The 72,089-nt window shown below is 32.1% G+C and overlaps 1 protein-coding gene and 1 pseudogene across 1 annotated transcript; one reads left to right on the top strand and one right to left on the bottom strand.

Moving 5' to 3' along the window:
• Positions 1 to 17,507: 17,507 nt before the first annotated feature.
• LOC149553222 (cytochrome P450 750A1-like) lies at positions 17,508 to 19,435 on the bottom strand. Its single transcript, XM_089788694.1, has 2 exons — positions 18,434 to 19,435; positions 17,508 to 18,347 (listed from the first exon to the last, which is right to left on the bottom strand). Exons 1-2 carry the CDS (start codon positions 19,355 to 19,357, stop codon positions 17,736 to 17,738), a joined length of 1,536 nt encoding a protein of 511 aa, XP_089644820.1. The 5' UTR covers positions 19,358 to 19,435; the 3' UTR covers positions 17,508 to 17,735.
• Positions 19,436 to 42,458: 23,023 nt separating this feature from the next.
• LOC149553221 (UDP-glucose 6-dehydrogenase 4-like) lies at positions 42,459 to 43,871 on the top strand (annotated as a pseudogene).
• The last annotated feature ends 28,218 nt before the right edge of the window (positions 43,872 to 72,089 follow it).

The raw sequence follows: 72,089 nt of genomic DNA, 5'->3' as shown, positions 1-72,089 counted from the left end.
GAAACAACATCCTCAATATCAATATCCATATCTTCATCCTCCTCAAACTAGTCCTCATAAAAATCCACCATTTTCTTAGTCTACTTCTTACTGAAAGAGGTGCTAATATTTTTCTTAGGAGACTTCAGAGTACCCTTCAAATGAGTTTTGGTGGCACAACCCTTTCTCTTACCTTTACCTTTACGCTTCATCTCCTCTTTTGAGTGAATAACATACTTAAGTTTCTCCAAAGTTTCAAGCAATTTTTGTTGTGGAAAATATAGGATTTTTAGTTGTCTATAATTTTGTCTAGTTGAAATTAGTTTATAGTTAGTTATAAATTGGAAGGTTCTGAAGCTTTGTTGTATCCTTCCATAAGAAAGGGTACAAGAGCCTTGTACAAGAAAATTATAAAATTTCTATAAGTGGGAGATTTTTTTTATGAGATATACTACCATAGGTAATAAATAACAGTTTTTGTTATCTAAAGATGCAAAACTATGAAAGAACAATATGTGATCAATTGATTACTTTTCTTTATGCAATATAAAAATTTGTGGCTCTTAAACTTTGGCTATATCTATCTTTCAATATCTTTGATTGGTTCCTTGTGAAAAAAATATTTGTAAGATTTGTTTCATTGTGCTATATGATGGTTCTATAGTTTAAGTAGGGTTTTTTGTCTGAAAACTTAGTGGAAGATTGTTTTACATCTTTTATTTTGTCTTACTAGATATTCTAAGAGAAGTTAAAATCACTAAGACTAACTTTAAATGCACATTTATTTACTTTTATATGTATTTGAAGTGATAGTTTGATATCATATTATCAAAAATATCTCAAGAGTTATACATTTAATAAATTTAATTTAATTGATCAGGAGACACAAGGGAATACAAAACTAGTCCAAGTATTCATTTTAGATGATATTAATCAAGAATTTTAAAAAACATTTACAATCCATATTACACTGTTACAATCATAACAATTCTTTTGGGAAAAAATTTGCAACATTTTAGCACTAACTATTTAAGTACTTATAATTTGATTAAAATCAATATTTAATTCATGAAATTGAAGAAATCATACAAGTCTTCATACATCACTCTATTTACTATAAAAAGTCTCCAACCAAGATTAGGGTTGAGGAATAAGTGCACCCATGTAGGTCCTGCAAGGCCTAAAGTGCACAAACATTAGATCTCATAAGATCATTCTTGATAGTTAGCCAAATTGAGTTGGAAGATCCCAAAATTGAGTAGGAAAGATTATAGAATTCCCAACTACTCAATTTGAGTACCAAACAATTGGTGACTCTATTGGGGAGAACATAGAAAATCACCATAGGGAAGAGTCAAAAATTGTGTAGCAAGTGACTAAGGTGGCTTTGCCAGAATGAAGATCCTAGAGAACTAAATAAAATTTTCCTCATCAAGATTTGGAAACTCTACTGAATTAAAAAATTTAGATAGCTAAAATTTTTGAAAGTATCAAATGTGTTTATATAAACATTCATTTAAGAAATATATTATTTTTTATGATCAATCTAATTTGCAAAATAGGAGAAATTTTAGAGTTGAAAGATATAAGGAATTAGATTTCCATTACATCATTAGTAATCCAAATGCTATCCCATCTAATGCCACGAATAAGATACAAATATTCCATGCTACAATGGATGAACCCATAAAGAAAGACTTCTAACAATTTGAATAACTAATAGAAGACTATAAAGTTGATCAAGAAGATATTATCATGAAACTCTTTGTACAATCATTAAAGAATGAGGCAATTTACTAGTTCTCATATTTAATTCCATAATACATTTCTTCTTGTGGGGAACTCAAAACAACTTTCATTTTCTAATTTGGTGAAAGAGCTAGTGAAACAATATTGCTCATAGAATTCACCAATGTTTGTATTGGGCGAGGCGAATTGGTGCTAACATTTAATTTGAGATTTCTGAAAATAACTAAAAGAATTCTTGAGTACATGAGGCGTAGTAATGGATATGCATTTTTTCTTTACTTGGGTTCCTTTCATGAAGAGATGAGTTACAAATTAAGGAGGGAAAAAAAAAAAACATTTGCAGGAGGCTTTCAAAATTGCTATGAATATATAGAACATGTGAAAATTCAGGATGTGGTCAAAACCCCCATAAAAGGAAGCCAATTATGAAGAGAAGCAATAAAGTAAGAAAGTAAAATTACTATCACAAATAGAACTTGCATGAACCTATATATAGTTTTTGAGAACAATAGTTTATTATATATAATCACTAAATGATTGAAAACATTAGCTAGATAAGCTAAGAGTTTCTTATCAAGAAAGTGGTAACATATTTTTCTGATGAATGATGATTTTCCATAAGATATTAGTTAAGATGTATATTATGAAAAGAAAAGGATGAGGGGTATGTATTTGAAGGTAGTTTGAACTACTCAAACTCACTATACAGTGAGGAAATCAAGGGAGATCAAATAATTATTTGTCAAGGAGTTTTTGAAAGTACTTTTTATAAGTTCTCTAATTTTCTATATGAGCAAGAATATGAGTTTGCAAACAACTAGAATGTTAAGTCATCCTATTATGAAAAACCATATGGAGATGAGGTAAAGACACACAATTAACATGCCATGAGAATTGAACATGTTGATAAAAAATAATTACAATAACTATTATTTTGTTTCTCATATGGAGAATCATGATGATATAACGAATAGTGTATCATATGATTAGGCCATGAATATAGATTTAGATTTTGATTGAAAATCAAAGTATTGTGATGAACAAGAACCAAATGATATCTTCATGTATCCTAGGGAGGAATTTTATTCAAATACAAAATAAATTGACTACATTGAATAAAAATTCATTGAAAAAAGAGAATTGGAATAACATTTTGGGAAGTATGCCTTAAAATCACTATTTGCAAGAAATTGAAATTGACGATTATTTAGAGGCGATGCATAATGCATCAATTTTTTTGTCAAAATATAATCATGAATGAATAAATGATGAGACTACTATAGAAGTGTGTTTTTTGACCAATAAAAAAGAAGCAAGGCATGACCAGATTAAGAAGTTACACATAGATCACTACTAGTCAGGGAAATATAAGTGAAGATAAGTTTGGAGATGTGTTATCAAATCTATATGAGGTTTTTTTTTAATGATCTTTAAGAAAATACTAATGCAAATTTATGTATTGAGTAAAATAATGATGATGCCAGCATAAGTTCTTCTAGGTGCAGTTTTGAGATATTCAATAATGTTGGGCCATAGAATAAATTAGGCCAGCCAAATGGTAGGGGCGGATGGGTCCCCCGAGGCAATCTGGTCTCCCCCTATCTATTAGTAGGTGGCCAAGAGAACTAGAATATAGAGAGAGAACTAGAACTATCAGTTGAGCACCCACTCCTATTAGAATAATAGGGCAAATACATGGCATCCGTCCTACTCTCTATATATTTTCTACCTTCTTACCATCTATAAACTGTGGCTATGGAAAAATAATGAAGGTAATCTTTTTGACAGAGGAAATGTGATCTTCTAGGGTGATAATTACCAAATAAGGTTGCAATGTACTAAAGCATGGAATAATTTGTTGACATAGGGTCTGCTTCTCTAGAAATAACTTGGATGTCTCTATACTCTCATGGAATGTACATCCCTATAAAGAGGATGGAAACCTAAATTTATGAAAATTTATAATTCCAAATCTATGCTCAAGAATTTTAATTTTTTTTATACTTTCAAGATCAAGATGAAGGAATCAGTTACAAGAAATCATAGTCATACCTTTGAGTAGCACAAGAATGTATCAGGTTACTTCTATCACATATGACACACTTTGCAGCATAAGGATAAGCACCTGGATCACACCCATCAAATGTTAATATCAAGATAACATTGGCTCATAACTAATGAAGACAATAATGGTGGTAAGTCTATGAGAATAACCTTTTCTAATGCAGCAATTTCAAATAAGGATAAATGTATCACCACTAATAATTCCATAGGCATAAAATTAGTAATCAGTACAAATGATTATAGCTATACTAACACCAGATAAATGCATTAGAGTAGGCTTTTTTGACATGGTCTATATGATAAACAATGACCATGGAAGACATCAACTTTATTTTTTCCTTTGTTTGTCAGTCAGTCGAATATATCACGCACAAAGAGGTTGTTGGGATTGTGACATGTAAAAGTATGTTAAGGAGGAATCCTAAGAGGAGCTACCAATAGGAAGCTAAGCACATGGAATAGGAGAACAAAGATGTTGAATTTTGGAAGAAGGACTTGGTGCGTCACACCAAAAGTTAAGAGAAGATAAACACTATTAAATATAATTGTATTATTTCTTGGGGGTAGATGTCTAATTCTTATTTATTTTTTATATAGGCTATTTTTTTTCAACACTATTAAAATGCTTTCATATAATTCTCCCATTATTTCCATGGAACGGGTTATGGAATTAAATTTATAGAGATCTATCTAGAGAAATAGTTTTCTTATGGTGATTATGTGATAGTTGATGTGATACTCTTAGTTCTTATTCTCTACTTAAGTTTTTGATAATTTTTTAGATGGAGAGTTGATATGGCTTCTGACTATAATGTGTTAATGTATTAATCATTAGGGTTATAGAATTAGGTTATAAAATTTGAGTTTTGGTAGTTATTAAATAATAGTTGAACTGCTATATGACTATTTATTTATGTAATGAATCTCACTCAATATAATATAGAAAACTTTCCATTATGTTTATATTATTTTCTATTGCAATAGATTTCTGGGCCTAACAGTGGTATTAGAGTGTAGAGATTTGGAAGCCAATCATATTTCCAATCTAGCATTAACTTCATGGGTTTTGATTGTGGAGACACCAGCGTTGCTTGCTACTCACCAAACTAATGGGTAATGTAGCAATCTAAGATGGAAGAGATGAAATATATTTATGTCTATTTGATATCTTCTCCCTTCTTTGCTGAGTTTAATCACGTGTTATTTCATTTCAAGTTTTGTATGGATTAAAGAGTTGATCTTGTTGTGCAATGTGTTGAAGATGGGCCTTCTATGCAATGGTTGAGATTCTTAACAATGGTAGGACTCAAGGCATTGGTAGTTTGTAATAAGATGGTTTGGTTGAGGCAGCCACTACATAAACCAATTTCGCAGAGACAAGCCTGTGTAGGATTCAATGAGGATTTTATTGACAAAATTTGATAAACCCACATCTAAAGAAAACCAAATTAATGCATCATGTGTTAGCTAACAGGGGTCCTTCCCTACTATTTAAGTTTCCAAACTTGTTGAGATTCAATTAGCAACAATGATCTGAGATGCCCAAAAGTGACTGATCTATGGAGACAAAATACAAGAGTATGTATATGGGGAGTTTTTTAATTGTCAAGATTTTATTGATTTGTGCATTTTCTTTAAAGCCATCTTCTTTACAAATTCATGTAGATTTGTATTTGTATATAGTAAAAGCCTTTTTATTCAATGGAAATTTTAGTAGATAATTATTCAGGTTTAAATTTTCATACATGGAGAATTAAAATGCAACTGCAAGTCATGAATAAAACCTTATGGGGAATAGCGAGAAAGACACTTAAAAATACAAATAAAATGTTGGAGTGGAACACTAGAGATGATAAAGCCAAAGCCAAAGCTATTATTGGTCTTGCTATTGCAGATTTTGAACAAGTTGTTTGGTGAATGTTGGCATATTGTTATTACATTGCTTAGAATGACCTTCCTCCAAACAGTCATTTGGTGTAATTGTCTTCAAGGCATAAACTACCTTGATCACTTATAATTATTAAAATTATATATATATAAACAAAATTTTCAAATAAGGAGAATGTTCATGACAACAATTAAGGTGATATAATTTTATGGATGAAAATAATTTCCTCTCATTTGCCAAGGGGAGGATATTCTGCCAAGGGAAAGATATTATGTATATGTCAAATTCAAGTTCAACTGAATGCAATTTCTTATCACATGAATTCATTTTATCTCATCTATCAAGGTGAGGATATTCTTATATGTCAAATTCAAGTTCAAGTGATTGAGAATCTTAGAAGTATGTCAAATTCAAGCTTAAGAGAGTGACAATCTCATATTCAAGTTCAAGTAAGTGGCAGATTCAGATTCAAGTCCAATTAATATCATATTCAAACTCAATGTAATCATTTTCAAACAAATGGACAAAACAAGTTTATCACATAGGTAATGTGTTCTATTATCAAATTTCATATGGACTAAATAATTCATAACATGCAATGTGTGTTATTTCATAGCATCCAATGTATGCTCTTATCAAATTGTAACACAGAAAAACAAGTCCATAACACCCAATGTGTGTTATTCTATTGCACCCAATGTTTTCTCTTTTCAAATTGTAACATGGACAATACAAGTTCATTGCACCCAATGTGTGCTATTTTCAGTAATTATGCACCCAAAGTGTGTTAATTCCAATATAAGTCTCAAAGTGAGACCTATCAAAGCAATGGGCTCATTATATAAATTTAAAGTCCAACAATGGACAACATGCTGAAGTTTAAAAGTTTGAACCCTATAAGTTCAAATGGATTTTAGATCATATCATAGGTACAAGCTTTCAAAAGATGATTTAGATCAACCAGCAAATGTTTCTAGTTGTGTTCAAAGTTTGAAGAGTTCCCAATACTCCTAATTTCATGTAACCCTTTCCGATTAAGGGGGCGGATGTTAACATATTAATCATTAGGGTTATAGAATTAGGTTATAAAATTTTAGTTTTGGTAGTTATTAAATAGTAGTTGAACTGCTATATGACTACTTTATTTATATAATGAATCTCGCTCAATAGGATATAGAAAAGTTTTCATTATGTTTACATTATTTTCTATTACATCAATTTTTTGGTCCTAACATAATGGTCTACTATTGCTATGTGAGAATGCTAAAATGTGACTCTTTGTTCTTTGTTTGGGCCCTCTACTTGCCATCTTTATCAAAAACTTATATACAAATCAAATGAAGCCATATAGAAAGGTCATTTTCTAGGTAAACAAATTTTAATGTTAGTGTTACATTTTATTTTAAAGTGAATATAGATTTATTTAGAAAAAACGATGCCATTCATGAGTTCATTAAGAAAAAAATAATTTTTTGAATTAAGACTAGTGTTTATACATATGCAGTTTTTTAAACAGAAAATTGCAATTACATTTTAACAAATAAAATTATTATTGTTTTAGACAAATTATTCTATTAAAAATATTAAATATAAACTAAATTCATGTTTAAATTCAAACTATCATTTGTTTACTTCTTTCAATAAATTATTGACCTTTTATTGATAGATCATTGACATAGATTTCTAAAAAATACATATATTGATATAAATTCTATATAATATATCAGCATCTTTGATCTTAAAAATCCATATTAGTTTAGCTATATTTTTTTCTTTATAAAGTGAAGCATACATCTATCCATGCTAGGTTAGATTAATATGAATTCCTCGAATCAAAAATTTAGCTTCTCCATTTCTAGAGTGAAGCATACAACGAGCCATTTTGATTATACTTCTTTTTTTCCTTTCATCAACTCCATTTTTCTGGGTTGAGGAAAAGACAATTGATTCTTTCTTTGTGCCATGTTCAAAAATGACTTGATACATTTGCGTAGTCCTGTCCCTCCATCAGTTCTTATTATCTTTAAACATTTTCCAATTTATTTTTCAGTCAAATCTTTACTCCTTAAAATTTTGAAACACTTCATCTTTCCTTTGTAAAAAATACATCAAAACTCTTGAACTGTAATCATTTCTATAAAGAAGAGACACCTTGATCCTCCAATTAAATGCGTTTTAAAAAGATCCATTACATCAGTGTGAACTAAATATAGAAGAGTTTTTGTCCTCCATATCTAACGTTGTGAGAATTTTAACATGGTGAAAAAGAGTATAATTAACAGCAGCCTAAGAGCTATTATTTTTAAACAGTATAAGATAAGACAGAATATAATAGCAGACTAAAGGAAAACCAGAACAGCAGATATGCACACTACAAGTTATAATGTTTACTTATCTTACATGCAACTCCAATAGAGACAGCTCTATTTATAAACTTTATGGAGCCCTCTATAAATCTATTCAAAAGCTTACGATGGAAGTGAAACGAAAACTTCTGGAGTCTTCCTAACGGCACTGATATGCTCATCTGCAATACTATTGATTTGATTCAATAAACGTTATGACAACATTATTAAAATATTACGTGTAGAATGTTAGCTAGTAGTACGTATACAGACACTTCGCTCCTTGCCGGCTTTCCTGCCAGATGGAAGCGACCGTGGAAGACACCTCTTCCTCTCTCACAAATCTGAAAGACTCGGTTCTCTTAACGGTGAGTAGTTCAACGGTGCACAGCTTCCTCATCTGCCTCCAGTACTCTCCATATGGGCACAGTTTGGTCTGTTTGCAAAGACCAAATCGTGGGTTTTGAGGAATTCTTTCGCCATGGCAGGCGAAGAAGCCACAACAATGGGGATCAAGCCCAAGCGAAGGAACATAATAGGACCATATTTCCTTGCCAGTGCTATAAGAGAGTGATGAGGTAGGCTTCCATGGATGTGGCCCTGGGGGCAATTGTATTCTGTTGCGATTGCTCTTCAACTTATAAAGAAAGCATAGAGGAAAAAGAGGATCGAGAATCCAATAGTGGCGGCCTCTTTCAGATTGCATGTCATGAATTCCATGCTCTGAGGAAAGGGAAGAAACCCGCAAACATCCCCACATAACCGACAAATTTCACACCACATTCTTTGAATATTTTTACCTTGCCATAGCATAATTCGAATTATTATTTTCATTAGGTTGTAAACCAATGAAAAAGGAAAACCATATTATGTTTTGGTATCGTATAGATATCTAGGCTACCTTCTACTTAAGAGATAACTCCATTTTTATAGCAATGGATGATAATTATTTTGTTAAATACCTATACATGGAGTACTATCCTTTTGGTAGATTGTGATAATGGCATTAATGAAGAATCCCCTTATTTTGATCCTTAGAGAGGTGATAATTTGTTTGGAGATATATTTATTTTTTTTGGGATTTTTTTGAAGATTGATGGTTGTTATTTTGTGGTATGTATTTGTGTATGTATGCAGACATAAAGGCATTAATTTACAATAGTATTATTCTTTAAAAAATGTTAAATATTTATTGTAAGTAATAGTAATATGAATATTTTGTTATGAATTGTTTTTTGGCATTGTTAAGATTTTATCAGGTAATTTTATATAGTATTGATAGTTTTGTTTCTTATTTTTACTTAATTCATAATCCTATTTAAGTTAACCATATCTATAAAAATGATAAAATGAAAATATCTCTTATCAAATTTTCCTCTATCTCATTCTATTGAATTACCTTTGTTTGGAGAATAATTTTTATTTTGATCTCTATATTTCCATTGGTCTTGCACTTATATGAAAAAGCTTCCTCACCATTTTCTCCAAAGGATTCACTCAATATTTCTTTGATAGACAAAAGAGATATGAGTAGATGGTTAGTGTAGATATATCATTAGCGTGTTTGAACATTTAAAGCAACATGGTTCTACATTGATGTTAGAGATCTCAAAATCTTATATTGTCATACTATTTTTTTGCAAATGTTATTCAATATTTCTCATGTTATTAACTACATACTTTACTTCCACTTACTAGACACTCACATTTTATATCTCTTGTATCTTAAAGACTTGAATTTATCTATTTAGTGGCAATTAGTCAAAAAATTTACATGATCACAGCTTTGGTATGCTTCTTTAAGACTTTTCTTGGCATCCTTAGCTTTCGTTGTATCTGCCCTTTTTTTAAACAAGCTCTTGACATAACTATGTTAATATAAAATGACTTTTTCACTTCTTATTTGATCATATTTATCATCCACTCTATTTACCTTTTAAGGTTGTTTCCATTAGCTAACTATTCTATGTAAATTAGTTTTAATAAAGGAGGCACAGGGATGACCCTGAACCAGAGGATACAAATACAAATTACTTCCAAATTCACAAGTAAATTGATAAATAAATCAAATCACAAAGTAAAATGATATATAACTTTTCAACATATTTACTAATTGATTCACCATGAATAGGATAGCTAAAATTTACACCTTCCACCACCATTATGGGCTCAACTATGCATTCACTAAATGGTCATGATTGTCGACAGATAGAGGGCTTAGGATATTTACATTCTCTTTTCCCTCTACTATGCTTTCTTATATTTAACTCCATCCATTTTATAAATATTTTAGGGAAATTACAAAACTTACCAACTACCCTACTGTGATCATTCACATTCTAGAAAGTATTATGGTGTTATATTGCAAAATTATGATTTTATAGGATAGCACTATCATAATTTCATTTGATAATTTCTTACAATCCTTTTGATAATGTTTTACATTTGGGCCATATCAAAGTTGAAAACAAATAAATGACCAAAATGATGTGATTTTAAGAATACCAAGATGATCCTTCATCACTAACCTTAATTTGTATTTTTTAATAGCTCCATTAGATATGAACCTTTTTCTTTAGGTCCACCTACAACGAACCACATTTTTTCTCCTTCTAACAATGTTGGTAATTTCCATGTTCTATATTTTATCAAAGAGTTGTGTTCTTCTATCATAGTTGCTTCTGATTCATCTTTTCCTTTTGCTTCTTCATATGTGCTTCAAATGTCAACTTGCATCTCCTTAGTGATAAGAGAATTAATGCTAGCAAATATGTTTCTAGGACCTTCTTGATATATTTCTTGGATGCCTCTAATTTTTCTTGGATTTTCATCATCACTTTCACTTGGTTATTTAACATGTGTTCCTTCTTCTCCTATAGAAGATTTCACACCTTGATTTTCACCATTGGTAGAGGTAGGCTTGTCTTCATCAATCAAAATTGGAAAGAAAGATTGTATTGGAGAATTACCATTCTTAACATCTTCATGAAACCATAAATTTCTTTTAGTATGAGCTTTATTTGTTTTGGAGATATATAACTTATATCTTTTTGATTCCTCACTATATCCAACACTTTTCACTTTTTATTTGAAGTCTATTCCTTTTCACATGAGGGATGTAAACATATGCATTATTAAAAATAAATAAATTATAAACTGAGATATTGTAGGCTTTCTTCCATTCCATGTTTCTTTTAGTGTTATCTTAAAAACTTCCTTTGTAGGTGTTATATTCAAGATATATACAACAACATAAACTCGTCCATTCCAAAATTCATCTCCTACATTTTTGGAGTGAAGCATACATCTAGCCATTTCTATAATAGTTCTATTTTTTCTTTCTACAACCCATTTTGTTGCGGCAAGGAAGTGACAATTGATTCTTTCTTTGAGCCACATCATTACAAAAATCTAAAATGACATTATATGTATATTGAGTCACTCTATCAGTTCTTATTATCTTTGAACATTTTCTACTTTATTTTTTAGTCAAATATCTAAACTCCTAAAACTTTTGAAACACTTCATCTTTCTTTTGTAAAATATACACCCAAACTCTTCTACATGTTAAATATTGTGGATCTCTAATAGATAAAACAATTTTAAAGTAAATTCTTGCAGAGAATTTATCTTACTTGAATAGTGCTAAATGTATTTACTTCTTCTTTTGCAACGATCACAGTTTTTCTTCCCTCTTTGAACTGTATACTGTTATGACTAAAGTGATATATAACTGATGTAACAATATCAACAAAATGCAATGTTCATATAATGATTATTTATTAACTGCAGGTACTGGAATTTCGTAGATTGATTCCTTTCCCTGTAGTTAGAATGCACACACATATATAATCAAAATACATGACTCCAAAGAGTGATGTCTCTATGTAGCCCAAGAGTCACGTAGAGGCATGCCTCTTCGGAGGCATGTTTCATAATAACAATAACAAATAACCTTTGATTAGTATGTGCCCAATAACAAGAATATAATGTGGCTCGATAAAGTGAGTATCTCCTAATATCATAAAGGAGCCCAATACTACAAGGACATAAGCGCGCGCGCACACACGCGCGCACACACACACACACACACACACACACACACACACACACACACACACACACACACACACACACACACATTCACAAAAATAATTATCAGTATATCAAATAATCCATGTTTTACTTCTTCTAATGCTTAAACATTAACACTCCCTCTTTAGCGAGGGAGAAGTAAAACATCAATAAGTCAGAATCATCATGATCTCTACTTGGACTTAGGCAATGTCTAGAGATGTCCATGATACATATATAATCTCTACTTGCACTTAAGAAATGTCTAGAGATGCACATATAATCTCTACTTGCACTTAAGCAATGTCTAGAGATGCTCATATAATACACACATAGGTTTATTATTTACAAGATTGTCACCTTGTAAATAATTTCCCTCAAATGAATATGTCCATGAAAGATTATCACCTTTCATTACATATAAAATTCTACTAAGTGACCAATAGAAGCATAAACTCAAATGAGATAAACATTTTATTTCAAAAATTTATCATTACAATTAATCATACCAAGTTTTTCTCTGAAGCATTTCAGCTTCACTTTAGCAAGAGGCTTGGTAAGGATATTAGTTGTTTGCTCATTTGTACATATGTATTCTAATAGAATAAATCCTTGATTTAGCATGTCTCTGATGTAATGAAATGAAATTGTAATATGTTTGGAGTGGTTGTGAAACATTGGATTAGACGAAAGTTTAATACAACTTTGATTATCATAATAAATCACAATGGGCTTCAAATGTCTTTGAAGAGATCTGATAGCAACTATTGTAGCCATACTAATTCCCTAACACCCAATAAAGATGCAATGTACTCAGCTTAGGTGGAACTCAATACTATTGAAGTTTGTTTTCATCTAGACCAAGAAATCATTCCACATCCAAGACTGAAACAATATCGTGAAGTACTCTTCCTCTCAATAGAGTTTCCAACCCAATCAGAATCTGAATATGTAAGAAGTTCAATCTTGACTTTGTCATATTTGATTCCCATTCCAATAGTGCCCTTTAGGTATCTCAATATGTATTTAGTTACATGTAGATGTATCTTCTTAGGTGCACACATAAACTGTCTCAAGGCATCAGTAGCATGGCATATGTCAAGACAAGTATTTACCAAATACATTAGGGATCCAATAATCTATCTGTAGTAAGTAGGATCTACCGGTTTAGATTTGTTCATATCACCTTTCAATTTGTGTAGATTTATTTCCATAGGATTAGTAGTTGGTTTGCATTCCATCATCCCAAATTTAGTTAAAATATCAATCGTATACTTTTCATGATTTAATATAATACAGTTGTCTTGTTGCTAGACTTCTAATCCTAGAAAGTAGTCACTAAGTCTTTCATTTCAAATTCTCCTGTGAGTTCTTGCTTACATTTCTTTATGAGATGTTCCTCACCTGTTATTAGCAAATCATCAACATATAATGCAAGGATAATCATATCGTCACCATCTATTTTGAAATACAAACTTGGGTCAACTTCATTTTTGGAATATCCTAACTTTAATAGATGGTTATCTATTCTTTCATACTAGGCTCTAGGAGCCTATTTGAGTCCATAAATTGTTTTCTTTAATTTACAAACATGAGTTTTGCTGTCATAAGAATTGAACCCTTCTGGTTGTTCAATATAGACTTCTTCAATCTTGTCATTGAGAAATGTTGTTTTAACATCCATCTAATGTACCTTCTATCCTTTGGATGATACAATTGCTAGGATTGTTCTAACTGATGTGTACTTGGCAACAAGGGGAAAATGTTTTGATTATGTAAAAATAGGTTATAAAGGACCTAAAACCTTACATCAGCAGTGTACTTGGCAACAAGGGGCAAATTTTTCTTCATAGTCAATGCCTTCCTTTTGAGAGAACCCTCAGGCTACAAATCTTGCTTTATATTTTTCAATACTACCATATGCAACATGCTTGATCTTGAATAACCATTTGGAAGAGACAACTGATTTGTTCTTAGGTCTTGGTACAACATCCCATATGTCATTCTTTAATATAGAGTTATATTCCTCAATCATTGCTTCCTTCCATGATTGATGTGAGAGAGCTTCTTCAACATTAGCAGGTTCAGATTTTATGAGTTCAGATAGCAATGTAACATAACATAATTGGAATCTGGTCATTTTGCTTTCCTAAATTACTTCATCTAGTTCAACTTAATTTTCTTCTAACATTTTCTTAGCCCAAAGAGGTCTCTTTTTATTATTGTTTTTTATGTTTTTAGGTTCTATATGATTAGGCATGGAAGAGAGATTAGAATCATCCTCCCTCTCAATTTCTATTATTTGATCTTCCTCAGAAATAGATTCATCACTATTACTAAAAATTTTAAAGGTTGTGTCTTCTTCAAATATTACATCTCTGCTAATTTCAATTGTCCTTTGCCTAGGAATGTAGATCTTGTACCCTTTTGTAGTTTCACTATATCCAATGAATATTCCTTTTTTTCCAGAAAGGCTCTAATTTTGTTCTTTTCTCTTTTGGTATCTGACTATAGATTGGACATTCAAATATTCTCAAGTGGCTTAAATCTATTTTAATGCCTATAAATACTTCTTCTAATGTGGTATTTTCTAATATAGAGTGAGGACATCGATTTTGAATGTAGATTGTTGTATTAGATGCTTCAGCCCAAACTGAATAATAAAGATTTTGATCATGTAACATGGCTCTAGCTGATTCAACAATAGATCTAATTTTCCTTTCAGCTATTCCATTCCATTGAGGATTATAAGATATAGAAAACTCCCTCTTAATCCCAAAAAACATATAGAAGTATTTAAAGGTATCAAATATGTATTCATCTCCATTGTCAGACCTTAGGGTTTTGATCTTTTGACCTGATTGATTTTTAACTAAGGCTTTAAATTTTTAAAATTTGGATAAGACCTCAGATGACTCCTTTTATTTTAGAAAATAGATCCAAGTTCTCCTAGAGTAATAATCAATGAAAATTATATAGAAAAGACATCCATCAAGAGAGGGGACTGACATAGGGCCACAAAGATCTATGTCAATCAATTCAAGAATGGATTTAGATTTATGATCACTTTTAGGGAAGGGATATTTAGTATTTTTACCTAATGTGCACCTTTTACAAATACTTAAATGGTCAGCTTTCAAATTAGATAGACCTTTTACAATTTTCCCTATAGATGATAAAGCTCATAAATTAAGATGTCCTAGTCTCCTATGGCAGATTTCAGAGGAATTTGACTGACCATTACTAATGGTTAAGTTTAAATTAGGGTTTTGATTATTACAAAGTTTGTAAAGGCTCCCATCTCTAACTCCAATGTAGATGGCTTTCTTAATAGTTGAGTTCTTGGGCCAAGATAGAACTCTATCTTCTTGAAATGCAATTTTGTATCCTTGATCAACAAGTTCGGAGATGGAGAAAAGGTTTCTCTTGATTTTTGGTACATATAAGACATTCTTGAGTTGAAGTGTAACTCTAGAATTTAGTTGTATAGAATAGGAACCTATTCCTTTAATAGGATAAGAGGAGTTATCTCCAATGGTTACTTCTTCTAATGCATGATTAGAGAAAGTGTGAAACTTATCCTTAAATCTAGTGATGTGATGAGAAGCTCCACTATCTATGATCCAAGTATTGAGGTTAGTATTTAATTCACTTGAGAGAGCTAAATAGAATGCATAATTTTCTTTTTCTATTTTCTCAATATTTTCATCCTTAACTTCCACTAATGCTGCTTGAATTTTTTGCTTCTCTAGATGTACATAATAGGAGTGACCAATCTTGTCACATTTAAAACATCTAACTTTGGACCAGTCACGTTCTTTGCAACATTTTTTATTTTTGTTGAATTCCTTCTTGTTATGTTTAAAATTTCTTTTCTTGTTTGATTTAGTATATAGTGCTTGGATGTCTCCCTCTTGATTTGTAATAAGTCCTCATGAAGCTAGTCTAGATTCTTCTTGAGTACATTCATTATTTAACTGATCAAATTTTGAAAGTTCGGATTGTGAACTTAAACCTCGAATGAAGGTTTCCCATGATAGAGGAAGACCTCTAAGAGAAATCATGCTGAGTTCCTTATCATCCACTTGATTTTTCATAATTGCAAGTTGATCTTTTAATTCAGCGATTCTTAAGAAATATGAGGTTATAGATTCTCCATTTTTCATCTTTATATAAAGTAGATCTTGTTTTAAAGTTAATAATCTACTTGTATTGTTGATTTCAAATGTATTTTGAATGGAGGAGAACATTTCAAATGTAGTTTGAAAATTAGCTATAGATGGAAGTATATGATCTTTTACTGAGTCTATAATGATCTTCATTGCTTTATTATTATGTCTTTTTCAAGTTGTTTTTTCTGATACACTTTCAGGCATGTGTAAATTTGATTCAATGTATTTTCTAATTCCATTTCTCTTAGCACTATTAATAATCTAACTTTCCAAGATGAGAAATTTGATGCTCCATCTAGCCTATCTTCTATTCTTATGTGATTCACCATTTTAATACTTTGATTTTAAAAACCTCTTTCTTTAACTTTTGAAATTTAGATTTGAGTGAATACTTTGTAATAGTATTCCTATCAATATAGCTCTAATACCATGTTAAATATTGTGGATCATTGATATATAAAACAATTACAAAACAAATGCTTGCAGAGAATATCTTACTTGAATAGTAACAATATCAACAAAGTGCAATGTTCATACAATGAATATTTATGAACTATAGGTACTGGAATGTCGTAGATTGATTCCTTTCCCTATGGCCAAAATGCGCACACACACACACATATGATCAGAATACATGAATATGAAGAGTCATGTCTCTATGTGGCCCAAGGGCCATGTAGAGGCATGCCTCTTTGGAGGCATGTTTCATAATAACAATAACAAACAACCTTTGATTAGCATGTGCCTGATAACAAGAATATAATGCGGCATAATAAAGTGATTATCTCCCGATATCATAAAGGAGCCCGATCGCAATAAAAGGCTGCCGATAATCCATATCATAATACTACAAGGACATAAGCATATATATATATATATATATATGCTTACATTCATGTAATTTATAGAATCAGCAGCAATTATCAGTATATCAAATAATCTATGTTTTGCTTCTTCTGATGCTAAAACGTTAACACTACAATCATCTATAAAGGAGAGACCATGCCTTGATCCTCTAATTGAATGCGTTTTAAAAAGATCTATTACATCATTGTGTGAACTAAATGTAGAAGAGTTTTTGCCCCATGACTAACATTCCGAGAAGTTTAACATGTTGAAACAGAGTATAACAGCAGTCTAAGAGCTATTATTTTTACAGTATAAGGTAAAGAAGAATATAACAGCAGACTAAAGGAAAAACAGGGCAGCACACAGTAAGATAGAATGAAGCAGATATGCACAATACAAGTTATAATTTTTATTTAGATTGACACACAATTCCAAAAGAGATAGCTCTATTTATAAACTTTATGGAGCACTCTTGAATTTTCTTCTGAAGCTGACGATGGAAGTGAATGGAAAACTTCTGGAGTCTTCCTTACAGCACTGATATGCTCACCTGCAATCCTGTTGATGTGATTCAATAAACATTACTACAACAGAACCGCCTTAGCGAATGCTTCTTCAAACTGGATATTCAGCAGTCAGCCTCCATTTAGGACATGCAAATAGCGGATCTCTCCTTGGAAGAGTTATTCCAGACCCTTCCGCCATATTTATCTCACCGTCTACAGTCCAATGAAAGCAATGAATCAGTTGAGCCAGTGCCAGCTCAGTAACAGAAAGACCCATCGAAATCCCAGGGCATCCTCTTCTTCCTGTTCCGAAGGGCAGCAGATCGAAGTCCTGACCTCTCACATCCTTATTACTCCCCACAAACCGCTCTGGTTTAAACAGATGGGCGTCTTTCCAAACGTTTTCATCCCTTCCGATCGCCCAAACATTCACATACAGCCTCGTCTTCGGCGGAATAAAATATCCTCCCACGGTGCACCCTTCCATCGACTCGTGCGGAATGAGCAGAGGAACTGGCGGGTGAAGTCGAAATGTTTCCTTCACCACACATCGCAAGTAGTCGAGTCCCATGACGTCACTCTCGTTTAGCCTTCTATTTCTGCCGACAACAGAGTCAATCTCTTTCTGCGCTCTTGCCAGCGTTACAGGATTCCTAAGCAGTTCACTCATTGCCCACTCTACCAGTGTCGACGATGTTTCCATTCCCGCTGTTAACATATCCTGCGCACACATCGAAAGAAGACTGGCTTAAAACAATTTGTAATAAGATTTTTGAAAGCCTAGTCGGCCTTGATTCTCAGACTTACCAGAATTATCGCTTTGATATGCGTTCGTGAAATTGTCTGGCCCTCCGTCTCGGCCATGTCGAGCATCACGTCTACCAAATCTTTAACACGATCTCGTTCCTTGTGCTTTGCTTTTGCTAATCTACGATGAACGTGCTCTTCGATTACATTTTCAGCAAATATGTCGTATATTTGATAAATGGCCTGCATGCGACGGCGAATTCCATGTACGTCAACCCAATCGAGGGACGGAATGAAATCACCAACGCAAACGGCACCGCTCGCAGCAGTTATCTCGTCAACCATTTCTTTGAAGGTATATCCCCCATTCAAATCGTTGTCGGAGTACGTCCTGCTGGCAAACATTCTGCACGTAATATTTTGTGTAAGGGAGGAGAGCATTTTCCTCACATCTACACACTTCGCTCCTTGCCCACTTTGGTGCCAGATGGAGGCGATCATGGCAGCAACTTCTTCCTCTCTCACGAATCTGAAAGACTCGGTTCTCTTAACGGTGAACAGCTCAACGGTGCACAGCTTCCTCATCTGCCTCCAGTACTCTCCATAGGGGCTAAACGCCAGGTCTTTATGATCATAGCATACGTACTTCCCATGTGCACAGTTTGGTCTATTTGCAAAGACCAAATCGTGGGTTTTGAGGAATTCTTTCGCCATGGCAGGCGAGGAAGCCACAACAGTGGGGATGGAGCCCAAGCGAAGGAACATAATGGGACCATATTCCCTTGCCAGCGCCGTAAGAGAGTGATGAGATAGGTTTCGCATGAGGAGATTGAGATTTCCTATGAGAGGCCATGGACGTGGCCCTGGAGGCAATTTCAATCTGTTGCGATTGCTCTTCAACTTATAAAGGAAGCAGTAGAGGAAAAAGAGAATCGCGAATCCAATGGTCGCAGCCTCTTTCAGATTGCATGTCAGGAATTCCATGCTCTGAGGAAAGGGAAGAAATTTACAAGCCTGAAATGAATGGGAACCAGCAAACAGACCCTTTAACACAGATACGTTGCAAGAACACAATGGCCATCGTCAATAAAAGGTGCCCACATAACCGACAAATTTTATTTCCATGGACACCATACCCTTTGAATATTATAGTTATTGCCATGGCATAATTCCGATTATTATTTTCGTGAGGTTGTAAAGCAAGGCGAAGGGAAAACCTTATCCTCTTTTGGTTATCGTAAGGCCAAGGGAAAACCTTATCCTCTTTTGGTATCGTATAGATATCTAACCCTTATCCTCTTTTGGTATCGTATAGATATCTAACTTCTATTTAAGAGGTAAATCCACTTTTATTGCGATAGATGATAATTATTAGCCCTTGTCTTTTAAAAGCAGGGAACTAATGTAATCTTTTGCACCTCCAATTAATTTCTTTCTGAAGAAGCCTGCACAATATTCTAAAGTTTGAGTGTCAAGATTTAAAAATTCTATTTATTAAATGCGAATTCCAATTTTCCAATTGGTCTAGACAAATTTCCTGGGTGTTTTTGCCTATTTTTGTGTATAGATTAATCTGAAAAATATTAAATGCTATTGTTGTGCTCTCTGACAGAAAATTAATTCATATTGATCATCGCCAACTGTCCATACTATTTGTGTGACGGTGCCATCATTTTTCTGGATGAAATAAACATCGACTTTTGAACATGGCAGATCCTTCCCAACAGTTTCAAAATCTGATAAATGAGTTTTTATAAAAAGTTATGGTCTAACACTGCTCTGATAAAAAGGACGAAGGGAAATTTTTTAATTGTTTAAAATAAGGATTTATAGGTTAGTGGTGGGGATTACTGAGTTGTCTATTAAAGATTTAAATTAGTTTTAATGTACTATGTGTTGATAGTGGTTATGATCACTTTACATTAATTTAGACTCTTTAAAGATTGTCTTTTATGCACGATCATGCAGTAATGAAGCTATTTTAAAATTGTCAATGAGTTTTAGTTTTATATTGAATCTTTGAGTTACTTGAAATTAGATTGAAAATACTATTTAATTTTAAAATTAAATTGTTATGTAAATTATTTTAAAAAATGAATTATGGTTATTTGAATAATATAATATGTGGAAAGTATATAAATATGAATAAAGTTTTAATGACAAGGTAAAAACTATATAGTACACGATTTTTTTTTTGAGATTTATTAACATATTTATAATTTTTTTAAATTAAGAAAGAGTAAATGAAATATTGTCTATAAAAGAGATAATCAAGATATATCAATACTTATAAATTTGTTATTAAAATAAAGAAAATGAAAGGTTTGAAAGGAATTTAATTACAAGAAAGTTTAAAATACAAATTTAGAGAAAGCAAAAAGCTTAAAAGGTATTTGATTGTGAAATAAAAAGTTTAAATCAAATTAATTATTTATAATTTACTAAAAATACATATTAATTCTAACAAATTCAATAATATTTTTTCAAAGAAAAGAACTTAAGACAATATAATATGATATACTACATAAAATATTCAATAACAAATATTTTTATCATTTAAATAAATCAAACAAAAAATACAAAACATACATCAGATGATATAAAATAAAGAAGTTTAAAAGGAAAATAATGGATTTAACTATGTATGATGAAAAAAGAAAAATCAAATGAATAGTAACTATTTGCATTCTAAAACAAGTTTTTATATTAATTTATATTTGATATCACATGCAAAAATTAATACTCTTAAATTACATTTGTGGCAATGTATAGTGAAATTTTATTTTAGATTATTTTGACATTTGAGGGAATCATTGATCAGAATTTATTGTACTTTGGAGCAAGCTAGCAGTGCATTCGTTTGTAATCTATAAACCAATAGTGATCAACTTTTTTTGATTAATCAAATATTTATAAAGTTTATATATTATTTTGTTAATATAATTTAATTTTGAAAGTATTTCTCTTAATGATAATTAGCTCATTTCATTAGTGACACAGTAATTTTAAGTTAAAATAATTTTTTTCAAACAATTATCAAATTAGCTAATTTATTTTCATTTAAAATTAATATTTTACTTAAAATTTATAATTACACATTTATGAGATCAATGTAACATTTTCACTAGCTATTTTACCGATTTGTACAATAGATTTAATGTTTTTCCTACATTCTTAGCAATTGGTGATAGCTACAATCCTCACTATGAGTCCTTATAGCTACAATCCCCACTATGACTCCAAAAGGTAGGGACTCCTACTCACAAAGAGCTCTTTTTTTGTTAAATATCTATATGGAGTATTATCTTTTTGGTCGATTGTGATAATCACACCAATGAAAAATCTTATATTTTCTTACCCTTAGTGAGGTGATAATTTGTTTGTAGATTGTTATTTTGTGGAACTTATTTTTGTATCTATGTACATATTAAGATATTAATTTATTGTAATATTATTTTTATTAAAAACTTTAAACATTTCTTGTAAGTAATGCTAATATAAATATTTTGTTGTGAATTATTTTTTGGTTGTTAAGATTTTATTATGTAAATTTATATATTATTCATATTTTTGTTTCCTATTCTCACTTAATTTATAATGTTATTAAACTTGACCACATCTATAACAACGATAACAATTAACATATCTCTTATCAAATTTGCATGTATCTTATTCTATTGAATTACCTTTATTTGAAGAATAATTTTTATTTCGGCATCTATATTTCCCTTGGTCTTGCACTTGGATGTAAAAGCTCTTCATCATTTTTTCTAAAGGAATCTTTCAATATTTCTTTGATAGACATAAGAGATGTGAGTATATGGTCAGTGTAGAGTTATCTTTGGCGCATTTGAATAATCAAAGCAATGTGGTTCTACATTGATGTTAGAGATCTCAAAATATTTTATTTTTATAAAATTATTTTTTCCGAAATTTATTCAATATATGTCATGTTATTGACTAAAAACTTTACTTTCACATACTAGACACTCACACTATATATCTCTTGTATATTGAAGATTTCAAATTTTCTTTTTCGTGCAAATTAAGTGCTAAATTTCACGTGATTACAACCTTGATATGCTTCTTTAAAAGTCTTCTTATCATCCTTAACTTTCTTTGTACCTACACATTTTTAAATGGGCACTTACCATAGCTATATGAATATGAAATAACTATTGTCACTTTTCATTTGACCATATTTGTTATCCATTCTTTTGTTGATATTTTGAGGTCATTTAAATTAGCTAACTATTTTACATAAAAAGTTTCTACAATCCCAATTGAATTATGTTTACTTATCTAGAAAATCATTATCTTAATATAAAATAATCATACCCACTTCCCCTTCATTCTGAAATCAAGTTTGAATTTGATACATTTTTAAAGATAATATGAAAAACTTAATCTTCACCTCAAAACAAAACATCTACTATCATAAACAATTAATATTTTAATACAAACAATAAAATTTATTGTAAATAAAAACATAGAAAATATTATATTCAATTTTGAAAGTTGGTAACATTTTGTACCCCAATATGAAAGTCTATGTTAAACCTCAAAGTATTCATTGTACACTCATATACTATATTATAGAATGCTAAACAAATAAAATATTGTAGTATTATAAAAAACACAACAATCATTAAATAGCTCATCTCATATAAGCATGCATCCATTGTGAATTTCATAAATTATTGATACAAATCTAGAAAATATTATAAATGATTATTCTACATTTATGAGAGAGAAGGAAATTAATGTCATAGTCCACTCCATTTAGCAATGAAATGGGCATGGAATATGGTGGCATATGCAAGAAAGAGGCTCTACTTCTTGTGCTTTTTTGCATAGTACTCATTAGGGAAATATATTTGAAAAAAGTGACACAATGAGATGACTTTTAAAAAAATTATTGCCAAGATGTCTATTGTAGTAAATTTATTGTGTAATGGTGGGTATGATAATTATTGTTCTAGTTATAAATGAATTATTTTCTATTTCATGCCTATTATGCATGAAATAATTGATTAATTTCTTAGGAGAGAAATTTTATAATGCACATATGTTATAGATTAGGAGAAAGAGAACTAAGCTATCAATTTAAGGTTTAAAATTGATAGATGTAACTCTAATAATGGATAAGAAAGAGGAAAAATAAATATTGTGGCTTAAGGGCTAAGGAAAAATATAAAGAGAGATCAAGTAATAATGACACCCAATACTTTAGGGTAGCTATGGATTATAGAATGTAAAATTACTTTGGATATTGATTGGATCACATTGTGATACTATTGCATATGAAAGAATAATGAACATAAAAAAGGGTGGGATGGGGTAGATGGGGCAGGGTTAGTGTAGAAGCTTAATACCTTATAATAAATTAAATACAAATCATAATGTGTCAAAGTAATCGAGATGAAATAAATAAATGACCATCATAATTTCAACAAATTATACAAATCAAGTGGTTATGATTAGAATCTTAGTAGACCCTTAGAGCCAAGATCCAATACCTTTTAAACACATAAAATAATTAAAGAAATGGGAGTAGTGGAGGTGTAGAGGATGTTCTCTAGACCCAATAAAAGGATTAAAATTTCAAAATATCTTAAAATAACTTAATATACATAAGCCTAGACAAATGGAGGGAGATCACATCTAGCTGGAGGGGGCCACTATGGGAGAAAATTACAAGTAGAAGGGAATCTTGGAGATTAAGTGGTTGCAAAAGTCTATCATGAACTTGGTTAGGAAGAATTTAGAGGTGAAGCATAAGCTCAACTAGGTTTCAAATTTATTAGTGCAGGTGACACATTTAGCATACACCACCCTTTTCCTCATGCAAAATAACAAGGAAGGAATTGATGATGCTAAGGACATGGAAATGGTTCACTCACCGTACAACTTCCTAGCTGATGACTACTTCTAGAGAGAAGCCAACGAAGTAGATCAAGGAGGGTTAGCACCTACTTATGTATTTTTAGTTTAGTTTTTAGTTTTATGTTTAGTAGGTTTCTTACTGGCCTAAGGGCTCTCTTTGTTAGTTTTTATTAGACTAGTTCAATGACCATCATGAATATTCTGACCAAGTTTATGTATAATATTGATATTCTAATGGTTAATACTAGTAGTAATATTAAAAAACCTTTATCATGGGGTTTTTGATGGTTTTGAAGGGGTTTTTGGGGGTTGGGTAATTGCATGGTAATGATTTCCAATTGATTCTTAGCCTATGTTTTTCTTTGTGTGGGTCAACCCCCATTTTGGCAGCTTCTTAATATAAAAAATATAACAGGCATACTATGAATGGTATTTACATGTTAAGTATTCAATGAGTATTTTTAGTGAGGAACGAAAGAATAATATAACATGTATCATATTTTTTCAATGTGTGTGTGTGTGTGTGTGTGTCTATATATATATATATATATATATAACTCTTGAAGATGTGTCATTAGGGAACAAAAATATTTGAAAACTTTTTTGATACTCTACATTGAAATGGGTTTTCATTATGGTTTCTCTACCATTAAGTAATAGCCGTAGGGAGAGAATATGTATAGTCCAATCTCTTCCTCATGGTTCCTATATATAAAATTTTATGGGTAAATATAGCATGGAAATTCTTCCATATTCATCCCATGGTTTGATACGTAATGGCAAGAAAGATAATTTCTTGGAGGAAGTCTAGAATGACTAACATTGGATGATTAGTATTCATAATTTGTGCCCTCTAAAAATTCATTTAAAATATGTTTGATATAATAATTTTCACAAGTATTTGTTATTTGATGAAACTAATCAATATTTGGTAGCTATATGTAAGCCCCTTAACTTTAATCCTTTAGATCAAGAGCACAAATTAGTTTACTTGGTGGAATTAGAAAAAGAGATCTTATGATTTATAAAGAAGGTAGGGAAGGCCCCCTAAAACTAGGAAGAGAAATAATAAACTAGAAGGATGCCCCAAGAAGGGGAACTATAATTGATCAATGAGAAACCACAAGACTAACCAATATAGCCTAGTGCCAAAAACATTTACCAAAATTGATCAAGAACCACCATTTTTAAGATAAGTAATATAATAACACTATCCAAGAAGTACGAATAAATAAACTAGTGTAACTTGTAACTGCTAACCAAAAAAAAAAAAAACATTATTGTTTTTGTTCCTAGAAACCATCCCAAAAAAGATAGAGGAAACTATCTCCATCCACTAGTACCAACCCAAAAAAATAATTGATATCAATACATTAATAACACCAAGAGTTAAGTTACGATTTTTTGATTTCCTCTCAATATTCTGCAAGTTTCCCAAGGTCATCTATCTAGTCCTAGGACTCAAATCCTTATTCTTCTTTCAACATGTTATTCATTTTCCTTGCATCTATCTTCAATGTTCTCCATCTAGTAATAGTTTTAAATGCCATATTTTTTATAATTTCCCTCTTAATGTTGTAGATGCGATACATAGTGACCTAATTTTTAATTATAGAGATAGAGTTATTTTTAGTACCCTCCAAACTAGAGAATCTACCAGAGAGGGCATGCACTTTACCTAGAAAGCTATCTTCCAACTCTTCCATCATTTAATTCATCTTGTTACATGAATCCCTTTTTATTTATTCTTTTCTAAGAGATTCTTCTTCTCCTTGACTTAGGATGTCACTTCCTAGGTCTACTTCAATATGTGGGTCTTAGCTATCCTCCTTCTTCCCTTTTGTATCATCATCCTCTTCTTCTTCATAGTATTATTCCCCCAAGTTAGTGTCCTATTGTTTCGTTAGGTTATTATCTAGTTATATCTCATATGCCACATTTTCTTATAGTATAAAATTTTCTTCAAAATTGTTCTCCACAAGGAACTTCCCCTACTTTTATTTAGCCTAGCAAAGCACATCTCCTTAAATTTGGAATCATATTTTATTTTAGTCTATCTAGATTTACCTGTGTCTTCTAAGTTGGCATCTCCCTTTAGTAATGATATTATACAACAATGATTTCTTCCTTCATCCTACTATGCGTAGGGGTTTTTATTAGGTTGTTCTTTATAAACACATTCTTTCTCTTAGCAAAGCTTAGGATAAGAAAATAATATTCTAGGGAAAGGTTTTTAACAATATTAGCTAGGTGAAACATAGGATTCTTACTTATGTTGGGAGTTTTTGGATTAGATATACTTAGGAAAAGGGGTACTCCTTTATTCTTCTATGACAATCAAAGTGTTATGGTTCTCTAAAGAATTATTGTGATTGGTAATAAATCTAACCCATGGCAAGGGTTTGGAAAGAACATGTTGGTAGAGAATATCAATAAGGGCCTAGTGGAGGGGAGTGTTATCTCCCTTAGCAATGTTTTTTTTGAAGAAAAGTAAACCAAAATAATGGACATTAATTCATTCACCATCCTTAATGAGGTTAAATAGGGGAAAGTTCTAACAATGGTAAGAGGTGAAATGACCTTTTAGATAAAATTTTTATGACTCGTAGGAAAATATCAACAAAAGGAGAAGCTAAACCAATGTTTGCATACATGTTATTTTTCAAAAGTAGCTTACATATTCACCCTAACCTCATCAACAAAAATATTTCCTTTCCTTTTCTAGAACCAAATAATAACATGAATTCTTCCTTTACTAGGATCACAATGAGGATTAATGATTTCAAGTGTAATAATTAAATTTTCCATGCCATGTTGTAATTATGCATTATAAGTAGACATCTCTTTTTACTAGCATTAATTCCTCCTATTTTTGTAGTCAATTCACCCAGTTGGACATTAAAATTTTGCACTAGTAGTGACTTAGGTTGTAAGTATATTAGTAATGAATGAAAGACTCCTACTAGAACATTATCAGTAGAAGATATTGCTAAAAAGAAAAATCATAACATCATGATGATTGGCATTGTGTTTGCTATTAATTATGCTAAATTTGATAAAGTCAAAAGTTGTGCTACAACTTATGATATGTGGATCAAACTAAAAGTCATCTATGGAGGAGATGATAATGCAAGAGGAACTAAAGCTAAATGTCTTAGATGAAATTTTAATCAGATGAAGAAGAGAGAAGATAAACGAATTGCAAAATATGTTGATAGAATTAAAGCAAGTATGAGCGCAATAAAACCATCAGCAAGAAACGTTAATGACAAAACAATTGTAAGCAAGGTATTGAGAACCCTTCTTCCTATCTATGCAATCAAAGTGTCTCCTATTCAAGAGATGAGATGTGATCCAAATAGAAAAATAACTTTGGATTCTCTAATAGGAGGATTGATAGCTTTTGAGTTGGATAACTATGATAACTATGTCCCTAGTTCCAAAGGTACTAAGTTTGCATTTTAAGCCAAGCTTTTACTCAAGAAAATGGGTGATAAATCAAAGGCCAATCAATCAAAAAGTGAAGAAGAAGAAGAAAGTTTAGATAGTGATCTTGAAGTTGTTAAAGCCCTACTTTCAAGGAAATATTCCAAAGGTAGAGGAAAGTACGAAGGAGAGATTCCTCTAATCTATTTTTCTTGTGAACAAGTTGGTCACATTGCTACAAGGTACCCAAATAGAGAAGACGAGGATGAAAAGAAAAGTAATAAGTACAAAGAAAAGAAGGAATTGAAAAATTACAATGAGTACAAGGACAAAGGTAAGAAATCTTTTTTTAAGGCTAAAGATTTTGATAGCAGTGAAGATAAAATGGTATATATTGCTATAAAAGATGAATCTGATGATGAAGGAGATAAAATGACACTTATCTCTCATGTTATCAAAAGTGATACATGGATTATTGACAGTGGTTGCTCACATTATTGACTAGAGACAAAACAAAGTTTGAGCACATGGAACATTATAATGGTGTGTGAGGTTTGGAAAAAATAAATCCTATTACATAAAGGGAAAAGAATGTATCTTGTTAACCGATGAACTTAGATATGACAATGCTTATTGAGTTGAAGGATAAAAGAATAATCTATTGAGTGGCATTGTTGAATAACATTGGATTCAATGTAGAATTTATGAATAGAAAGGCCAAACTACTGGATGGAAAAGAAAATTTGGTTGGATCTAGCATACAAACAAAAGGTAATCTATTCTATCTAGATCTCAATGAAAGTTCATGTTTTATTGCTCAAGTAGAAGGAAGCAAGTTATGGCACAAAATATTATGTCATGTGGAATTTGACAACTTGGTCAAGATTAAGAAAATACAAAAGAGTAAGATGTGTTCCTAGCTTGAGGAAACTTGATATGGGTCTATGCAAAAATTGTTGAATTGCTAAGATGGGAAAAACTAACTTCAAAAGCAAGAACTATCATTTCGAAGAAGTCTTAGAGCTTTTACATATAGACTTATGTAGATCTATTGGAATAGAGAGTTATAATGGAGATAAGTTTTTCATTCTTTTTATTAATGACTATTCTAGAATGATGAGTATAATGTATCTAAAAGAAAAATATGAAGCTTTCTAAAAACTCAAGTAGTATCTGGCAAGAGTAGAAAAAGAAACTAGAAAGACGCTGAAATGTTTGAGATCAAACAAAGATGGTGAATTCATTTCTAGTAATTTCAACGAATTCTTCACTAAAAAGGGAATTAAGAGATAGGTATCAGTCACTGGTACACCTTAGCAAAATGGTATAGCTAAAAGAAAGAATAAATCAATTATAGATTGTGCAAGAACTTTGATCATAGAAAAGAATGTTGCAACCAAATACTAGAAGGAAGCAATTAGTACTATAGTACATAAATTGAATAGAGTCTAGTTAAAGAAAGACTCAAGTAAAACTCATTATGAACTATGGTATGGCTACAAACCCAATGTAAGTTACTTGAAAGCATTTGGCAGCAAATGTTATATTTTGAAAGAATCTAGGAAAGGTAAATTTGATGTCAAAGACAATGAAGGAATATTCCTAGGATACTCAAGATACATAAGTAAAGCATAAAAATGTTTGAATTATTGTAATTATAAAATCATAGAAGGTGCACATGTGAGAATTGATGATTTTGTAGAAAGAGTGAAGAAGAAAGCAACAAAGAGCCTGAGGATTAAAAAATATTTATTTAATACAAACTTGATACTCTTCAAAATTTATCTTGAACATAGGAGGCCTCACCTCCTGAGTCTCCAAAATCTCCAAAAGTTATCGAGTATCAATAAGTTCTACTTGAGTTAGAGTCTAAAGGACTCAAGTTGCAAGTAGAAGGTACTAAGCTATTACTAGAGCAAACTAAATTTGATGGCCCTGAGTCATAGAGAGTGGGACCCAAGATTAATATAGAAAATCATGAAGAAAGTAGTGAAAAATATCCAAATTCAAAGTACTTGTGTTAGCAAGATTTGTTAAAAGGTATCATGCACCTGATCAGATCATTGGAGACAAGTCAGATGGAATAATGACAAGAAACAAATTGAAAGGTACATGTTTAATTTAACATTTCAATTTGAAAAAATTAAAATGTTAAAGTGCACATGCGAGAATTGATGAGTTTATAGAAAAGAGTAAAGAAGAAAGAAACAAAGAGCCTAACGATTATAGAAGATTTTTTTACTACAAACTTGATACTCTGTCAAATCTATCTAGAATACAAGAGGCCTCACCACTTGAGTCCCCAAAATCTCCAAAATCTATCAAGTTGCAATCAGTTCTACCCATGTCATAGTCTGAGGGACTCAAGTCATAGGAAGAAGCTACTAAGCTATTACGAGAGAAAGTAGAATTTGATGGACTTGAGTCACAAAAAATGGGACCGAAGCTTAATATAGAAAATTGTGAAAAAATTAGTGAAACAAACTCCAAATCCAAAGTACCTATGTTAGCAAGATATGTTAGAAGACATCATGCACCTAATCAGATCATTAAAGACAAGTTAGGTGGAACAGTGACAAGAAACAAATTGAAAGGTACATGTTTACTTCCTGAATTTGAACCTAGAAATGTTAAACATGCTTTGAATAATGAAATCTGGTTTGAAGAAATGAATGAGGAAATAGAATAGATAGAGAAGAAAAAAACTTGGACTCTTATTCCTATACCCAAGGATAAAAATGTAATTTGCACAAAGTGGGTATTTAGAAATAAGTTAAATGAAGATGGGAAAGTTTCTAGAAACAAAGAAAGGTTAGTATGTAAAGGTTATACTCAAGAAGAAGGTATTGACTATGATGGAACTTGTGCTCCTATTGAAAGATTAGGAGGTGTTAGAACTTTACTAACATATGCATCTCATAGAAAATTTAAATTTTATCAAATGGATATAAAATTTGCATTTTTGAATGGAATTCTTGATGAGGAAATCTACATAGAACAACTTGAAGGTTTTGTAGATATCAGCAAAAGAGATATAGTCTGAAAATTACACAAATCATTATATGGTCTCAAGTAAGCTCCTAGAGCTTGGTATGGAAGACATCATAACTACGTATTAAAAATTTGTTCTCAAAGAAAAAATGATAACAATAATCTGTATGTCAAAGAAGGACTAGAGAAGAAGATTGTGTTGGCCAAAATATTCATGGATGACACTTTATCCATAGGAAATGATAACTTGTGCAAAGAATTTTCAAAAGAAATAAGTAAAGAATTTGAGATCTCTATGTGTAGAGAAAAAAATTCTTCAATAGAAGAAAGATGGTATCTAGATTACTCGATCTAAATATATCAAGGAGATACTTAAAAAGTTCGGAATGGAAGACTCAAGATCAGTTAGAACTCCTATGTCTACTAGACATAAGATTTCCAAAAATGATGATCCCAAGGAGATAGATTAAACCACATATAGATCAGTGATTGGAAAATCACAGTATGTAGTGCATACATGGCCTAATATTGCATTAGTAGTCAGTATGGTGGCAAGATTCTTAGCAAATCCCAAAGAAAATCAAATGATGACAATCAAAAGAATTCATGTGATATCTGAAAGGTCTTGAACACTATGGTTTAAGTCTAAAATATGAGACAATTTGGATTTAACAATATTCATAGATGCTAATTAGGCATGAATTATTGATGAAAGAAAGATCACTAGTGGTGGAGAATTCTTTCTTGATAAAAGACTAGAGTCTTTGAAAAGTAAGAAATAAAATTGTATTTCTCAGTCCACAACAAAGGCAAAATATGTGGCAGCAATAGTTAATTGTTCTAATATTGTTTGGTTCAAACAACTATTGGTAGGTATGAAGGTAGAGATGAAGGATCTAGTGGTTATATACTATGATAACACTAGTGCAATTAATATATCAAATAATCCAATGATGCATACCATTTAACAAAACACATTGCTATAAAATATCATTTTTTGAGAGAATTGGTACAAGATAAAGAAGTAAGATTGGAATATGTGAATACTAAAGAATAAATTGTAGATATATTCACCAAGCTATTACCTAAGGATGCATTTTTGTATCTAAGAGGTAAGCTAGGGGTCATTCCCCTATCTAAAGCTCACTAAATTAAGTTTAATGATGCATCAACCAAAGTATGCTGAAGATCAACAACTAGTGTAGTATTGACAAAGGGCATATTGCAAAATGAGTCAATACATGAGGTACATTGATATATACTAGATATTCTATTTGTCGTGATATGTCAAAGAGGGAGAATTTTTCCATCAATCTCATAGAAGTTTTATAAAGATGTCAAAAAGGGACAATGAACTTGGTTTGATATCAAAGATAGAGTTTGCTATCGAAAGAAGGTTTTGAATGGAGAAGTTTTTTGAATAGAGGGAGAAACTAAAGGCATAAGAAGTTCACACTAATAGAGGGAGTTCTCATGGATGTGAATCAGAATGAAACTAAGGATATGTTCCTTTATTTTTTCTCTAAAAATTTCATTACATTATTTTCATATTGTGTTGCTACCAATGTCAAAGAGGGAGATTGTTTAAATAATTGATTAATTGTGTATTGTATTTGATGTTACACAAAATGTCATATCATTTGCAATCAGTGTATTTCAAACTCACTCAGGCATTGAATATAGTTTGATGTGTCTACTAAGCATTCTAGAGTTTGCCTAGTTCAAAAGATAGTGTCTACTGAGTTCACTCAAGTGACAAAGGAAAGTTTACAAAAGTTGAGTGTTAACTAAGCTCACTCATTTACCAAAGAAAAATCATGAATATGCAACCTTAACCCAGTTCGCTTGGTTAACATGTGAAAATTGCTTTGAGTTAGTATTGACCGAGTAGGGTTAGCTAAGGAATGATTTTCTTGTTTTGGCATATTGAGTTCAATTAAATTGTATATTGGTTCTAGCTTACTAGGAAGATGAATATTAATTATTCTGAGTTGTAGGATATAATTATAAGGTCAAGTTAAGGATTGAATGTGTGGAACATATTTGAAGATTTGATGATGCTAAGAGGAAGGAAATTGGAAGGATAAGAAAAATATACTTGTTGTGATGTTAAGATACATTCAATCAAGAAGGATCAAGTATACAAGCCAGAATTAAGATCTATAATCATCAATTCAATTGCATTAGAAATTAGGTCATCTCATTGTTACTCTCTAACCATTGTAGCAATGATGTAAATCTCTTAACTAAGTTAGCTTAACAACTATTTGTAAATCCTATAACAAGGTGGCATTTCTATTGAATTATCTAAAGACCTCTAATGGGACCACTCCTTATAGTGTGATTAAATCCTCTAATAGGATCATGCCTAATGGTGTGTTTTTTACACTTTAATAGGATTGGATCCTAACAGGGCTCACTTTAGAAGAGTGAAAATCAGTAAGTAGTTGCAATTGGTGGTTTTTCTAAAATTGGCTTTCCATGTTAAATCTTGGTGTTAAGTGTGTTCATGCTATTTCTCTTATGTGTTTGCTAGTAAGGTAAAGTAATATTAATCATAGATAATTTATCTTAATATTTTCATCTTAAGCATTTGTTGAGCTTTTCTAGTGTTTACCGAGTTACAACATTTTGCCTATGTGTTTGTTGAGTTTTAGTAGAGTTGAGATTAATAGAGTTTGATTTATATTGACATCAAAGGGATCTAGGATTTATTTTTATGGTAACTAATTTACCCCTCCCCTCTCAGTTACTCTTATATTTCCAACAATTGGTATCAACTTTTTTTGAGCTTATGGAGAATGTTTTAAGGACCAAAGCTAAATATCAAGACATCTTATAGAAGAGATATTCCCAAATTGAACTGAGAAAAATTTGTAGCATGGAAAGGAATTATGATGTTACATTTGACAACTATCAATAATTCAAGTTCTAAGTATCTTCATAATGAATAGAAGACTCCTACTAGAAAATTATCAGTTGAAGATATTTCTAAAATGAAAAATGATGACATCATGATGATTGAAATTGTGTTTGCTCTTAATTATGTTGAGTTTGATGAAGTCAAAAGTTGTACTAAAACTTATGATATGTAAAAGTCAACTATGGAGGAGATGATAATGTAAGAAGTGCTAAAAAAAAAAGTCTTAGAGGACAATTTGATCAAATTAAGATGAGAGAAGATGAAAACATTTCAAAATATGTTGAGAGAAGTAAAACAAGTGTGAGTGCAATTAAAACATCTACATGAGACATTGATGACAAAATATTGTTAAGCAAGGTACTAAGAACCCTTCTTCCTATATATGCAATTAGAGTGTTTGTTATTCAAGAGATGAGATGTGATCCAAATAGAAAAATAACTTTGGATGCTCTAGTAGGAAGATTGACAGCTTTGAGTTGGAAAACTATGATAACTATGTCCCTAGTTCCAAAGGTGTTGAGTCTTCATTTGAAGCCAATCTTTCACTGAAGAAGAGGGGGTCAAAAATTGAAGGCCAATGAATCAAGAAGTGAAGAAGAAGAAAGTTCAAATAGTGATCTTGAAGTTGTTGAAGCCCTACTTATAAGGAAATATTCCAAAGGTAGAGGAAAGTATAAAGATAAGATTCCTCTAATCTATTTTTCTTGTGAATAAGTTGGTCACATTGCTACAAGGTGCCCAAATAGAGAAGACAAGGACAAAAAGAAAAGCAATAAGTACAAAGAAACAAAGAATTCAAAAACTACAAGGACTATAAGGAAAAAGGTAAGAAATCTTATTTTATGGCTAAATATTATAATAACAATGGAGTTAAAATGGTATATATTGATGTAAAAGATGAATTTGATGATGAAGGAGATAAAATGGAACTTATCTCTTATGTTAGCAAAAGTGATACATAGATTATTGATAGTGTCTATTGACATCATATGACTCCAGAAAAAAGAAAGTTTGAGCACATGGAACATTATGGTGGTGGTACTATGACATTTGGAAATAATGAACCTTATTGCATAAAGGGAAAAGATGAATCTCATTAACCAATGAACTTAGATGTGACAATGCTTATTGGGTTGAAGGACTAAAGAATAATCTACTAATTGTGGCATAGTTAAATAGCATTATATTCAAGTTAGAATTTATGAATGGGAAAGCCAAACTACTAGATGGAAAAGGAAATTTGGTTGGATTTGGCTAATAAACAAAAGTTAATTTATTCTATCTAGATCTCAACGAAAGTTCATGTTTTATTGCTCAAGTAGAAGAAAATTGATTATGGCACAAAAGATTATGTCAAGTGAATTTTGATAACCTATTCACAATAAGAAAATACAGAAGAGTAAGAGGTATTCCTAGCTTGAGGAAACCTAATATGGATCGATGCAAAAATTGTCAAATCGGTAAGATGGGAAAAACTAGTTTCAAAAGCAAGAACTTTCATTCAAAAGAAGTCTTAGAGCTTGTACATCCAAAATTATGTGGGCCTATTGGAATAGAGAGTTATAGTGGAGATAAGTTTTTCATTCTTTCTGTTGATAATTATTCTAGAACAATGACTATAATGTACACTAGCACATTTTGGCAAATATGTGACTATGCGACTAAAAATTTTGGTCGCGTGACTAAAATTGATCACATTCTAGCATTTATTTGCAATTCACAAGCATAAGTGACTAAATACATGACTAAGTTGGCCACTAGGTAAAATCACAAGATCAACCATATGGAAATGACTAAATAAGTGAGTAGATAATTAGTCACCCAAATACAAGTGACTAAATTAACTTACCTAATAAATGAGTTAATAAGTGACTCACAAATAATTAGTCATTTATAATTTCTCTTTTCAAATTTTCTAAGGTTTATTTACTAATGGATTAAGCTAATTTTATTTTCTATAGTCCATTCATGTCCCTTGGAGCTTTTCTTTCTCATACTAATTGTGGTTTCACTTTCCATCTTTTGGATAAGGAGTACACTTTGTTAAATGGCTTGGCTTGATAGATTTTATTTGACGGTCATCTAGAAGATAACTTTTTCTTTTAGATTATGATGTAGTTATTTTACAATATTAAAATTTTATGATAATATGGGTTATCTAATTATGTATTAATTATTTTCAAACAATTAAAATCATTAGTTAGGCAATGCCTAGTTCCACTTAATTATTATGTCCTTCAAATAAATTCATCAAGGAAAATAATATATAATAAAGTCATGTCATCTCCAATCACACTCCTCCTTTAAAGAGATATTTTGAGATAAAACTAATACTTTAATTCAAATATTTAAGTTATTACTTTGATTATTATAAAGAATTTAGATTATTCTTCAAAATTAAAACTCTGTACCATATATACAAAATTGTAAAAACTATCACAATTAATTAATATTTATTATTATAAATAAAAATTAGTTTTGATATTTATTTTCTATAATCATTAAAATTTGAAATATTCAAAACATCTTATTATAGATATACTAAGAGGAAAAAAATACATTATTACTATTTAACCATTGTTATCAATTATCATTTGTCTATAAATACTCATTATATAATAATGACAATTAATTTTATTACAATAAAAATTATTATAATTGATATTTATTATTTTAAATAAAACTCAATGATTTTTCTTTGATAAGAGAGGGAAGACACGACACTTTAATTTTTGCACTAGAGATGGGAGAGAATGATCATTTTCATATGGGTAGGAACACAAGAACTTAATCTTCTTACTCCATCAATAGAGGGAATTCAGCTAGAATTCAACTGATTTTCCCTCCTCTAATCCATGCAAGGCTAAAGCTAAAAAAATGGTAAGATGCTAGGGTTTAGTTTTCTAATTACATCAATATTTGTTGTTTGTTTAATTATGATATGGTCGTGCTGATGTGGTGACTAATAGGAATAGGTTCTTATGCATGCCAATGCATCAAGTTTTCTTAGCTAAGATTGGGCTGAGATGAATTTGAACATGAATGTGTGTAGGTATATTTTTAATTTCTCTTATCTTCTATCAAACACCTTTTTATTTGAACTTTTTCACACCTATGTACTTGTGCATATATTTATTGGAAAGAACATAAGTTTCAAATATGATGTTTCAAAAATAAAAATATTATAAGAAATGCTTAAGCTATACTCATATATTACCTATAGGAAACAATAAAATATTTTCTTAAAACTACCACATGTATAATTGCAACAAGAATAATAGAATCTCTATAGATTGATTTGAAAGATTGAGTCTATAGACTTAATCCTACCCTAACATGGTAGTTAAACTTTTTGAAACTACTACCGACTTAATCCTCTTATTGGGTTCTCTAGTATTCTTTGAAACCTTGAGCATGTCAAAAACAACCATCTTATAGCCCTCTCAAAGCCTACAAGGCTATCCCTCACTTTTTGTTTAGTAGACAAGGCCAATACTCTTAATTATGATTGGCAAGACCTTCTTCCTGTAACTGATCATAGTCACCTTCTCACATTGAATCCACGTGCCAGTGTTGCATAATTTTTTGAAATCTTATGACAATAGAGTAAATTATTTTTACTTCGTAATGGCTAGGATTAAGGCCTTATTGTGCATGAAATGCATTAGAAACTTACATCTTGCATCGATGTGTTTCCAATTTGAGGGTTTTAAGAAATTTTGAGTTAAAAGAAGACATCTCTCACTATATTCAATGAAATAAAGTCATTCAAAAGATTAAATATTCGTATCTCATCCATATGTCCTCCTTAAATAATGATCTATCAAAATAGTAATGTTTGGATTGGTGAGAACACTAAGAAACTGACTATCATAGTGAATGAAAATTAGAATACTTGAAAATCATGTATCTTATTGGTTTCAATTATTAGTAGTACATTATTCAATACTCTACCCTATTTCTTACCTCAAGATTTCATGTCCCTATAAAGCCTCTCTTATATTTACCTTACCGAACAACTATTTGTAACCTTAGTTATTGATTTAGGATATGAATCTAACTTGGGCATGTGAATTGGATCCATGGATTTGTGATTTTTTCCCCAATTAGGATTCATGAATATATATGTGCATTATATATACAAAAAAGTAAAATTCAAAGAAATATACATAATTCTAAAACTAAATCATTTTAAAATAGAGAGAACCTGTGAGATTAAATGTAAGTACATGTTGAATAAAAGGATCCATTTTGGGGTTTGGAAGGAAAAAAGTATATTAAAAAATATAATATTTTCAAGTTGGGCCCATGATTTACCCACCATTGCACATAGATTCCTATGGATTTGTGCTGGATACTTGTGTAGCTACCTAGATTTGAGATTGTTTTAGGAAAGTTTCATGATCCTACATGTGGATCGATCGAGGTCTATGACTTGTGAATCCCAATAAATGCATAGGCAGGATCACAAATGCAGCCCGGATCCTCATGAACTAATGCCTAAATTAGGATATTACTAATTAGGAACAACTTCACATCAAAAGTCCTTTTCTAAGATACTAACTAGATATTACTAATTAGTAACAACTCAAGGTTCCATAAACCAATCCACTTTATCCTCACAATCACTAACTCCCACACCCACCTTGCTTCATATGCTAGTTACATCCAACCTCTAATCATAAAAAAAGTGTTGATCACTTTATTTTTTCAGCTGTCATGACCCCACATTCTATTGGATAGTTTATGTATATAAGGATCCCAAAACTTGATCAAAATCTTGACTCTAGTATTCTCCATATAACAAATTCACACTTTGCATTGAATAAACCCACCACCAAATCCCCACACCCTATCAATTTATCCATGCACATTCCTACTCTGGGTTCATAGAATATAAAGACTTCTACTATCCTAATTATGTCAACATGATAGTCAACAATAACTTAGTGTTCCTTCATTCTATTATAGAAGACACAATGAAAACACTCTAAGGCTCTGTCCATCCTTGCAACCATAAGAGGCCTACAAACCTCAATATTTCCCATAGAAATCTTAAGCAAACATGAATTGAATAGTAGTAGGCAACATTTCCTGTAACAAATAGTCCTTGTAACATTCCACCATCTAGAAACTAGACGAGGGTGGTATTGTTTAGAAAACCCAGTAAAAATTTAAAACCTTGGAAACATGATCTATAGTTTTACATAACCAAGACCTTCTTCCACACGTCTTTGGAGGAAAAATCTTCCCACCAGAAATTCACATGTTACATATGTTTAACCAGATATCCCTTATCAGTAACATTCACTACATACTTAGTAAATTTAAGACAAGACAGGTCAACGAGCCTATATACGTCCCGTACAAAAACTTTCTCTTTGACAACCTCTCTTCATATACATCTAATATGATCTCTAACCTTAATGTCCTACTCTCAATTAATAGCTTTTCTTGAGGCACATTAATCCTTGGACCAAGCCAATCGATGAATGTAATCTACTTAGTAAGTGTGTTAAGAATGATAACATATTGAATGGTTGAATATATTTCCCACTAAAAGCATAAGATAAATTCAATAAATATTGTTCAAATTTGTATCTAATGAATAAATTTTCTAATGAACTAGGTTTTCCTACTAACTATTTAGGTCATTACTTAAATTATATCTATCTTTTGTTTCAGCAGATTGTATAAAATAGAACCATTAAGAAATGGAGTGAAATAGATAGATCTGTAAAGCATGCCTATGCTAAAAAATATTCCTTCCTCTCATGCAATCACCCAATGCTTATCCAGGCTTCAAGAAAAATTGTGTAGAAATAGTGTGTATACCCTTTGAAACCACAAAAATTTGTTCAAAAATAGCATCAATTACACCTTAAGAACACTATAACCCTTGTTGCATTTGAGAAGCACAATTTGTGGCACCGATCTTTTCAGGATGACTTTCTATCAGCACTAAGTTTCTACATAGAGAAGCTAAAAAAATGAAAGCAAAACAACTCAACCCCAATTATAAGATAATTGAAATTGTTCTATGGGTTGATAAATTATCCCCATAGCATAGGTACAAGTTTTTATTCATAGTCAACATTCTAATGTTATTCTCTATATATCAACCACTAAGCTAGCCAAAAAGAAACAACCATATTACCTTAGACAAAAAATTGATCATAGGCTTTAGAAGCACTATTTACCATCATTTTTTAAGGCAATGTGTTCATTACCATATTTTTTAATGCCACTCACACTATCTCGTGCAATGAGAAGCAATTATATAGGGAACTGAAAAGACGTGTAAACTCAAGGAACCAGAGCATGAAGTTTGAGGTCCTAAAAGATAGACATATAAGTTATGAGTCCCAACTAGGATCTGTAATGAGACTAGATGGTAGTTGATTGTTAACTAAGAAGAGAAATGAGTCTAAGAAAGATGTACTCCAGAAAACTTGCACAAAGATAATTTGTCAAAATTTCAAATCCACAACATACACTTTTATGTCAACTAATTTACATTTAAAAGAACTTTCAAAAGTAAAAAACATTTTAGAAAAAGAAATCAAACCTACCTATAGAAATTTATTTTACAATTGACCTATCAAAATGATGGAAATATCTCAAACATGTTCATCTCTACAATAAATGTTTTGTATAAGGAAGCATGCATGTGTTGCAAGTACAAATTTTCTCTTGTCTTCCTTGTCTCCAATTGTTGTTACTCTCTCATCTTATAGATAAAAAGAAATTTACTCATTCTTCCATGATTCTTCTTGACATTTGAACTCTCCTTCCATAGATAATGCACATGGGATCTATAATAAACATTTTGAACGACATCTTATATTCATTCAAAACTACCTTGTATCTGACCTTGAGGAGCTTCAACACCATTATTTTGGATGAAAAATTGCATTCCCATTGTTCATTTCCCTTTCAAATTAAGAGGTTTACACCAAGGATGAAGATGTGTATTGGATTCTTTTATAGTCTTCAAATATCCTTCAATGCTACCTGGTTTCATTTTATTTTGCAAATTACTGACGACTTCTCCTTCTAGTTATAGAAAGTTTGGTATGGTTTGTTTTGATTGTGAAAATATTAGAATTTTCAAACTCTTATTACTTACACCCAATTAAAATAGGGATGATAGGTGCATATTATTTATTCTTCCTTGCCTTTATTTTTTTGAGAGATTCCTCACTATCTATGATTTTGATCTTTATTTCTCTCTATTGCTTCAATTAATCCTATTGCATCCATGAAGATATTAGCAATGATTGGTTCATATGTGAATAGCTATAAACAGTCTTTTTCATTTTACATAAGTTATTAATGGCTTCGAATCAAATGATGTGTAGATTACTAACTCCATCATGACCCATAATTTATGACTCATTGACCTCCTCCACTTGTTTCTTTCATTCATAAGTCTCAGGTAGCAAATGTGCATACTATTCTATGCATGTAGAGTGGAATAGTTATAATTGTTAGAAAAAATAGTTTCTCAAAGCATATCTCTGGACACCTTAGTGTTTCCCAACTAGCAATTCCCCAAGAGTTTGAGGTTGCTAGTTTTCTAAGGAAATATGTTTTCTTATACTTTCATTATATGAAGCTAAATCAGTGATATTATGTGTTTTTTCTATTTTCTAAATTGTTAGATGTTGCAATAAAACTTCTTTAGGTAAATTGCAGCTTAAGAAAAAAAAATTCATATGCTTCAAATTGCAGTATTGGATGCCAAATAGAAATTTGGGTGGTTGTAAGTTGAACAATTTAGAACAATGGGTAGTATCACTCTCTTTTTATCAATTATTTCTTGTTAGTAACTCTTTTAGTGCTTTGATTGGTATTATTCATGCAATCATTCATCTTTCAATTTAAAGCTAACTAGGCCTAACTCCTTGATGGATGAAAAAAAAAACGTTCTTTTGGTTTCTCTTAGCTGGAACTATATTTTAGTGAGTGATGTGTTAACAATTATTCTTGGGGCAGATGTTACACATAGTTATTTTGAATCCAAAATTATAGAATACAATTTATGTATTTTCTTGTTTGAATTATAACTACTTGAATTTTAAACCTTCAATTTTCATGTTTAATTTGTAAGTTGTGGTGAACTAACACCACACTATTTATTTGTTGTTGAATTTAATTTAACACTAGTTCTAACTACATTTAATTTAGATCATGAATTAAAAAAGTAAATTCTTTTATGGTACAATAAGAGTCACCCATATTACATACCTCTTTTTGGTAGGAAGTTTTGTATGAGGAAGCATTGGTGAATGAGGATTCCAATATAGGAGGAGCCAAATGGATAAGGAGCATTTGATTACTAAGGTATGTTGTTAAAACCTAGTATGTTCTTGGATTACTAATGAGCCTTTGATTATTAAGGTATGTTGTTAAAATCCAGTATGTTCTTGGGTTGTTGATGGTTTTTCTTTTCATTCATGTGGTTGTAGACATCCTCCCTCCCTACTCTCTTCTTCTCATTTTTCCCCTACTTCCAACTATTATTATAGTTGATTCTTTCTTTTATTTTTTGTTACAATTTTACATGCTCTTCCCTTGTACACCCTACTCTTTCATATTTTTCTTTATTTTCTTTATGGTCTTACTGTAATTCCCAGACATATTCAATTTGGATCTATGAATTGAACCATCAATGTGTGTTGTTTGATGATTTTACTGCTCATTCAAACTGTAAGCTACATAAAATACCAATATTTGTATGGTTTCATATCACTTATTTTTTTGTTTTATGCTACATAAATTAATTGTTATTCTAAACTCTATATTATGAAGTAGAAGAGAAATTTATTTTCTTCTGCAATGTCAAAGGAGTTAAAGATGGTGAAAATCTACTACCTTGGAGTTGGATATCTAGTGGGGCCAATAATGGTTTTCATTGCACTAAAATGCCCTCATATTGATGTAGTAGTCTTAGATATTTTAGTAGCTAGAATTGCTGCTTGGAATAGTGACCAATTGCCCATTTATGAGGCTAGGCTTCATGAGGTTGTAAGAAATTGCAAAGGAAAAAACCTCATTTTTGGTATAGATTTACAAAATCATATCATTGAAGCAAACAATGTATTCATTTTAGTTAATACCACAATAAAAGTTGGATGTTTTGGGGCTAGAAAAGCCACAGATCTAAGCTATTGGGAAAGTGCTACAAGAATGATTACAAATGTTTCAATCTCAAACAAAATTATGGTGGAAAAGGGCACTGTACCTATGAAAATAGCATTGATAATTGAAAATATTCTCATGAATGAGAAAAAGGGATTAAAATTTTAGGTTCTTTCAAGTCTAGATTTTGTTGCAGAAGGGAGTGTAGTTCAAGATCTTTTCAATCCAAAACTTGTGGCCATTGGAGGTAGAAAGAGTCCTCAAGGGTAGAAAGCAGTTGAAGCTTCAAGAGTAGTGTATGCAAATTGGGTTCCTTAGAAAAGATCATCAATACAAATTTGTGGTCTACAGAAATCTCCAAAATTGCTTAAAATACACTTTTGGCTTAGAGGATTTCATTAGTGAATGTGATTTCTTCTTTGTGTGAAGCAGTTGGGGGAGATGTTACAGAGGTTGCTAATTCCATCAAGAGGGATTCAAGAATTGGGCTAGATTTTTTGAATGCTAGTGTTGGCTTTGGTGGTTCAAATTAGAAGGATATTTTGAACTCAATTTACATGTGTGAATGCAATGGGCTAATTAAGGTAGCAAACTACTGGGAATAGGTTATGGAGATAAATGATTATCAAAAAGATAATTTGTGAATAGGGTAATTTCCTCAATGTTTAATACACTTGTGGGGAAGAACGTTGCCATTTTTTGGTTTACATTCAATAGGGGCATAGTTGATAATCCAACAATTGATGTATGTAGGAATCTTGTTGAAGACCAATAAAATATTAGCATTTATGACCTACAAGTAATAGAGGAGCAAATTTAGAGAGCCCTTTCCATGAACAATTTTTTTGGGGATCATTTAATGAGCCCTTCAACTATGAAATAAGTTCAAGTTGTTTGGCATGCCTATGAAGCTACAAGGGATGCTCATGGAGTGTGCATTCTAATGAGGAGGGATGAATTTAACTTCTAAACTACCAGAAGATCTATGACAGTATGCAAAAACTTGCCTTTATTTTTGATAGGCCCAACTATGTGGATGTATAGAGGCTCAAGGAGATTGATTTCATTGTTTATTCCATTGGTAAGTCTCTAGATCCATGGTTGAAAGATCTTACCCCAATGGCATAGAAGATTCATTTTATTTCTCTATTCATATTTGTATTATGATTGCTGCTTTTGATTATGGAGTTGAATGATCAATGAATTGGTATTTTTAACTTTAAAAAAAAACAAAAAAAATAGTGATTATAACAAATTATTCATTATCAAATAGGAATTAAATGATTGTTTATTTGTTCTAATATAAATCTATACTTTTCATGTATGTAGGTTGATTCAACCATAAGTTACATTCTAATGTGATAGACATCCTTTTAGAGTTAGAAGAGGAGTATTATCAATTAGTAAGGTATTTTATTACTATTAGAAATCATTTAATACTTTTTATATCACTCTATTATCATGAAGGAAAATTGTTGATTCCATTTACATCTTTGGTTTTCTGATTGCTTTACATCCGATCTAATAATGGACAAATAATGCTTTCTAAAATTAGATTAAAATCAATGTGGGGATGAGAGTAACAGAGATGGGTATAAGTCTGGTTATCTTTCAAAGGCTAAATCCTTATTTATAGTTTTCTTAGAAAATTAAAAGAGGCTCAATTAAGTTCATGTGCTATTTTGATTTTATCTCTTAAGAAGTTTGAGAATGGGCCCCTTAAAGAGCGATACCTTTGGAAAAGAGCATTGCTAGAATGAATATAGACTGGCTATTTCTTAACCAAAGTTTTATATCCTTCCTGACAATCCTTCCTAGCTATAAGGAAGAAATACCTTGCAGCAATTGTCTTCCTAATTTTAGTAAAGTTCCTTCCAGGACTCATAAAATCTAGCTCATATCTATCCATAATGGTGAGTAACTGATTTCTCGCATCTTGAGCCCTCCTTAAAGATAGAGCCTAAACAAAGTTTTCAAAACACCAGGGCCTGAGAAGTTCTTAGCCTTCCAGGCCTCGTACACTACCAACAAAGTTAAATGGTCTCCTTCTAGCTGGAAAAACTTTTCACTTTTTTGATGTGTTTGAAGCATAGCTATGATAGTTAGGATCTCATTAATGCAGCCTAGATCCATACTAGCAAGTAGCATTTTTGAGGTAGGAGGGTCTAATGGAAATTCTAACATCTTCCTTGCAAGCTTTGTTAGAACACCTTCCTCATCCAAAGCCCCTAAGTTTTTCAGTTGTTCCATTGCCGATATGAGAGCCTGTGGAGGGGGACCCATAAAATAAAAAGATAGGAGGTCATTGATCCCCATGGCTTTTATAGTAAGACCAAGGTTAATCCTATGAATTTTTTGCACAATTGTAGGTAATGTCTCATTATGATATGAACTTTCAGTATATAGCCTATAGCACTTTCCACGACTTGTACGACTAGCATGACCAACTCGTTGCTTAGCTAATGCTTGAGAAATTGGGGTGATGACTAGATAGTCTAGTCTGAGCTTAGGGTTGTATACATTTTTCTTATCAAAACCAAGATCCACAACATAATAGATTCCATCTATTGTAAGATAAGCCTTAGCAATATTGGTAGCAACAACCACTTTCCTTTTACCTAGGGGAGCAAGATCAAAAAATATTGACTGCATCTCATGAGATAGGGAATTGTATACTGGCAATATGATTAGTTTAGGAACCTTCTTCCTAGGCCCTTTCATTCACTCATAAAGAATCTGACACCCAGTATTAATTTCCTCTTGGCTAGTTAAGAAGACAAGGTGGCTACCTTCAGGTTCTATCAAATGAATCTACATAACTGTGATCAATACAACATCTAGATAGTCACTCTCTGGTTTTTTGGTATATAATATCTCAATAGGAAAAATCCTCCCAGGAATAGTGAATATATTACAGTTAAAGAAATACCCTAAGAATTTTTCAGCATCCAAAGTTCTAGAGGTAACAATTAACCAAAGATCAGAGTTCATATACAATGGAAGAATGCAGATATTGAGATTAGTATGTCAAATGATGAACAACACACCATGTCTAAATGGATTTACATACTTCACAAAAAATCTACCTCTGATAAAAGAATAACATGACATTCAAAAGCTTACTCAACTCCCTTCCAATACACTTTTTCTTTTCCAAGAATAGTCAACGCTCTTAAGGAAAAAATGACTCCCATAAAGTGCAATGGCTAAACATATACTCCTATAAAATGTAGAATTTTCTCTTAATAGATCAAATAAGTTCCAAAGATAATATTGGAAGCTGCCTCAAAACTGCCAGCACACTAAAAGAAGATATATGAATAAATAAGTTAGTTTCAAATGCAACTACCTAGGTTTAAATTTTTGAAGTCATCTAGAATTAAGAATATATGATAAGTTTAAACTTAACTAACATTTACTAAGACTAATGCAACATCTAACAAAAGAAATTGACACTTTGAATATTTCAATGCTAACATGGCATAAAACTTGACTTGGAATGTGAAAAGATAGGCAAGAAACACAAGCAGACATCCAACTAGCTTTGATACCATTAAATCAGAACCTACAACTTTGATACATTATGTCAAAATATAAAATATAATCACAAAAAAGATGCCACAAATTAATAAGCTGGTATAATCATGAAAAACATGTAAACTCAATTTAAACTATTATTGTTGATGTGGGAGGTTAGGAAGTTTGCAGGTCCAGTCCAACTAAGAAACTCATCACTCCTGCGAAGTATCATAGATTGTTTCCAAATGATAGCAATAGAAACATATAATTTAAACAACCTTTGTTACTCAACAATGATCAAAGAAATAGTGAGTTACATTTCTGCACTAGCTTATCAATCATAACCATCAAGCTCTGAAAAGCCAAAAGCCTTTCTAGAGTCTTCTATTTTTGTATTGTTTACTATCCATATTTCTTTCTTAGCCAGGAAAAGAAGATTTCATCTAATACTAAAAATGTATTTCCTTTCAATATGGCTTTCAAATACTAAATGATGATTTATTAATTTTGGAGGATATGGACTTTGAACTTTACAATTTAATTCAAGGACCTCCTTGTAAAGGTAATTCTTGAAAACATCATTTCATTTCTTTTATTTCATGCTTTTATGTCATAAATTTTGATTCCATAATTGCATGCTTTATGTATTAGAAATATAGATGCCCTACTCTAGTTTATTATATAAGGCTTAAGCAATTATTGTGTTACTAAATTTGAAGATCCCAAAAAAAGAGACTTTGGATGTTGTTGCAAAGCATCTAAGGGTTGTAAAAGGTAATTTTTCTATTTTTAACTCCAATGCTTGGTTATTGTGCAGGTAATTCAACCACGTCTTCAAAAAGATATTACAAGGCAATTGATCTTTATATAGTGGAAATATCTTTATCTAGAGATAATGATGTATATTATTGTAACAAGTATGCATATTCCTTTGGAAAAGGGCTTTATATTTCTTTGTATTTTGATCTGGCATCATGATGTTTCCTATATTTGCATTTTACAGGTAAAGTTTTATTTTTTAAGAGGTTGACTTTTTTTTGTATATGATGATATTATTTGATTGAAATGATTCTAATTTTCATTAGAATTAAATTTTTTACATGCCAGTAGTCTAGATGATACTACACTACCAACTTTTTGTGAATGTGGATTTGTCTATAATATAGTTCATAACTTCAAGTCTTCATTTATCATGTTTAACCTTTGGTGACTACTATAAAGAAAAAGCAAAATAACTCTTCATTTTCTCTTATTAAATTATATTGGCACCAATGCATCCTAGATTTGATTCTGTTTAAATCTCATGTACTTTGAAATGCCTATTTCATCAACACTATGTATGTTGTGTAACATAAATGTGCTATTATTTAAAATAGAATTTAGACATCTAGTACATGTTCAAGAGTGCCATCTTTAAACCTTGCCCACACCAAGATTATATGTTGGCATTGATGTCAAAGGTTGATGAGCAATGCCTTCTAGAGGATTATTCTAAATATTAAATAATTAGTTTGAGATGCTTATGATGGTTGTGTGTCTACTTTAGTAGCGTGTCCTCTTCCTTGCCAAGTTAGAAGTTATGCCTTGTCAATATTTTCCAAAAGGTGAGAATACATATGGACCTTTGATGATCAAGGTCATATAAATTCTGGAGGATAATTCTAAATAATAAAAGAATTTTCTTGAGGATAATTCTGAATAATTTTGAATGTTTCAAAATTAGTGTAGCAACACATTTTAATTTTTAATTTTTTCATGGAACTACTTCACTTTGAAAATCTTCTATGCTCTTTAAGCAACACCTGTACCCTATCTTAGGCCACTAAATTAGACCTACAAATATTAGTATTTAAATCATATATAAATTAACCCTAGCAATTATTATTCGATTAAATTTTCTTCACTTGCAATTGGGTTATTGAGGGTAAGGAAAGCCTCTTGTATTGTATTGAGCTTGGAGTCATCAAAGCAATGGAACTAATGAGATTAATAACATATCCCTTTGATGCTTACAATCCAGATACTTCCAAGTAGATTTTTCTCATTCTAGATGTGGCATTCCTACAACATACAAAATGTTAGTGCTAAATTGTTTTGGTTATCTAAAGTCAAACATTGGATGTAGTTCTAGTTTGTAGAGAAGATTAAATGAAATTGAAACTCCAGGGTCATTATTCTTGTTCGAAACCACATAGAAGGGGGATAAAATTAGTTGTAAAGAGACTTGTTGTAGTCTTATAGATAGAATTTATCTCATTAACTGAGCTAGGATTTACTGGTGACTTCAATAGTGCTTCATGCTACCAAGACTGCACAAAAGTTGCAATAAACCCAGTCATGTTTCAATATTATTTCTACAATCAGTGTGGAAGGAGAGTCCATTAGTTTCATTGTTTCTTCCATTAATGCAACAATTATAGCCTAATGCTAATATTGAACATATCATAGAAGGAGACACATATTGGAAATGCAATCCTACAAATGATACTAACCAGGTGTATTACAAGTATAGTGGATATTTGATATTCTTGATGATCTATCTTATTTATTTAGTTATGAATTCTTTAGATATTTTAGAATGGCAAAAATTATTTTCAAAATCATTACCCTATAGAAACTTAGTGATAGTCCTAGAAAAACTAATTAGAGGAAATATGATTCCTAAAGTGGTAGCATATATGTTACTATAGCTTGTTCTCTTCAAAGAAATAAAATAAATTGAATTTTTTTTTATAAATCATAAATTATTTTGATATCCATTGGAGTTACAAAGCTTAATGTTTTTGATAAAGCAAAAGTAAAAATTGAAATTGTGATAAGATAGGTGTTTTATTTATTTCCATCTCCTTTTACTTTTCCTTTTCCTCAATTCTCCATTTAATATGTTTCTAAATATACACTTGAAAATGAAAAGGGCTATATAACACATTCTATCTTGGCTTAGCCACTTATATGTTTTGGTGTTGTCTAATAAAGCTCAATTTTATTAGAATCTATAGCTGTGCAATTCCCACATGCAAGACCTTGGCTTTTGTGATGGTAGTGATAATGGTGATGGTTTTAATATGCCATATTTTGATCTCACATTTGAAAACTATGAAGATGTGTTTGGTACTTCACATGATCAGACTATTTCACTATTCGAGGACACAACTGCAACTTGCTCCAACATGGAGAGGAATATTTTTCTTGTTTAGTTGAGTGGTCACATTGACAATACTCCCAAGGTTTGTTTGCTAAGAATGTACCTTTGGCTAACATTTTTCTCTAGCAATTACATCTCGTGTGTTCTTCCTTTTAACTTACACACATAGGATAAGTTTTTATTCTATGATCACAAATATGGAGACCACATTGTTTCGCCAAATATGAAGAGGAGACTTTCTTGTAACCTATTAATGTTCTTTTGATAAATTTGTTACCACTACTAGTGTCTAACACTCACAAGAAATCACAGTGACTACTTTTCTCCCCTCCTATTTATTGATTCTTCATCTTCAAGTGACCACATGCTTAAGATTTTTAGAACACTTAACAATGGGTCTTACTGGGATACTAATTGTGTTGGCCTTTCTCTCTTCAACATCCAATACCTTCTCATGCACCTATCTCTTGAGAGAATCATAAGCATTCGCATTATCTTCAATAGAAATGTCAGTTGTGTCATTCTTGGACTCCTTGATAGTATCCTTTATCAATAATTCACCACATTTTACACCCCTTTGAGTTACTGCTTGCTTCAAGCTCTCAGAAGAATTCAGTCATTTCAACATTAGCTTTCAACAACTATCCCTTTTTGTGCTCACCCTTACAACCCTTCTAAGTAACCACTTGTTTGGTAGATTTGGAAGCATTGATAGTGACTTCAACAAGAACATCAATTCCAATGTTTTTGATTCTTGAGAACCTTTAGTAACAATTGACTCTCTCTTCTACTCACTATGTCATCGTCTTTGACTGCCTTCTCCTCGTTGTGACTGCTATTATGCCCCCTTCAAGTGACAACTTGTTTTAGGCATTGCAAAGAAGTTGACATGGGTTCATTTGAGACACAAAAGACATTAAATTTATCCTCTTCATTGCTAGATTTTAAATCCTCCTTATCATCACCCTTACAGCCCTTGTGAGTGACCACTCCTTTGGGAGATTTAGAAACATTCATAGTGGCTTCAACAGGAACATCATTTATAGTACTCTTGGCCTCCTCAATACTATTAGTTAAAAATAGCTCTCCCTTCTTGCCACCCTTTCATCCTCTTTGATTAATAGTAGGTTCATCTAGAACATTAATCACATCAATCCTGTATTCTTCAGTGCTAGCATTCATCAGCTTGTCCTCCTTGAGGTTTCATTTTTGTCCCCTTCGAGACATGACTTGTTTCAAGCACTCCATAGAAGTTGAATTTGGTTCAATTGAGACACAAATTACATTAAATTTATCCTCTTCACTACCAGTTTTCAACACCTTCTTGTTGGAAATATTCAAGACTAGCTAGGTTACTGAGAGGGGAGGGGTGAATTAGTACCCTTAATACTTAATAGCATAAACCAATTACCATTAATTGATCTAATCTACTGCATGCATGAGAAACTAAAAGCATAAAACACTTTGAAAACAATATTTGGTGACCCAAAAACCTTCCAAATAGAAAGTAAAAATAGGTGGGGATCATAACCATGAAACTTTAATACTACAACATAAAGTTAGGCTGGGAAGGCTTACAATGATCACTTTTGATGATCTACCCTGTTAGGAGCAATTAGGACTGCTAGATCCACCTTGTTAGAGGTTTTACAAACATACAATGAAGTATGCACTTGGTAAAGAGATTTAAAGAAAAGACTGTTAAGTCTACCCTGTTAAAGAATTTGAAGCTGATTCACCTATTAGGATGAAACAGTAGATCTGACTTACAACTAAATTGTTGATTAAGATCCTTGAAGTATTGATCACCTTTGTGCGATAGATATAACTTTACTACTCCTAACATGACCTTGCAATACACTTTTCTCTACTAGTGCTCACATTTGCATGCTTATCATCACATTCACATTCATTCTTCTCAAAATCACTTATCTTGGGTATGATACAATACATTACATATATACAAACCCAATTCACATAATTACAAGGTTGGCCAATACACAAGTTGACACTAATATTACTGAGTCGGCCCAAATGTAGAAACTTGGGTTCTCAAAACTAACTTGGTGAATTTTTGATACACAAATTCCACTGTCATTACTCAGCATCATCATGAACTTAGTAGAAGTAGAGGCTTGGTCTATACTAATCACTTCAATGTAGTTTCAAACTCGGTGTACTTTGGTGACTCAGTAGATATAGTGTAACTTGGTGAAAATTGCATTCCACATTTACAATGCCTACACTTGGTAAACACTACTCATCCTTCACTCAATTAACACTGGCTTTGCTTCACAAGAATTGATGACTTAGTAGACTCTACGAAGCTTGGTAACCACTGAACTACTTAGTAAGAAATGTTGATCTTAATACTACCTAAATTCACTTGGTAACCATTGGAATGCTCAGTCTGAACTGTAGAAGCTTGGTTGTTGGAAATATTCAAGATATAATAGGTTACTGAGAGGGGAGGGGTGAATCAGTAACAATAAAACTTTTTAAGTCAACCATACACAACATTTACTTATCTGTCCTGTTGCATAAAAACTATTAAAAATTTAAACCATATATGCACAAAGATTTGGTGACCCAGAAACCTTCCAAAAATAGAAAGTAAAACTGGGGTGGGGATGATACCCACAAAGCTTCATTACTGCAGTATGAAGTTGGTCGATTAAGGCTTACAGTGATCACTTCTGGTGATCTGCCCTATTAGGAGCATAGAGGATTGCTAGATCCACCTTGTTAGAGGATTTAAAAACATACTTTATAAGTATGCACTCTGTTAGGAGATTTGAATAAAGATGGTTAAGTCTACCCTGTTAAAGGATTTACAAAAATGATTTGCTTGTTAGGATGAACCAACAGATCAACTTACAACTTGACTGAATTCTTTATTGTAGATCACCTTCTGTGATTGATGAAATCATTTATGCTCCTGGTAGACCTTGCTGAGTATTCTTTTCTGCTGATGAATTCGCACTATCATTATTCTAGATATCTTGTATGTCTTCTTGAATATCTATTTCACTTGAATGTCTATAATACATTACATATATATACCATTCCAATAATTATTCATGCAAGGTCGGCCAAACACAAGTAAACAAAATATAATTGAGTCGGCCAAATGGTAAAATAAACTTGGGTTCTTCAGACAGACTTGATGACCTTCTGATACGCGGCATCCACTACATTACTCGGCATCGTCATGCACTCGGTAGAGGTAGGGGCTCGGTTCATACTAGTCATACAAAATTGTCTGGAACTCAGTAACCATTGGTGACTCGGTAGATATAGTGTCACTCGGTAGAAACTAACTTCTTTGATAACCTCCTGAGCTCGGTTATCACTAAGTGCTTCCTCACTTGGTCAACACTAAGTGCTTCCTCACTCGGTTAACACTAAGTGAAAATTTACTCGATTGACACTAAGTGCAAATTTACTCGCTTGACACTAAGTGCAACTTTACTCGGTTGATACTAAGTGCAACTTTACTCGGTTAACACTAAGTGCTACTTCACTCGGTTAAAACTGTGTCTTCAGTGCTTGGTTTGAATTGTGTCTCCAGTGCTCGGTTTGAACTGTGTTTCCAATGCTCGATTTGAACTGTGTTGCCATCATTTGGTCTGTACTGTATTACTCAGTGTGAACTGTATTACTCGATTAGAACTATATTACTCAGTGTGAATTGTAAGATGAGTGTTGTCACTAATGACAAATAACTTTATGCCAACAATCTCCCCCTTTGGCATTAGTGACAAAAACAATTATGTGCAAAAATAGACATACAGTTCTGAATTTTCAAAATTGATCTTTGCAAGTCTTATTACACATATCTTTCTTACATGTATCTCCCCCATACAATATGCACAATATTTACAAGCTATTACACATATCTCTTTCACAATTATCTCATGGAAGTGTGCTATCTCCCCCTTTTTGACAATAATGCCAAATTAAACAATATATATTTACACAGAGAGTCCAAAATGAGAGATAAAATTAGAATGTACCTTGAGAATAAGAGCCAATGTCTTATCCCAATTTTCTTGCAAAAGTTTGCTGGTGGAGAGTGCTATTTGAACTTCTACAGAAAGTTCCATCATATGATCTGCAATTGAGAAGTTTTTGTCATGAATCAATGTTTTGGAATGGGCAATATGCTTTTGCATTGTGTCCATGACAGGAAGGATCATATTTTGGATGTCAATCAGGATACACTTGATCCTTGCTTCCTCTCTCAACAATTCTACCTGTTTCTCTGACAAAAATTGTATTCTGAGATGATGGGATGAACTTGAACTGTGGTCAAGCTGCAACATTTGTGCACTGACCTTTATATCTTGATCAATTTTATTTAAATTTTCTTTGATTTCCTTAGTATACTCGGTAACATCACAAAGTTTTCCAAAAAGTGAAGTTACATTATTAAAAGAATGTTCAAAATTACTCAAAATTGTAGATAGTTCTACCTGTTTTAATGCAATATGCTGAGCAATGTGCTCAAGCACCTTATTGTCAAATTTTTCTCTACTTTTTCAATCAATTTTTCTTGGCCGGAGGTATCCTCATTGAATTTATATATAGCCTCTTCTAACTGATTCAAAATGTGTTGAGTAGAATCTACTTCAACACCTATAGCCTTTGTTAGAATATTCTTAGCACTTTCAATAATACTATATTCCTGGTCTCTCTCATGCCTCAGTTGTTTTTGCCTTGCCTTTTGATCTAATAGCTGACTGACCATTCTCATTTCATCAACTGATGCATTATCTAGATCTATCTTAGGAATGATAATGTCCTTATCCAAGTCTATTTCCTCATCCACTACCTTGTTGGAAATCATGTATCTTTTTGCTTTTCCTGCAGTGACTTCACCTTTTCCCTTTGAGACTGAAACAATAGTTGATGAGGTTGGACTGGCCAAAAAAAATGGAATAGGACTAGCTAGAGGAAAACTGAGAGAAGTGCTAATAGTATCAAAAATTTATGTTCTTCCCAAGACTAATGTACAGGATGGTATGGAAGAACTAACAGATGCAAAAATTGGAGCAGATGAAGTTGTCAAAATTGAAGTACTAGTGGGTACACTTACTGAACACTCTGTAGTAGAAGTTGATATGCCTGATGAACTTACTGTTGTAGTTGATGATGCCTCAGTCAATGAAGATGGCTGTAGCTCCGTTAATGAAGTGGTAGACACTTGCATAGATGGTGCCCGAAGCTGAGAGGAGGCAAGTGAAGATTGAGCAATTGATAAAGCTGTTGTGCACACAATCTCACTAGTAGAGGCTATCTCCACAGTTGATGTAGCTGCTTTAGGTGGAGAGTGAGGAAGAGATGCAATGACTTTGGCTGCAATTTTTAAAGGATCATCTTCCTCCTTAGCTTGATCAGCTTCTTCTTCCTCCATTTCATCTTCCTTGTCTTCTTCCTCCATTTCGTCATTGAATGCAGATCCCCTGGAATATCTTCAATATCATCATCATTGTTGTCATTTTCCTTGATTTCAACAATATCCTCACTGGGTTTATGTAGATGACAGACATGTTTCCACATGTTTTTTGCATCATTGACAACATGCTCAATTTCTTTGATTAATATCAAGCAAGTGTGGAATCTAATCTTCATATTACCTTCATGATCTTTCAGTGATTTCTTTATTTCTGCATCAGTGAGACTCGGCAGGAGATTTTTTAGGGTTTTCTCAAAGATATATTTGATAGTTTTGCTTGCAATTTCCCATCTTGGTTGCAACCTCTCCAATAGCTCTGTAGAGATCTGAGAGGCAATCTCTTCAGGAGAGTATTTCCATCTTCCCATTTTATTCAATACCAATTCTTCAATCTGCATTTTGTCCTATTCTATTCTTGTCTCAAACTTCAATGCTTTGAAGTTTGTGAAGCTAGTACCTTCTTCTAATTGCTTCAACCTTGCCTCAAATGTGAGTGGAGGCTTGAAAAATACAGGTTCCTTCTTCCCCTATCTTGTTCTCTTGGAGAGGGCTACAGTAGTTTTCTTTTTAGGTTTGGTGATAATCACCTTACCTTTCTTCCATTGAGGCTCCTCTTCTTTTTCTGACTCGGTTTCCTCTTCTTCTTCATCATCTTCTCCTTTCCCTTCAGTAATCATCAGAGGACCAAGTTCTATTTTTAGCTTTGCAATCTTCCTCTTTCCTTTGCTAATGACCTGAGGGATTTTGATTGAAAGCTCAATTTTGGCTTTAGCTTCATCATAAGTTCCAAAGACTAGTTTCTTTGGGTCTACTGGTTCATTCACCAGTGCTTCTATGATGTCTTTGGTTTCATCAACATTAACCTCATAAGGAAGAGGTTTCACCCATGCAACCCGGGGCTTGACTGCCTGTATGTATACCTTGTCACAATCTACCATAAAGCATACATCTTCTTTATATTCCTCAACCAGTTTTGGTGGAATTCGAAACCTTTTGTTCATTCTTTCCTTAAAATCTTCAAAGTAATTATCCAAAACACTATCAAAATTTTCTCCTAACTCTGCAATAAACTCATTTATTTGATAGAGAATGGGAATATCTTTTCTCCATACTACTGATCCTTTTGATGGAAAAGACTTTTGAACATAGAAAAATAAACAGATTAAAAGTGAACCGAATTTGCAGGAATTGTTCTTTGAAGTCCTTATGCTTTCCATATTTTTATTAAATTGAGACAAAAGCAATTTAGATAGATCAAACTCAACATTCTTCTTTACTATCTTATATGCTAAATCTACTGCTTTGCAAGGTACACTGTTTGGATGGCTGGAACTATAAATTTTATGAGCAATGACGTGAATACCAAATCTTAATTTAGCGTTAGTTACTGTACTGAATTTAAGTCCTCTACCATCCCATTCTACTTGGATTAGCCTTTGCAATTCTTCCCGACCTATGGTTTTGGTAGTCTTAGCTTTTCTCAGTATGGGAAGGCCATTAATTTTGTTAATCATTTTCTTTGTGATAAGCACTGGTTGCTCTAACCACAATTGCCCATTGTGAACTCGGCTGAGTACATACCTAACCCATTTAATTTGAAAATTTCTTGGCAAATGTGAAATGTGGGTTAACCCTTTTGTTTCAAGGTGTTTATGCTCGGGTTTCCAATTCCCATCTATGCTCATTTCACCTAGGGCATTATAAATTTCTAGGTTTCCAAGTTCTTGAATGGAACATTTGAAATTAGAGCAAATTCCATTTATAAGGAGTACCTTTAGAGGAATTTGAGACTGAGCACCGTTAGGGTCAAGAGATTCTACAATTTCTGGTGTCAATTTGAAGTTCAACGCCTTCCATTCCACACCTTTAACTAGCATTTCTAAGCCTCTCTTTGCTTTGGAGCTGCTGCTACCGGATGCCATTGCTGCTCAGTAGGTGAAGAGAAATTCTGAACAGATTCTTCGCTCTTAAAAAAAATTCACTCTAAATTGCTTTAAGCTTGCTCTAGAATCGCAGAAGATAACTTAGCTCAAAGTTCATAGTGAAGAATGAGATTAAATTTTGCCCTTTTTGACGAAACATTCGTCATAAATGCTTGGTACGACGGTAGATGAAATGACAGGTTGTCATCCACTTGCTTGGTAGACACTATCAACTCGATAACCAAGAGAAAACATTGATGTACCGACCTAACTCGGTGAGTGAAAATTTATTGCTCTCGACCGAACTCGGTTGAGTCTTGAACCAATTTTGGATCAAAGTGTATCTACATACTGATCTGATCATTTTTCTTCCTTTGGAACTGCTTAGGATGATTCTTGGAGGATGCAATTCCATACTTTCTTTTATGAATATTAATTGGAAATTATGGAGTCACTCATTTCTTGAGTGACATTTCCATTGCTTGACTTATCTTGTTTAGTAGATTTAGGAATCCATTGTTGCTTCATTTGCTTCCGAATGTTGTCTGCTTTGATTTTCTTTTCATTTTCAATTCTTTCTATATTCATACAATTTCTAGCTATATGACCAAGTTCTGTACATGTATAGCACCTTACAGTAGTGTCCTTCTTCCTTAGGTGATGTCTTGCACAATTTATGCCAGTATGTCCATATTCTCCACAATAGTGACATCTACACCAGGTGTTGTAGTCCCATCCAAATATAGCTTTGACAAGTTGTTCAGCTGGATTGAATGACTTGGATCTGCATTGGAATGCCTTGTGACCATGTTTATTGCATTTGTGACAGTTGCCTTCAAATTTTGGTTTTTCTTTGCACTCATTTGCTTTGTGACCATGCTGATTGCAATTGAAACATTTACCATTGAATTTTTCTTTTCCATTGCTCTAGCATTTGTTTGATGTATGACCTAACTTTCCACAATGATTGCAAGTAGGTTTTTGATTCTTTTGGGTACTTTGTTTTGAAGATTCACCTTCTTCATTGTATCCAAGACCAACTTTACCTTTTTGTCTATGAAGATTCTGCTCATTTTGCAAATTCAATTGATTCATATCTACTTGGGATTTCATCATTCTTTCATTGACTTGCCTTTTAGGGATTAGGTCATTTTCCAAGCTTTTATTGATTTGTCTCTCAGTTCTTAGATCACTATGCAAACCTACATTGATTTTTCTTTTAGTGATTAAATCATTTCTGAAACTTTCATTCTCAGATCTTAGAATCATGATTTCTTCATTTTCATTAGATAGTTGTCCTATAAGATCTTCATGCTAAAGGGATAGATTATTCCTTACCTCTAAGTCTTCATTTTTTTTGTTTCTCTATTCCAAAACTTCACATAACCTGATGGATTGCACTTCTTGTTCTCTTTTGAGCTTTCTTACCTCTTCTTGCAGAGATCCATTCTTTTCTAGAAGTTCTTTGATTGCCTTGTCAGCTTCTTCTGAACTACTTGATGGTAACAAATCTTCAATCTTTTCTTCAACATAGTGATGGTCATTCATTTGTCTTGCAAGTTCCTTTCTTCCTTTTAGGGATTGAGAAAGATGCTCCTTTGCTTCTTTGAGTTGAACCATGGCCATTTCTAAATCTAGCTTTTCATTTTCAATCACTTTCTCCAATATGAATATCTCCATAACTTAGATCTTTGCTCAAGCTGTCAAACTTTGTCCTAAGAACCAAAAAGCTCTGATACTAATTGTTGGAAATATTCAAGATATAATAGGTTACTGAGAGGGGAGGGGTGAATCAGTAACAATAAATTTTTTTAAGTCAACCATACACAACATTTACTTATCTGTCCTGATGCATAAAAACTATTAAACATTTAAACCATATATGCACAGAGATTTGGTGACCTAGAAACCTTCCAAAAATAGAAAGTAAAATTGGGGTGGGGATGATACCCACAAAGCTTTGTTACTGCAGTATGAAGTTGGTCAGTTAAGGCTTACAATGATCACTTCTAGTGATCTATCCTGTTAGGAGCATAGAGGATTGCAAGATCCACCTTATTAGAGGATTTACAAACATACTTTATAAGTATGCACTCTGTTAGGAGATTTGAATAAAGACAGTTAAGTCTACCCTATTAAAGGATTTACAAAAATTATTCACCTATTAGGATGAACCAATAGATCAACTTACAAGTTGACTGAGTTCTTTATTGTAGATCACCTTCTGTGATTAATGAAATCATTTCTGCTCCTGGTAGACCTTGCTGAGTATTCTTTTTTGTTGATGAATTCACACTATCATTATTCTAGATATCTTGTATGTCTTCTTGAATATCTATTTCACTTGAATGTCTATAATACATTACATATATATACCATTCTAATAATTATTCATGCAAGGTCGGCCAAACACAAGTAAAAAAAATATAACTGAGTCGGCCAAATGGTAAAATAAACATGGGTTCTTCAGACAGACTTGATGACCTTTTGATACGCGGCGTCCACTACATTACTCGGCATTAGCATGCACTCAGTAGAGGTAGGGGCTCAGTTCATACTAGTCATACAACATTTCCTGGAACTCAGTAACCATTGGTGACTTGGTAGATATAGTGTCACTTGGTAGAAACTAACTTTTTCGATAACCTCCTGAGCTTGGTTATCACTGAGTGCTTCCTCACTTGGTTAACACTAAGTGCAACTTTACTCGGTTGACACTAAGTGCAACTTTACTCGATTGACACTAAGTGCAACTTTACTTGGTTGACACTAAGTGCAACTTTACTCTGTTGATACTAAGTGCAACTTTACTCGGTTGACACTAAGTGCTACTTCACTTGGTTAAAACTATGTCTTTAGTGCTCGGTTTGAACTGTGTCTCTAGTGCTCGGTTTGAACTATGTTGCCAATGCTCGGTTTGAACTGTGCTGCCAGTGCTCGGTTTGAACTGTGTTGCCATCATTCGGTCTATACTGTATTACTCGGTGTGAACTATATTACTCGTTTAGAACTATATTACTCGGTGTGAACTGTAAGATGAGTGTTGTCACTAATGGAAAATAACTTTATGCCAATAATTGGTAACCACTAAATTACATGGTAAATAATGGGATCTACTTGGTAAAAACTTGAACTACTTAGCAAGCACTAAGACTATTCAAAGAGCTTAATAACCATATAGAATCTAAATAAGTGTTGTTACTAATAAAAAACTTGACTTAATGCCAACACTTCTGCTCACCCTTATAGCCCTTGCAAGTAACCACTCCTTTGGGAGATTCAGAAACATGCACAGTGGGTTCAATAGGAACATTAGGTACAATGTTCTTGGTCTCTACAACACTGTTGGATACCATTAGATCTCCCTTCCTCCCATCCTTCCATCCTCTCTAATTAAGAGTAGATTCATTTTAAACATTTACCACATCAATCTTGTCTTCTTCAAAGCTAGCATTTGTTTGCATCTCATCCTCGTGTCTCAACTTTTGTGCCCTTTGAGTCACAATTTGTCTTGAGGAGTTTTAAAAACTTTTAGTAGGCTCAGTTGATACAAAAGCTACATTGACCTTATCCTCTTCACTACTAGTTTGCAACATCTCCTTCTTGTGCTCAGGCTTGCAAACCTTTCAAGTGATCACTCATTTGGGAGATCCAAAATCATTCATGATGGCTTCAATAGGAACACTAGTTACTATGTTCTTGGCCTCCTCAATACTATTTGTTACAACTCACTTTTCCCTCCTTTTGCCTTTTTGTTCTCACTGTTTCATTGCCAGTCCATTTGAAACATGAACAATATCAATCTTGCTTGCTTCAAAACTAGTAGTCACCTCCATCTCCTCCTTTTTTCCTTAAGTGTCATATTTTTTTTCAAGCACATGGAGGAATTTGAAGTGGGTTCAACTGAAATACAAACTACATTGACCTTAACCTCCTCACTACTTTTTTTCAACACCTCCTTTTTGTGCCCTCCTTTTTGTGAATTAAGTGTATTATCAATAAATATATGGGATGGGTAAGTTGAAATGTTTAGGTTCCTTTTTTTATTCTTGAGGCCTATATCATACTAGTAATCTTTATAAAGTCTTTCACAAGTACTGAATGCATTGGTTAGTGAGAAATGTGGATAATTGAAATTTTAAAATATTACGCATGGTCATTTAGTGCTGATACTCATAGAATCCTTTATTTTTTTTATAGATAGATCTTGCTGAGTTTGGTCCTATTGATGACATATATATCATGAAAGATGAATAGAAATAGAACAAAGGTGGGGAAAATTTTACTATTTTTAAAAGTTTGATTCATAAAAGTGTTTCAAGGTTGATATTGCCTTTGTTAACTATTTAATTATATGTGTAGGATGTGCATTTGTTAAATATCAATCTAAAGAAATGGATGTAGTGGCTATTAACAAATTACATGGAGCTTTCACAATGAAGGTAAACATTGTGTTTTCAATTGCTAATATTTCCTTTAGTGGGTGCTTACTTTTTATATAATACTCAAATGTAAACTACATTTTAGCCTTATGCAAATTTATTGTTTGAGGGATGCAATCAACCTTTGACTGTATGGTTTGCAGAGCCTAAAAGATCAAAAGTCGGAGATGCAAGGTTCGGACTTATATTGATCTTGTCACCTAAAACATGTTACGTCAATATGTATTTTGAAATACTAGTATATTCCCAGCTTATTTTAGGTGTTAACTTTTTTGTTATATTATCTAGAAATGGCCCTATGTTTGGAGGACCAACCTTTGTTGCTAAAAAATAGAGGCCATTTCGATCCAAGTAAGCCATCAGCAATTTAATGTGTTTGAGTTGGAGGCTTCAAGTAATGTATTTAGTAGAATCATTTGTGTTACTTATATCAGCCTACTATGAGTGGTGGAGGCCACATAGGAGGATGGGGTACACCTAGAAACTAGCACCCCATGGTTGTAGCAAATATGAGAATACCATCCCAACAAGTTGGATAACATCCATATGGTAGGGCATCAACTCCCAGTGGAAGATCATGACTTGTAGGAGGAAATTCACCATTGGTAAGACCATTCATGTATCACTTTTTAGATTATACTATTTATATATATTATAAATATTTGGGAGTTTCCACTAATCTTTTTAAGTAGAGTTGTACCACTATTTAATATATACAAAATCCATTTTCTCTGATGGAGCTCCAAAAGAGTAGATAGATCCATGTATAAGACTTGAAAATCTTGCAATGCAAGTGACCAAGCTTGAGAAAGGAGTGGTAAGCTTACAACTAGCTTCTTTGTACATGTATGGTGTTGATGGTTTTCTAAATCATCATTTTACTTATAAATTTAGTATTGATATTTTAGAAGCTATTCTTTTGATAGGCTCCTTTTGAGGAGAAGCACTACCACTAGTTTGATTTGGAAAGGAGAACCAACCAACTACCCATTCAAAAGGAGGTGTGTCACTTTATTCTTGCAAGCTTTCCTTTTGTAGAATCTTTATACTTCCCTTTCCCATTTGTTTGATATTCTCCATTTCAAATTATATCAGTGTTTATTTCTCCACAATGGAAGTCTTGTTTAATTATTTCTTTTTGTACTTCTACTTAGTCAATCTCTCAACTTAAGGAATTCAATTTTGTGTTGTCTGAACTTCTTAATTAATTCATTAAATTTTATCACTCTTATTTGTATTCATTCAAAATCTTGACACTTGATCTGGGAGGCTCAAATTGTAAAAGTGAGCTACCCTTGATGTCAATACATTTTAAAGAAATTTACATTATGTTTATGTATCTCTTTCTATAGATGATTTTCATGCTTATTATTAATTGAATTCCTTTCACATGTACAGGGTGATGAGGTAAATTACAGGGGTGTTTTGCATAATGATGGGTCAGTTTTAATGTTTGTCACTCTTGATTAGTTGAAGGTGAATTTTGGATATAATTTTTTGTTCTATTCATTGATAGTTGCTATAATGTCTCTATGGCCCCAAATAGTTGTTGAGGTGTAAGATTTCATTTGATTATTCTTAAATTCCTAGTACATGAAATGAAAATTTCTTAGCTTTGACTCTTTTTTATATAACCTTTTTGGGTGCTATATTGAGAATGAAATGAAACAAATAATAATTTTTTATGTATTCTTTAAAGGCTGCTAGCTCAATGGAAGAGCACTTGCTTTACAAGCAGGAGGATGGCGGTTTGATTCCATCGTGCCCTATTATGACCAAATACACTACCAAATATGTGATTAAATATACTATTGAATATGCTACTAAATATATGACCAAATATACTATTAAATATGCTACTAAATACACTATCAAATATGTGCCAAATATGTGACTAAATATGCTATCGAATATGCTACTAAATATGCGACCAAATATACCATTAAATATGCCACTAAATACACTACCAAATATGTGAGTAAATATACTAAATATGTGATTAAATATGCTACTAAATATACCACTATATATGTGACTAATCCACTATCAAATATACAACTAAATATGTGATTAAATCAATGATCAAAATCAGTGATCAAATAAGTGACTGAAATCATTTAGTAGTATATTTAGTAGCATTATAAATGACTGGATATTAACTACTATTAGTCATGTGACTGATTTTAGTCACATATATACAAATTTTAGTAGTATCTAAAAGAGAAATCTAAAACTTTTCAAAAATTCAAGTGGTATAGAAAAAGTAGAAAAAAGAAACCGGAAAGAAGTTGAAATGTTTGAGATCAGATAGAGGTGGTGAATTCATTTCCAATGAGTTTAATGAATTCTACATTGAAAAAAAGATTTGAGAGACATATATTAGCTCCTAGTACACCTCAGTAGAAAAGTATAGCTAAAAGAAGGAATAGATCCATCATCAATTGTGTAAGAAAACTGATGATAGAAAAGAATGTTGCAATCAAATATTGGAAGAAGGCAATCAATACTCTAGTTCATACCTTGAATAGAGTATAGTTGAAGAAAGACTCAAATCAAACTCCTTATGAACTGTGGTATGGCTACAAACCAAATTTAAGTTACTTGAAAGTATTTGGTAGAAAATGTTATATCTTCAAAGAATCTATGAAAGGTAAATTTGAAGTCAAAGGTAATGAAGGCATATTCCTAGGATACTCCTACAGAAGTAAAGTATAAAAATGTTTGAATTTGTCTTCTTATAAAATCATAGAATGTGCACATTTGAGAATTAATGAGTTTGCAGAAAAGAGTGAAAAAGAAAGCAATAAAGAGCCTAATGATTACAAAATATTTTTTTAATATGAACCTAATACTCTACAAAATCTATATGGAAGATAGGAGGCCTCACCTCCTGAGTCCTCAAAATATCCCAAAGCTACCAAGTTGCAATTGGTGCACAACCCAAGTCACAGTCTGAAGGACCCAAGTCCTTGTTAAAAACTATCGATCTGTTACTAGAAAATACTAAGTTTGATGGACCTGAGTCACGAATAGTGGGACCCAAGCTTAATATAGAAATTCATGAAGAAATCAATTTTAAAAACTCCAAATCCAAAGTACCTGTGTTAGAAAGATATGTTAGAAGGCATCATACAGCTGATTAGATCATTAGAGACAAGTCAGGTGGAACAATGGCAAGGAACAAGCTGAAAGGTACATGTTTACTTGATAAATTTGAACCAAGAAATGTAAAAGATTCTTTAGATAGTGAAAGTTAAATTAAAGTAATGAATGAGGAAACGGAATAGATAGATAACAATAAAACTTGGACTCCTATTCCTAGATCCAAGGATAAAAATGTAATTGGCATGAAGTGGGTTTTTAGAAATAAGCTAAATGAAGATGGAAAAGTTTCCAAAAACAAAGCAAGGTTAATATGTAAAAGTTATTGTCAAGATGAAGTTATTGATTATGGTAAAAATTTTGCATCTATTACAATATTAGAAGTTGTTAGAAATTTGCTAGCATATGCATCTCATAGAGGATTTAAATTTTATCAAATGGATGTGAAATATGCATTCTTGAATGGAATTCTTGATGAGGAAGTCTAAATAGAACAATCTGAAGGTTTTGTAGATCCCAACAAAAGAGAAATGGTTACATGGTCTTGAGTAACCTCCTAAAGCTTGGTATGAAAGACTTTATAACTACTTGATACATATTGGTTTTTAAAGAACAAACGATAATAGTAGTCTATATATCATAGAAGGACCAAACAAGAAGATTGTATTGGAAAACTATTCATGGATGACATGTTTTATTCAAAGGAAATGATGACTTTTACAAATCATTTTTAGAAGAAATGTGTAAAGAATTTGAGATGTTTATGTTTGGAGAGATAAAATTCTTTTTTGGATTGCAAATCTAGTAGAAGAAAGATGGTATCTACTTTACTCAATCTAAATATATCAAGGAGATACTAAAGAAATTGGAATGGAAGACTCAAGACCAATTGGAACTCCTATGTCTACTAGACATAATATTTCCAAAAATAATGATTGAAATGAGATAGTTCAGACCACATATAGATCAATAATTGGAAAATTATAGTATGTAGTGCATACAAGGCCTAATATTACATTGGCATTGGCAATTGGTATGGTGGCAATATTCTCAACAAATCCCAAAGAAAATAACATGATTTCAATTAGAAGAACCATGAGATATCTAAAAGGTATTGAAGACTATGGTTTATGGTGCAAAATAGGAGGCAATTTGGATTTAAAAGTATTCATAGATGTTGATTGGTCAAGAATTATTGATGATAGAAAGGTCACTAGTTGTTGAGAATTCTTTCTTTTTAAAAGACTATTTTTTTGGACAAACAAGAAACAAAATTGTATTTCTCAGTCCATAGCAGAGGTAGATTATGTAGCAGTAGTAGTTAATTGTTCTAATATTGTTTGGTTCAAACAACTGTTGGCAGGTACAAAGATAGAGATTAGGGATCCAGTGGTTATATACTATGATAACACTAGTGCAATTAATATATCAAAGAATCCAATGATGCATAACAAAACAAAATAAATTGTTATAAAATATTACTTTTTAAAAGAGTTGGTATAAGATAAAGAAGTAAGATTGGAATATGTGAATACTATAGAACAAATTGTAGACATTCACCAAGCCATTACCTAAGGATGCATTTCTATATCTAAGAGGTAAGCTAGGGGTAATTCCCCTATTTGAAGCTTAATAAATGATGTTTAGTTATGCATCAACTAAAGCATATTGGAGATTAATTAGTTGGTGCAGTATTGACAAAGTACATATTGCAAATGAATGAGTACATGAGGTACATTGATATATACTAGATATTGTCTTTGGCATGAGATGTCAAAGAGGGAGAATATTTTTTTCATATATCATAGAAATTTAATAAAGATGTCAAAAAGGGAGAATGGACTTGGTCTAATATCAAAGAAAGAGTTTGTTATCAGAAGAAGATTTTGAAGGAAAAAGTTTAATGATAGAGGGAGAAATTGAAGGTGAAAGAAGTTCACACTAATAGAGAGAGTGCTCATGGATGAGAATAAGGATGAAACTAGTTCCTTACTTTATTCTTGCTCTAAAAATTTCATTGCATTATGACATGTTGAGTTGGCATCATTGTTAAAGAGGGAGATTGCTGAAAAATATTGATTAATTATGTATTGTCTTTGGTGTTATACAAAATGTCATATCATTTCCACTCATTGTATGCTGAGCTCACTTGGGCATTGAAGACAATTTTCTGTGTCTTTTGAGTATTCTAGAATTTTCCTAGTTTAGAAGATAGTGTCTACCAAGTTCACATGGGTGACAAAGGAAAGTTTGTAGAAGTTGAGTGTTAACTAAGATCACTTAGTTAATGAAAGAATGTTAGATGGAACCAGTGTTAATTGAGCTCACTTAGTTACTAAAGGAACTTTGTGACTATGCAGTGTTAACTAAGTTCACTCGATTAACACAAAAAATTGCTTTGAGTTCAATGAAATTTCCTATTGGTTCTAGCTGATTGGGAAGATAAATATTAACTAATCTAAGTTGTATTCAAGCCAACTTGACAATATATAAGATATAAATATAAGGTCAAGTTGAGGATTGAATGTGTGGAACATAATTAAAGATTTGATGATGCTAAGTGTAGAATATCCTTGTTGTGATGCAAAGATACATTCAATCAAGAAGGGTGAAGTATACAAGCCAGAATTGAGATCTTCAATCAACAATTCAATTGCATTAGAAATTGGTTCATCTCATTGTTACTCACTAACCATTGTAGCAATGATCTAAATCTCTTAATAGAGTTATTTTAATAGCTATTTTAAAATTGTCTAATAAGGTGGAATTTTTATTAAATTGTCTAAATACCTCTAACAAGGTCACTCCTTACAAGGTGATTAAATCCTCTAAGAGGGTCACACCTAATATTTTGTTTTGTAAATTTTAACAGGATTGGCTCCTAATAGGGCTCACTTCAAAAGAGTGAAAATCATTAACTAGTTGCAATTGGTGGTTTTTCCCAAATTGGATGTCCATGTTAAATCTTGGTGTCAATTGGGTTCATGTTATTTCTTGTGTGTTTGCAACTAAGTTAAAGTAATATTAGTCATAGATAATATCTTAAGATTTTCATGCTAAGAATTTGCCAAGCTATTTTAGTGTTTACCGAGGTACAATATTTTTTTTGTGTGTTTGCCGAGTTTTAGCAGAGTTGAGTTTTCACAAAGTTTGATTTATATTGACAATTAAGGAATCTAGGATTTATTTTTGTGGTAACCGATTCAACCCTCCCCTCTCAGTTATTTCCCTTATGTTTCCAACACCCACTTCATATCAAGTCTTCTCACACCCACTTCATATTAAGTCTTCCCAAGGGGGAGGGGTGTAGGTTCCATCTCTAGAGCCTGCTACATTCCTTTAAGAGTCGAGTAACTTGTTGGACCACTACCAAAATTGTAGTGTCTTTGTCCCTAATGATTCTATTTTTTTCTCCTTCTATATTTTCCATGAGACATATGGGGGGATTATTCTCCATAGGGTTTTGAGATATGGGTGATTCGACAACTAGTTCCAGTGATCAAATTGGTGTTATTTCAGATTAGCACACCACTGGACCTCCCATAATACAAGGACCCCCCTCCAAATGTATGAAACAAAAGGGTAGTGGATGAGAAGGTGTGGAAGAGATTCCACTTCTGTGTAACATAAAATGTGTAGTAGTTAGCTAGTTGACACCCTCTCGCTTAAAGATTATCAATTGTGAGGATAGTCTTTAGTGAGGTCATCCGCCAAAAGAAATTTATATTTGGTAGGATCTATGTGTAAAAACCTTCCTCCAATCCTCCTAGGCCACATACCTGCTTAGATGTACAAAGGTAAGATAATTTCATCGTAAAGCCACTTGAGGGGATAAATCTCCAAAGCAAAGACTCATCAATTGGGGTGGAAGGAACTCAATAAGTTTGGAGAAGATTTTATAGTTCTAGAGCAAGCCATGTCCCAATAAAATCCTCATTATGAATTATTTTGCATTGCCTATTGAAGTTGATATAGCTTTGAGTTAGAGTATTATTATGTCTAATACAAGTTAATATTGTTTGCATCCGCCACAACCCAGTGAGCATGCATATTCAAAAAAATTTGGGTGTGGACCACATTGTTCCTAATTTTAGAACCCTAAGGCAGAGGACGAGTCTAGAGGAAGTGATGGAATGATTCCCTTCCAAGATACTTGGCCTTCACAATGTTGCACCATCTACCCAGGGAGTTCATCAATCTCCAAACAACCTTAATTAAGAGGGCCTTATTCATATGTTCTATCCTCGTAATATTAAAGCCTCCAAGGGCCTTAAGTCGATAGACTTTATTATGCTCTTTATTTTTCATGAATTATCCTTATATGGAAGCATCTCATAGTGCAAAATTGTATTTCTTTTGAATACATGTATGTTTTAAATTAAGGACAAAAAAAGTTTTTATATGGGATCTAAAATCCCAAAATAATTACAAGAGGATTTAAACTAGAAAGTCTCAAAATGAAACTATGTCCACTACATCAAAAACACCCACATCCAAAACCAACACTAACTAAAAACAACCTAACAAACAAAAACAAAAACAAAATAGAGCTCACAGATGAATGCGACTAGACCAACTCTTCTACCTTAGCTTTCATCTCCTATTGAATATATTTGATCTATTCAATAACCTATTCGATGTCCTTTTAGTCAATCTGGGAACATTTCTTCAATTTCTTCTTGCTGTTCAATACATCTATGTTACCCAAACTTCATTGCTTCTATGAAAACAAAAAAAATTGTTGCAAGGTTAGTGTATGGACTCCACTCTTTGTTTTACATTATGGGCATTCCACAAATATAATTTTGTAGCCATTTTTTCATATTACTTAGTAAACAACCCACTTTCTCTTTGTAAAATTGTTTTATTAGATTCCACTGGAAATAATTATTTCTTAATAAGATTATCTTGTAGTATTTCCTTAAGAAAATTCCTCTTTAAGAAACATTTTTCAATGGGGAAATCTTTTGTCTAATGCATTTCATGACATAAAATGCTCTACAATAGGATAGCAATTTGTTAGATAATTGTTTACTAACATTGTAATAGTCTTGTGATATGTGACATAAAGAATACATATATTGAGGAAGGAAATATATGTTCTTAAGAGTCATAAAAATATGATAAATACTATGGATTACTCTAAATATTGTATGAATACAAAGACAAAGAATATGGCATTCCATTTTCTATATTATGAAGTCATCCCAATCATTCATAGTTTTGTAGTTTATTTGTCATCCATTTATTGAATCACTTTTATTTTTATCCCATTGACATTATTTTGAATTTCTAATAGAATTATGACCTTCACATTATATTCTAACAATTATTATTAAATACTATATTACTATTATTATTTTGGAGAGGATTTTTTTAAAATCATAATTTATACCTTAATAAAGTATATATTATATTTTCACAAATGTACCCTCCTCCTTGATTAATGTAAGATGCATTTTTCATAATATTTCCTTAATTCAATAAAAGAATTATTATAAGAATTGCTAGCACTATTCAAAGTCATTCAACATTCTTGATTTGGTGATATGAAGGTCAAATTATTTATTTGGAGGCCATAACTACCATGGAGGTGAATTGACGAACTTGTTGCAAGAGATCTGGTGATGCATGAAATATAAGGATGAATAGGCACAAATTTTGTCCCCATGTGAATTGCATAGTGCCCTAGATAATAGAGAACTACATGAGTATTTAGGAAAGGTCAAACACTATGAAGAGGATTAAAAATACAATAACTATAGGACTTATTTTTATATCATATGTATTGCATGTTGAATATACAGTAGATTCAACCATAACATAGATTACCATTAGTGGCACTGAGAAAAAGGAAAATGTAAGAGCATGCTCTAGGAAAAACTAAAAAGGATACAGAGCATGTCACATACACATTGAGTGAGAATAACATCATTCTAGCAGAAATTGAATTTTATGAAATTGAAATTCCAAGCTAGACGTTATAGAAAATAGAGTTTAAATATACACTACATATTGAATTTAATCTTCAAGATAAGGCTTATATAGAAATAGATTGAGTCATATACGGGGTAGTCATGCTTTTCGTGTTGATAGTATCAGAACTTGACAGATTTTTGTGTGTAGATCAAATATGCTTGAGGGCCTAAAAGTGTTGGTTGATGGGACAACCAACCTGGCTAGAAAAATTAAATAAAATTTATTCTAATCTTCTCTACCCCTCTGTAGCTTTCTCAACTACCTTCATTTTAAAATGGTTTTTTGTTTAGCTTTCATAGCAAGCAAGTTCTTTTCAAAACTTTTTATGCTTATTCTGGTAGCTTTTGTGTGTAAAAAGCTATCTTTTGTAAAGTTTTTTGCAACTCATTATGCAAGAAGAAAGTGTATTGTATGCAGTTGTAGGTAAAAAAATAGGGGTAGCAAACAAAGGTTTTTGTTGTGTATGAAAAATAGAGCATTTCTAGACAGCTCTTTTGGTAATGTTAATGCAAATCTTATTTCTTGTTTAATAAAAAATGTGTGGATTACAGTTTGAGTTTTAATTATTGTTGTTTTATTTCATTTCCTTCCTTTCTCTCCTGTGTCTACTTCAAACATTGTAGCAGAGTTGCCTTCTCTTCTCTTCTTTTAACATGGTATTAGAGTAGGTTGTGAAATTTGAAGAGTGAAGTGCAGCTTGAAGACCTTGGAGTTGAAGATCGAAGAGCAGGTTGAAGTTTTTGACGAGTTTGGAGCAAAGAAGGAAAAGGGTATTTGTTGAATGACAATTTCAGGCTGAAGAATTATGGTAGGAAAAAGTGGAAGCATTTCATAGCCTCAGATTCCAATTTTTAATGGCAAAAACTATGACTATTGGAGCATCAAGATGAAAATTCTATTTTGTTCTCAAGGCATTTGCAATCTTGTTGAAAATAGTTTCACAAAACCAACAAATCAAACAACATTTCAAGCACTTTCACAAGCAGATAAAGATTTATTAGAAGAAAATAAAAAGAAAGATGCTAAGGCACTCTTCTTCATTCAAAAAGCAATGGAAGAATCCATCTTTCCAAAGGTTACAACTGCCATGAGATCAAAACAAGAATGGGATAGTCTGCAAATAGCATACCAAGGCATAGGTAAGGTAAAAATGGCAAAATTACAAATTCTTAGAAAGGATTTTGAAAATTTACAAATGAAGGACTCAGATTCAATAGATTTGTTTTTCACTCATGCAATTCCAATAGTAAATCAGCTAAGGTCTTATGGAGACACTATTGAAGACCTAAAGGTTGTGGAGAAAATACTTAGAAGTTTACCCATGAAATTTGACCTAGTTGTAGTGGCCATTGAGGAGTCCAAAGATCTGACCCAGTTGTCTATAGATGAATTAATGGTATCACTCTTGACACATGAGAAAATACTAAACCATTCTGGGTCATCATCATTAGAAAATGCATTCAAAAATCAGTTATCATTTGGCAGAACAAGAGGGAGATCAAACTACAGTAGAGGAAAAGGATGTTTCTCACCAAGGGGAGGAAGAGACAATGCACAATATGAAAGTAGAAGACCAACATCAAGCCCACAACCCCATTTTACATCAACAAGAGGAAGGGGGAGCAACCATTCTCATAGCCATCATCAAGGAGAAAGGTATGATAAATCAAACATCCAATGTCATTATTGCAGCAAATTTGGGCATTTTGCATTAGAATGTAGAAAAAAACAATATGATTTGAACAAACAAAAGGCACATTTTACAAATGAAAACAAGCC

The sequence above is a fragment of the Cupressus sempervirens genome, chromosome 6 (genome assembly GCF_028749045.1).
Source record: "Cupressus sempervirens isolate cs-2001-9-10 chromosome 6, ASM2874904v1, whole genome shotgun sequence".
Lineage (NCBI taxonomy): Eukaryota > Viridiplantae > Streptophyta > Pinopsida > Cupressales > Cupressaceae > Cupressus > Cupressus sempervirens.
Note: the sequence above shows the minus strand (reverse complement) of the source record. Positions and strands in the feature narration are given on the sequence as shown.

What these genes read in the sequence shown, in the direction of transcription:
- LOC149553222 (XM_089788694.1), bottom strand. Translation starts at nt 19,357, where the DNA reads ATGGAATTCCTGACATGCAATCTGAAAGAGGCTGCGACCATTGGATTC. An exon ending in ATATCAAAGCGATAATTCTG is followed by an intron (nt 18,348 to 18,433) that starts GTAAGTCTGAGA and finishes ATGTGTGCGCAG; the next exon opens with GATATGTTAACAGCGGGAAT.